This window comes from Anopheles nili, chromosome 2, assembly GCF_943737925.1.
Source record: "Anopheles nili chromosome 2, idAnoNiliSN_F5_01, whole genome shotgun sequence".
Lineage (NCBI taxonomy): Eukaryota > Metazoa > Arthropoda > Insecta > Diptera > Culicidae > Anopheles > Anopheles nili.
This window is the reverse complement of record NC_071291.1, coordinates 61,289,110-61,360,854: the sequence shown is the minus strand read 5'-3', so window position 1 is coordinate 61,360,854 and position 71,745 is coordinate 61,289,110. Positions and strand designations below refer to the sequence as shown.

The following is a 71,745-nucleotide window of genomic DNA, read 5'->3' as shown; positions in this document are numbered from 1 at the left end:
TTTCAACCGAACAACCGGGTCATTCGTCGTCCGCACGGTGGGAGACAAAGCCACAAGCGCAGGGAAAGTGGTGAAGGTGAGGTCTCAGAAAGCGAACAAGAGGACAGGGAACGTCCGTGTAGCGCGTTCGAATGGTAGCGAACGAAATAAAATCGATGAATAATGCAGCAAGACGGGGCAAGATATCTTATCGACAAGTGCCTGTGACCGAGGACCCCAGGACTCGCAGCTTTTCCATTCGGCAACCCTGGCCAAGCGGCAGGAACTGGCTGGAAAATTCACCCACCACAACGGGTGACGGTTTTGTGTGGTGTCCGTATTTTTTTTTGTCTTTGCACCCACCAGAAAAGTAATATAAATAAAACCGGAAAAAGCAACCGGAAAACTTACTACCATCGGGATTCGGGCGGTGGTGCAGATTTTATTCTCCATCTTCTTCTACGTTTGTGTGTGTGTGTGTTTTAAGTTCCCATATTTTAACCAAAACCCCCCACATCAATAGAACAACCGGCAATAAGCTAGCGCCACCAACCGGTTCGATCATGAATAAATAGAACCCTCCATCGCCGCCGATTCGCCCGGAAGCTTTTCGGGAGCGTGTTTTCTCGTTTTCTTGCCTCCACACCAAAGGGAAGGATTTTGTTTGCTCCCTACCGCTCGTGTTTCATCGAAAGGCTTGTGGCTTTTCCCGCTGGGTGTGGAGTGAAGTGAACAGACAAAAAAAAATCACTCACCTATTGCCTTTTCGTCACTCTTCCCATCGGAAAATTGCAGTCGAATGCTGCGGCCAGCAAACAACAGTTGGTTTCGTTCGCAGACACACACGGGATAGGGATTGCGTAGCCCACCAACACCCTACACCCAGAAACAATGGAGGTAAAGAGAACTCGGGCACAAAGGCAACCAAGAAAGGACCGGAACCGCAGGGTTGCGTAAGCGATGTAACCACCGGGAATGGTGTGCGAACGCGCTTCAATTCGATTCCGGCTGGTTGGGAATACATCGGTAAGCCGAAATCGAAACCGAATCGAACCCGGGGATCCGGCTTTGCATATCGTTGAGGTTATGTATCCTCCGGGAGTGCTGGGAACGTGCGAAGCCACAAGCATGAGTGTGGGTGTGTGTGTGTTTTTTTTGCCCTTCTTCTGTTGCTGTTGTTCCATCCATCCATCCTCACATTCTCCACACGGCATCGTCTTAACGGGTGCACCTTCGGGTGGTGAATTGACTCGAGGATAAAGTAGAGTAATGCCTGCCTCGGAATGGCCCCGGAACCAAAATGGGAAGCTTAGCCGGCGGGCCACCGAACGGGTTCGGTCGCACGGGAATCGTTCCCGGTAGCCAGCGTACGCATCAATATAATGCTCCCGCGATGCTATTTATGCATGGGAATCGCTCGGAATGTGCTTTATGTGGAGTGCTTTCGTTATTTTCTCGTTCTCGAATGAATTATGCAGACGGCTTTATCGGTTGCAGGGATGCTGGATGTTGCCGATGCCGGTTTTAACTTGCATAACTTGCACCACAACGAAATGGATCACTTTTATCGAGTACATGGAAGGGACCCGATCATGCACTGAATACATTGCTGGGTATAAAATAAATAAATAGTTTCCCCAAAACAAGCCGACCCCAATTAGCAGAAAAGCAATCGTCCAGATTCGTTACTCAAGCCACACAAAGCGCCCTTCGAGCTAAACGGAACGTTTCCTCGCAACTAGACACGTCACATTGTGTGTTGGTGTGGATTTTCCACGAACGGAAAAAAAGGAATACTCTCCCTCAGCTCGTTCCACGACTCGCCAGAGTTAATCCCTCTCTGTCCACTTAAAATTTCGTCCCATCACAGAAATTCCCCCGAACGAGCAGCACGGCTGGAAAGCTCTCAATGATGGCACCGTTCCGCAGAAGTGGATCCATCTAATCGTTTCCCGAGAATGTCCGCTCGTAATAACTGGTCAGAGAGGTTGGAGGGAGGAGAGAGAGAAAAAAAAATTAGCCGCATGAATTATGAAGCGCAGAGATTCACTGCACAAAAGCGCTAAACGGTTCCACGGAACAGCGGTGCACGTTAAAAGACGCACACAAAATAATCACCCACCACCAACTATGGGGTGGAAACTCGACGATTCCATCGAAGTGGACATCGAAGTCGAAGCGGAGTGAGTGATTTCTTTGAAAAAAAAGGCCACCAAAAAAACAAATCACACTCCAAAACGACTCCGCCTGTTTACGGAAGTGCGGAAGAAAATAATCTCTCTGGCAGACAAAAAAAAACCACGTGCAGAAGCAATCTCAGCTCGATTGCGTCGATTTGGTGGCTTCCCGGGAGTTGCGTATTGCGGAAAACAACCCACAAGCGAGACAAAGCAAGAGTGTGAGAGAGAGAGAGAGAGAGAGAGAAAGAAGAAAAAGAGACACGTTTCGGCGGAATCCAAAAGTTGCCGCTGAAAGTGTCACAATGATTTGACGGGCGGCCCGAGCGTACATGTTGTTGCTTTTACTACATAAACGTCAAAACGTCAACCGGCGGGGCCGGTTCTTAAACGTTTACGAATTTCGTAAACCTCACCGCCACGGTGTCCTCACAAAAACCCGGTTCAGTAACGCTCCGGACCACCGTAGTTCCCGGGACGTAGCTTCGTGAGCGCCGTAAAACAACTCCATCAATCAAATGCTGGCCCACGGAGAACTGGCCGCTTCGGCGAACGTGTGTGTGTCGGTGGGTGGGTGGTTGCTGGAAAAAGGGACGCCTGCAGAAAACGCGCACACCATTAGTTGTCTTTTATTTCGGGTGAAGTTTTTGATTGGGGACACCATGAAGTACCCCGGTTTTGGGGGGTGAAAATCGTCCTTCGGACCTCGTAGCCCGAGGATCCTCTGTGTGGAAATCGCACAATGCAAGCATTCCGAATGCACGAGGACGATGCGCACTCCCACGGGGAGCTAAACTCATTTAGTGAGCTGAGGAAATTAGTATTAGTTAGCCGGAAGGAACCGAACCCTGGAAGGGAATTTGTTTACCCGTGTGTCCTGTGACCGACACGGTGAAAGTATTATCGACCGGGGAATGGCCGAAATGCCCCTCGAAGCTTGAGTAAGGATGGTCTTTAGATGTGGTGGCTTGTCCCTTTTATCTTCACTTAAAACGACGCTAGTGAACACACATTCTGCAGTGTAATGAAAACACATGCACGCGCGCGGGTCACAATGAATAATTCAGCAAATGATGTATTTTAAATTACCTTTTCTAGCAAAAACTCCCCCGACCCGTGTCCAGAGTTAAGTTAAGTTGAGAACAGTTTGACATACCCACCGAGGTGGTCGAAACCCATACCCCTCTAAACCTATTTAAAGCGCCATCCAAAGCAGCAAACGTCACCGAGTCGTCGCTTTAGGGTTTTAGAGTGCAGTCCAAGCTTTTGCCGTAATCGCTTTGTAAAACCATCGGGAACCGAAATCCTCTAATCCTGCTGCCGGTTTCTCTTATGCGCCCGCTCGAGTGGGGCCTTTTCGGGGCCACTCGTGGGGATACAATTTCGTCTTAAACTGTTTCCGGTTTTGCTTTCGTATTGTGTGTTTTTTTTCCATGCTCTCTCTCTTTCCATTTCCTTCCCCCGGTTTGTGAACCTCCTGGATAACCCCAAACCCGGACGAAGGGCCAAAAAGGTGAGAGACCAAACCCGGTCACACAAGTACGCTGGTGCTGGCGTTGGCCCTTTCCTCGGTTTTGCCGGTTGCTCAAGAGCGGGAACTTCAAATGTATAGGTTTAGTAATTCGGGGCTCGGCTTTCATCCGGCTCGGCGTCACATTCCTCGCCCAAAATCCAGCTGCTTTGTGTCTATCGGTTGACCACCTTCGCTTCGCTGCGCTGGGCGTGATATACATTACAAAAAGATTCTCTCCCTTTCGGCTGGGAGGGAAAATAATTTAAATAACAATGGTAACGCTATCCTGCCGAGGACACACATTGGCCCATTCCCCATTCCCTCGTTCTTTTTTTTTTTCATTTGCTTTGCCTCCATTCGTGCCATCCTGCTCGTGCCCCCCGGCAAAGGGAGATGCTTTTCTCGTTTTTCTCGTTCCCATTTCCTTTTCGCGCCAACAATGCTGAAAACCCCGGGGCCGTTGCGGATGACACTTTCCCGCCGTAACACTCTCTTAATCGGGTTTACGGGGGAGGCAGGACACCCAGGGGGGCTTGAGAAAGGCGGGTGTAAAATGAAACTCCCGGCTCGCAGGAGCAGCGAATTCTCGACGATGCTTGAGGAAGTGCTTCTGTGAAGAAATGTATGCGCTGGGACGCCCTTTCCCAAAGGAGTTCGGGGGTGAGTTTTTCCACCAACCCCACCCCCCCCCCCCGAGGGTAGCAGTGGGAAACCGAGCGAGCTTATATTTAAATTTGGCCCTCTTGGCCCTGCTTCACGGCTGGGATGCCACTGAAACGCAGTGGTAAATGCAAATGCGCGCTACGGTGACGATTATCGGCGCACGATTAGCCGTGGCACCGTTGTCATCCGTCCGGTTGGTGACGTTCAGGTGCGAACTCCACTTGGGTGGCGGAGAGGAGGTGAAGGTATGTTGGCACAAACCCTCACCCGCGCGTTTTTATCTGGCACGACTTCCGGTCCTGTTAGGGGAAAACACTCGAGGGAAAAGCGCCCCAAGCTGGTCGTGAACGCGACCAACCAAAACGACCAAACAAAGCCAAAAAGGTGGAAAGCGTCACCGGGAAATGTCAGTAAATTGAAAGGAAACGCGGGCGCACACACACACACACACACCCTTCGCCCTCCCAACCACACGACCCGGGGGGTGGCAAATAAATCTTTCCCCAATCGAATGCCGAAGAGCACTCGACGGTGAGGTCCTTTTTGAGGGTAAGCCCGGGCTGCAACAGGGCAGGCAGGAAGCTGTCAGCTGCCGTGGAATGCAGGGCAATTTTTAGGTTTCCTTTTTCCCCCCACCCACCCACCCACGTTGCTCTTCCTGTCCGTGGTACGCCTCCCATCTCGCGGTTCTCGACTGTTCACCGCCTCCGGCGTTACATGCACCGTTTGAAGCAATTGAGGTCGTCACTAAAATACGCATTCACTCTCTCTGTTCCGCCACGCTGAATGTGCGCGCCCTTTCTCTCTCTTCCCCACACGACCCCATCCGGTGGGGGAGGGCAAAATCTGTTGCTGTCCGGGTCCGCTGTCGATCCTGGCGGACCTCGCTTTGCGACGACGTTGAATGTGATACCAATACAATAACGAAAAAGACAGCCTGAAAAAAAAAATAAAAGAACAAGAGCGGAAAAAGTTTCATACAAACCGAACACAGTGGCGTGGCCCCAATCCTGGCTCGTGGAGCTCGTGGGGCTTTGACATGACTTTACCATTTGGACTGGCGACGCGAATGCCGGCGTGTGACTTCCTGCAGCGGCTTGCCGTTCGAGCTGGACACGAAGCACAACAACGAAAGAGAGAGAGAGAGTGAGTGAGAGAGCTAGTGACAAAAAAAGAAAAACTATCCCAGAAAAGCACACATACACGTGCACGTAAAAAATGGAAGCAAAAATAAAAAAACACATCCAAACCCTCAGCCGAGACAAAACAAAATCGAAACGTAAGGATACGGTGGCGCTGAAGCCCTGGCTATCTGGCCAAGCGATGGCGCAACGCGTACGGTACCACCGCGCGCGGTACAGGGTGTGTCATACTCGATCGCTTCCGTACGAGCGGCCAAGTGTGTCGAATTAAATTGTTGCTTCCCACTCGGTGGTGGTGGTTTGACTTATTTCCGGAAGACTTCATTACAGCCACTGCCGAGTGTGGCATCCTAGCACTCGCGCCGGTCACCATGGTAACGTCGATTGCTGATGGAAAATCCCCCGCCCCACGGGGAAAACTTTAAAGTGCCATTTAACGTGTCAAAATTGGACGACCTGGCCGATTGGCGGAGCTCTCTCTCTGTGTGTGTTTTATTTATTTTTTACTGAAACTAATTAAACTTTTATTGTTTTCGCCACAGCTCGGTGCCGTACCGACGTCCGTCAAAGTTACCGGTTACGGGTTTTGGGTCGGTTAAACCTCCAAAAACCTCGCAACACCGTCAACGGTGTCACGGTGAGACAGTTCGACATGGGCTCGGTGCCGGCTGGACAAGGGTTCCCGGTTCATGGGAAAAGTTTCACAAGTTGGTGGAGAAAGCTACAAAAATAGCCGACAAAATCGAAGAAGCGTCTGGAAGGTTCGAGAAGGGGCGAAAATTCAACATTACCTTAGTGTCCAGAGAACTTAAAGCAGCGACGAGATAGCAAGGCTTCTCAACTGTGCGAGCAGCTTCCCGAAAATCGAACAACATGTAATGTAACGCATTCGCTTGTAATTCGCGCTTCGTCGTTCATTCCACGCATCCTGCGTAGCTTCAGAGCCACCCTGTGTGAGGAGTGACGCCAAAGGCTAGCCAAAGGGTCGCATTCGCTGCGCCGACCATAACCATTACGCTTTGACAAACGGTTTCACCCTCCCCGGGCCGTGGTCCAGCTCCTCGGACGAGGGTCGCGAATCATCCCCAGCAGCATCGCGCGATATGCACACGCTGCATCCGATATCTCCCGCCTGCATGCAGTTGATCAAACACGAACGAGCAATTTGTGCGGTAAATGCGCAGCAAACATTGATTCACCAAAATCATACCCATTCACGGGCTTCGGGTTCTATGTTTGCTTTAATTAAATGCGTGTGCATGCCACCCGGAATTGGGCTGGGTTTGAAGGGTCTCGTGGAAGGGAGCGAAAAACTTCCGCGGTCAGTTCATCGAATGCGATTGGCGATGAGGATTTTGGCTGAAGCAAGCGTCGGATGCTGTTCTGCCGGAGATAACCGGTTGAAAAGTTGAACCAACCATGACAGCTGGAGTTTCAGCGAGCAAGGACTGCTAGGATACGCGTGCAAAAAAGACACGTAGCGAGAAAGCAAGCGAGATAGCATGTTTGCTTTGATCGGACGAACCAGCCGGTCGTATTTTCGGCCAACTAGATAACGCGCTGTTACGAGGATGAGAGCTGAAAAACACTCACACGGTGCGATTTTGTTGCTGCAGCGGTGTTTAATTGCTCTAGTGCACTATTTTTCTGCTAATGCCGCCGAATCAGTAAGCTGATACACCCCGTTAAATATTTGGAAAATCAACATCAACGGAGGTCCTTCCGCTCCGGTGGTGCAGTTTGTTCGGTTTGTTCGGCTACATCATAATCATTCGTTAAGTATACATCCATGCCCGGCAACGGCTGTACACTCACTCACCCCCAGTGGCATTCAAGCATACACACACAAGCACCCCCTTGGCTCGGGAAAACCAAATAGTAGCACCACTATGGACGTCCATTTGGTAGCGCGTACCTTCCCGATGGTACAGGGCGTCAAATTGGTTCCTGTTTTCGATTCGGCTTAGCGCGTATTATCAAATTAGGACGGGTAAGCTTCCGCGCAAAGTGAAATTCATTACAACGGGTGCCCTTTTCGGGTGCTTTCCCACTCGTCCCGCTAAGCTTGCACCACCCCCGCGTGTAAACAGCAATAAAACGCATTCGATCGCACGAGCGAATCGCGCGCGCGAACCGTTTGCGCTACGCCAACCGGTAATGCGCCAGTTTGCGCTTCGGTCGCGGGCAAACTTCATCAGCAAAAGTGATTTGTACGTGCTTTGTTCTAGGTGGAGGCGGTGGTTATTTGTAATGAATATGAATGGTTAACCGGCGCTTGGGCGTGGGCGTGCGCGTGGGTGCGTCCTGCGAGCGGTGCATCGAGTGCACTTGAAATGCATGTAACCAGATAAGTGCATATGCTAAGCAGCTTGTTAACGATGTGTGCGAAGGATCCTTTCCACGTACACGCACACTTCCGATGCTCGCTATAAACTGGGTGAAGGTGGCATGGTTTCCAAGTGGACATCAAAAACCTCGCCGAGCGATGGGAGCGTCGTACATTGTTTCGACAGGAGCAGCGATTCGGGAACACAGGGCCACACATACCAACACACACACTCACCCAATGGTTCGTTTGAAGTATCAGAAAAAGGGCACTTTTCACTTCGCTCGAGACTGCCGTCAGCGTAATACACTAGGATTTGATTTATGCCATTGCAACCGTTGCCCGCAATGCCAAGTAAATCGACGATTCGAAGTTGGAATGGCTGTTGGGGGTATTTTTTTTTTCGGTTGTTGCCGTTGTCTGCTAACCGGGGTTTTATAATATTATTCACACTCACCGCACCGGGACGGCTGGAACGTGCGCACGCTCAACAGTCAATTAATCATCCGCGTTCGGGCGTACGGAATTGCAACACAAAGCACGAGCAGCAATGGGAGCGAGGGAAGAAAAAAAGTAGATATACGGCGAGGTGCTTTTTCCGGCTATTGATCAATTAATTCAGTGCTCAGTTGGAAAAATCGGAACCGTGTCGAAAGCGGCACTCGCTAGGCGATGAGAAGAAATGCGCCAGCACCATTAGCGGACGAGTTATAGTGGCGTTTTCCAGATTAAATGGATAGATCATCCCAGCCCGGGTGGGCGATAGCGCTCTGGGTGTATGTGTGTATGTTTTTTCCACCCCCCCCCACTGTCTTACGCCAACGCGCCAGCTTCACCGACGTATGTGTGCCTGTGTGCTTCGCGAGAAAAGCGCACTGGGGAAGCAGCTGGTGGTTTTTTTTCTTTTGCACAAAACGCGATGTAAAGCACCGGAATTAATTAATTACCCACGATAATGCTGCAATTGAACTGGCTAAATGAGCGGGTTCAAACGAACGCTTCATTGTGTTGGATTTGCTTGCTTGATTCACTCCATCCCTCGCTGGCATCCGTTTATCGGTAATGGAATTGCGAGAAGGTTCGCTTTAGCTTTTCGAGTGCGCTGAAATTTCCATCAAACGGCATTAAATAATGCTACACCACTTCACTCACTCGCGAGTTTATTCAGCTTAATTGCGTTCGCTTTTCAGCCAGGCTGGCGAAATTTGGCGCCGACTTCTGAAATTCCATCCATCCGCAGGGTGAATCGATCACGCATTTCTTACTCGTTTTCTGCTGTTATTGCGATAACGTCCTCGCGCGGGAAATGCACAATCCGGTGCATTACATCACGCTCATCCACTCGCGCCACTTACGGTATTGATTTTTTCATACATATATATGTGCATCCCTTTGATTCCTTTCTCTCGCAATTAATCACATTCCATCGCCATTCGGACGCGTACCCGTGCTCGCGTAATTAATATTACACACACTCAAAAGCCACCCACCATGGGACCATGTTCCACGTGCCCCAGGTATCGATAGAATTACATCAATTTAACAATAAATTAAATTCACATTCACGCGCGCTGCTTGAGTTTTTAATTGAGGAATTGTGTTACTTACGTAGCCAGATTTCGCAGCCTGACCCGTTGCCAATGGTTACGCATTTTTCCGATCACTTTCGACTGCATCGTGACGTTGGCTTGCGTCAACGCATCGATCAACGCCTGCCATTCTTCGCGTCGTCGCTTCAATGCGACCCACCAATGATTCGGGGTGGTTCTCAGTCCACCGTGTCCGGTGCCGTCGTTGGGCCGTTTTTCCGCCTTTCTGGTTCTCGTTAACGGTCGCCAAATCAACTACCACCCGGAAAACCTCTTCCCCCGACGTCGTCCAACGTCGGGAACAAATCATTTGTCGTGCAGAACGGTGAACGTGAGTACGAGGCGGGTTTAGGGCTAGCGATTCTTTCGCTTCCTTCGCGAGGCACTGTTTTGCTGGCTGGTGCATTTTTGAAATTTTGTGCATTTTCGTGCGGCTTGTTTCGGTTTCGGTGGTGGGTCGTTTTTCTTCTTCTCTTCATGGTGCTACACGTGAGCGAGGAAGACAGATAGAGTGATTCGAAACAAGGAACAAGCGGGAATGGTGAAAAACAAGAGAGAGCGCAGAGAGAAAAAAAAACGAATAGCTCCTCTCCATCCATACGTGCTGGCGGACCCCCAACGGGAAGGAACAACTTTTAGCTCGTACCTCGTCCTCCGCGGCGGAACAATAAGAATAAATTGAGTAGTTTTACCGAAAGCGAAACGAATTTCGCCGAATACGGCGACTAATGAATAGTTTGTTCATTAAAAGTAATACGGCGCTCAGCCGCGAGGGGGCGCCACCCGCTGCCGTGAGGCGAATTTCGAGCGGGCGCTTTTCCGCAGTCGAAGGCAAGCTGCGAGCGAATTTGGCCACCCCGGGAAGGCAACACTCACGGCAGTGGTGGTGCTGGCGGTGGGATGAGCACCAAAAAAAAAACCCTCCCCACTCGCCAGCTCAGACAAATAAACGAGTGCAGGAAAGTTTGGGCTTAAAAATTCGCCCTTCGTACTGCGGACGAAACAGGCCGGCACTGCGCTATTACCGGTGTGGCAACCCGATGGGGCAACCCGCTGGTCTGGTCGGGGCCTTTTTGCAGATGTCACTCGAACCAGGGCCACATTTCCTCCACCAGGAGCTTGCCTGCCAACCGGCTCTAAGCCACCCGAGCGGACGAAAAATGGTCCGGACCGGATGGATCTGCGTCCAGCTAAACGGATCGGCCCAGTAACCGGAACGGAGCAAGGACCCGGGATGGAAAGGTTGAAATGGGAACAATGGGGAAGGATGCAAGAAGAATGGAGAAAATTTGAGAACAATTTCTGCCCCCAGGATATGCATTTAGGATGTACACGGCTGTCGGAATCATGTCGGGTGTGGTGCGGTTGGCTCGAGCCAAACGAAGGCCGGAACCTGGGAGGTACACGGTAAGCTTTTAGGCTTCCATGGACGGTGGGTGTGGGAGGCGGCAAGGATGTGGAAATTTCTGCTGCATGTAACGGTAGAAAATTTACCATATTTTGTGCGGAATAAAATAGATCCCTGGATCGAAGCAAGCGTTGGATTTTAGTTTGAATTTTTCAACCGTTTACAATACATCGTGTACAGGGAAATTGAACTTTATCATGTTCTCTTATTTAGCATGAAAAATAAACATTATTAACCTATTCTATTCCAAGAACCCGCAACACAACCAGTCGCAGTGTGTGTGTGTGTCTGTGTGTGTAGAGGCCACATTTTGTAAGGCGACTGTGGAACCAACATTACCATCGTACGGGCGGATGATTAAGTTGTTTGTACATTATGCCGTGTTCCGTTCCGTTTACCGGTCCCCGGCTTTCCAACGAGTGTCCGATCAGAGCCTTCCTCGGATCAGAAGGAAACGAACAAAAAAAAAAAAAACAAAAAAATGAAAAGAAAAAGGGCCCCTGGAGCGGTTGCTCTCGTGGCTCGGAGGACGAATTTTTCGACGTTATTTTATTTTGTCATTTGTCGCCGGAGTGTATGTGATGTCCTTTTTTGCTGCTGCTGATGCTGCTCCATCTTGCTGCTTTCCCTGCTTTGGGCCATTCTCCAATCCATCCTCTCCCCCCCCCTCCCCCCGTGGCCTCGTGTTGTTAAGGGGATGGTTTTTCTTCCTCTTCTCGTTGCCACTTTGACCATCCAGCACCGTCCGCTCAATCTCTCGTTACGATCTCTCCGGCTTACGCTCCGACCATTTCGGGCTTCTCTCGGGTACCGGGGGGAGGTTTTGATTGCTCTCGGGCGTTTTTTTTGTTACTCACCCTCCACCCTCCATCCCCCACCCGCACCGAACCACACGAAGGATGCGGGTTGTGAACGGTTTTCAGAACGTTTTGTTTTGCTCGTCGCCTGTCGCCCGTGCGTGCGCCTCTCGCGCTCTCTCCGGTCCAGCCCCGAAGCCGGCTGGGAGGCCAGAAAATTGACAGGGAAAAATTGCCCAGTTCACCGTCGGTCCCCGAACGACGCCCGGGGAAGACATTCGCCACCGTTGAATGGCGCCCAACGGAAGCGCTAGGACCTCTATCTTGTAATGGCATCCGCAGCTTTCCACCGGGTGGTCCATCCAAAATCCTCGAATCGGTTCCCCGGTTGGCCGTTTCGTCCATCACCGTGGCCCGGCGGTTGAGTACGAGCTACGGCAGATTACTGTAACGCACTCGACTGACCAGAGAATGGTCAGCCCCGGTACCGATGGCCACTTCCCGGCTCGCAATATGGTAGCGTTCGCTCGGTGACGGGTTGCATTACGTAAGCCGGACGGTTGGCCGACGCTTGGTGCCGTTACTTGCCGCTCGGCTTGACTTATTCAATCGGATATCAGATTCTTATCAAGGCGGGTGGCCAACTCCCAGCCTGTGCTGGATCGGATGGGCTGCCAACGCGTGACCGAATGCGGCGAAACGATCACGGACCCGAACCGGGGAGTTATTTTCATTCCATTTTTCGGCATTTTCCTGCCATACTCTCTCCAACACACGCGCGCTCGAGTCCCTTTTTTTTTGAGAGCGAAAAAAGCCCAAGCCCATGAACCGTAATAAATCGGCCGGACTATTGAAATAAATGCAAACATGTTAAAACGGTGATTTACCGCGCAGTACGGCCAGGGGGCTTCGAGGAACCTAAGACGCTTGGTTGCTGCAGCGCCGAACTACAGCAACCAGCTTCCTGTGGCTAGGTCAGGGACACACGAGCGCTGGGGGGTTGCGTGTGTTGATGTGTGGGGCGGGGGTGATCCCTCCCACCGGTGCCATCCCATCGTCCTGGAGAGGAAGGACCATGCCAGCTCGAGTGAGAAAGCGAGCGACCAATGAAAGCTTTACCGGAGTAATAGGGGCTTAAAAAGGATGGCACAAAAAAGGATACAGCGGATGGATGGCTCTCGGATTTGGTGTGTTTGGTCGTAACTTTTCCAGCGCCACTCCAGAGCGGGGTTATCCGAAAATCCAAACAATCGTCCGGCCCGGGGTCGGGTGCCGACCATCTGGAAGGCTCTCGAGAGTGCGAGAGAAAATGGCGACTTTTCTACGCACGCGCGAGAGCTGCCCCACGATGACGGCTCCATCAAGGCAGGTGGATGCGTTTTGTTTCTCACGGCTTGCTATGCTCTCGCATAATCCTCGAACAACCCGGCTATTGGGCTCGGTGTATGCGATGCGATGTCCACGCGCGGTTGCCTCGGCACCGAGGTGAGCTTGCGCCGTTCGGGTGCTTTCCTTCGTTCGGTTTCTCGTGCCCGACAAGGTCGGCATGCTTTCGGTGGGCTCGTGTTCGCTCTCACTCGCACATCTCGCCATCCAACGCCTACTGGCGTAGCTGAGCGGGCTTCGGATGCGACGAGCGAAGCCCAGCAACGCGAACAGTGCGTTCGTCCTTACCAGCAGGCTGCCAAGTGTGCACACACACACACACACACGTACGGACCCGAATGGCAGCCATGGCCTCGGACGCGGGGCACCAGGAATTTCTAGGACTCGGTTTAGACGAGTGTTAGCATCCGTACCGTGCGCACCGTGTGTGACCGTGCAGCCGAGTCCCTGGCCGTTCGCCAGCCCGTTTCGCGTCGCCTAACGGCTTCCGGAGGAGAACACGCGCGCGCGTGAGCGAAAGAGAAAGAGAGAGAGAGAGCGAGCGAGAAAGCAAGAGCGAAAAAGAAAGAGCAAGGGGGTTCGAGAGCCCGCAGGTTTTTTTCCCAGTGACAGTTCCGCGTGACAAAGAAAAAGAAAATTCCCCAATCGTCCTGCAGCTTCCGGTTTTTTGGGGGGCCATTTTTTTGCTCTCCATTTTGGCACGGCTTCGCAAGTGCATTGGCGCTAGGTACGATGATGCCTCCGCCACGGTGAAGCTCAACCGGACACCAAGGTGGCTGTGTGAGTGAGTGTAACGGTGTGTGAAACCCACACGGCGGTGTGTGAGTGCGTGCGTGTTTGTTTGTGCAGGTGGGTGTTTGATGTCGTTCTTGAGCCCGTGTCTTTGCATGCGGCTTCCTTCCTCCCATTGCGGAAGCACTGGAACGTGGGTTTTTTTTGTGCGGTGGGAAGTATAATAAATTAAACCGCGTAGGAAAAGCCTAACGAAAAGAAAACACCAACACATACACTTAAAACGCAATTACGTCCGGAGTGAGGTGGGCAGCAATCGAATAAAACAAACGTTGAACCGCAGCACCGCTCACGGCAAGGTGAACTTGAGAGGTCTGCCTTGGTTCGGGCTGCTGCTGCGACGACATGTTTGCGACGGTGTGCGTTTGTGCGTGCGTGCGCGTTTGTGTGTAGGCCGTGTGATGCCTACGCAGTGCCTACTACGGTCCACCTGCACGACAACGGCTCGGCTGAACGTCAGCCATTTAAGAGGATTATCATCGCAAGCAAGCCAGGAAAAGCCGACGTAATCGTGCGGACGATTTGCTTCGGTCCCGTGGGCGCATAATTGGGCGCGTTCCACGAGAACAGGTGTGCGGCTCGATTGTGCGTGACTGCGTGTGTATTTGTGTGTGTGTGTATGTTTGTGTGTGTGCTTGTGGGTACCACAACACGACGGTTCTGTCAACGCGCCATCGAACAGCTACCGGTTACGTAGTGCATCTTTCCCTTTGTGCTATGCTGGATTGCCTACCTTCAGGCGCTAGCAGTCGACAGTGGATGCTGATTAGCGAATTTCAAGAGTTTTTTCGCTCTTTTGTGTAAAACGTCACACATTCGGTGCGTGGATTTGTTTTAGGGACATTAGTTCAAAATCAGATAACCCATGTTGCCCATTGGCTGCGTAAATTCATGGCACTACGAGCGACCGGGCGCCTCCATCGACATCATCGACCGGGCGCCTCCATCGATAATGCGACTGGACTGCAACCTTCCAAACCCAAATCGATCGTGCGGCTAAAAATCGACTGTCGGGCTTAGGCGAATGCGCAACGCGTCTAAACGAGGGAACAAAACAAAAGCGGTATCCTTACCGCCCGAAGAGCAAGCGACATACCGAGCGGGTGCTGTGAAGGTCCTTCGCGTGTGCGTGCCCGTTGGCGTGGTATGCTAACGATTCGCGTGCCAGTGTGTAGGCGAAGTGTACGTTCGCGGTGTCTGAAGGTTACTTGAGCAAAAACAAGATACAAGGGAGGCAAACGAAAGAAAAAAAAAACGATGGAAACTCGCACGCAAATACCAACTACCGCGAACGTTCAAGCGAGGGCTCCCGCAGAGAGCAGCTTGCTGGAGTGTGCCTAAGATCTAGTGCAAGCGAGTACGAAATCAATCCGAGTGCCTCCGGGGGTCCACCGTTTTCGACATTCAAACGAGCTGCCCCAAACCGACCCATCCTCTTTTCCAAACTTCACTCTCCCTCTCTCTCTGTCTAGCTCTCTCTCTCTCGCTCTCACTTATGCCTTTTGCACCCAGTGCGCGCTAGTTGCAGGACGCACGGATTCGAAGGACTCGAATCCACGAGAGGCGAATGTGCTGCGTTACATAATCTGATCTGATCTTGCAAGAAGCGAGGACCCGCCACCGTCCTCGGTGGTGTGCGTGTGCCTGGAGTGAGCGAAACGCGGCATGGATGAGTGTGTGCGATTAAGCGTTGCAAGAGAGTCCACCCATCCGACAGAGTGAGAGAGGGCGAGATAGAGAGAGAGAGAGAAAGGGAAATAGAGGGAGAGCGCGTCGTCGAGTCGAGAACCGTACGCAAGGCGCTGTGTGCGCGTGATTTTGTATGTGTGCTACGATCCGAGAGCAACCGCTCGTTGGTGTGCGCGAGTGTGAGCGAGACGCAATTACGATCCTTGTTATTTTTTTTTCTTCTTCTTCTTCTCATTATTTCCCATTTCCACTCTCCCCCATCTGAACCAGGAAGGCAGGATCACCGGATCGTGGGCGAGAGACGCGAGGGCACGCGAGATCTGGCCCCCGGTTGCCGAGAAAAACCCGCGCCCCGTAAACTGGGAGGCTGGCGTGGGGGAGTGAGACAGCAAACGGTTTGAAACCCAAACACACATCCCCCCCCTGGGTGGTGCTGGTGGGTGTAGTGCAAGGAAACGAGTGCGCGCTAACGAAACTCGTGGAGGTGTTGTTTTCTTTTTTGTGCGCTGTTTAGCAACCGAAAAAACTGAATTTTGGATAATTTCACCCGGCCACCTACCCGGGTGCCGTGTGTTAGTGTGAAAATAGGCAGTGCTAAAGCGACCAGCAGCTACGTGAGTGAGGTGTACGCAACTTTACCACCCACCCACCAAACGCTCCCAAACAAAAAGCTCCATTTTCCATCGGTGTCGCGCGTTGTTTCGCGTTTATTAGCATCAGCATCATTAGGATATACATAAATGAACGCGCGTATTACTACTCTACACTAGTCGAAGGCGGGCTAAAGCCACGCAACGAAACGGACAAAAGGTAATTGAACGCATGAACGTGTGCTCTCATTAAGCGCATCACATGCGAGTGGTAATGGGTAATTTTATTTTCCTTTCCATTTTTCCCCGTTTACATAAGCTCACCTTTCCCCGGGGGGGGGGGGGAAGGCTGCCAGGTGTGGAAAAGAGTGAACGAAGGGTGGACTTTCGCCGGATGAAACCATCCGCAATATGGAATTTGAAGCATGCCGTTCGGAATTCGGCAAAGGAAAAAGCCAAACGCAGCACATTAGCTGGTTACATTTTATGCGCCCGTTTTGGATCCTCCTCTCGGAGGCAAAACCCTTTTTGCGCTGTGAGTGCTTTTTATCGCGCCCACACCGCAGCCAAAGGCTCGTTATCGTTGGCGTAACGGTACCGAAAAATGTAACGGATTGGGACCAGAGAAACAAACGAAGGAAGCGAAGCAAAAAAAAAGATAACAACAAGACACGAAGTAAATGATTGTCCAATTTTCGCAAAGCAAAATGGGACCGGCGATTTAGTTTCGGGGGTTGATTGAAATTCTTTCCACTTCACCCTTCACGGAGTGGGAGGAACAGTTTGAAAGGGCCTCCTTTTTCTCCTTGCATCCATCATTTTAGGCGAAATGTCAACCCTTGAGATTAGACAACATTTTCCATCCCTTTCTGCCCGTCGAAAGATCAAATGCCAAGTGCCTCGGAGCGGGTGTTTGGGGCGTGTTCCTTTTTCCACGATGGAAGGTCCGGACAGTGCTAATTAACGAGAGCCTTGCATAATTAATGGAAAGACAATGTCAAATTGGTGTTTGCAGTGGGTACTCGCCGAGTAATTTATCCGTAGGTAGGAATGGAAATACGCCGGAACGAGCCGAATTATTATGACGCGCTGTTCGGTAACGATGGTCGTGTCTTTTTTTTTGCTTTTCTTTGTGCTTTCTTTCTTTCGCTTGTGAGGTGGAGGCGCAGGAAATAATTAAACCTCCCCGGACGTCCGTGGGGGTTTTCCACGGCACATCCTAATGAGGGCTCGACCTACACGGAGTTGGCAGTGGAAAACCTTTCACCAAAGATCAATCGCTCAACCGGAACGGGCTGCTATTCAACTGCAAAATTATAATCCATCCGTAAGCGTCTGATATTGTTTGGTTAATTTCAAGCGAAAGCCGATAGAGCCGACATTGATCAAACAACGGGGCTGGGATTTTAATCATTTCCCGTGAATCGAACAAAAGCTTGCAGGAAATATTCACCTAACAGATAATGGCCATATGTGCTAATTTTAATATGGTGTGGAATGAAATCGGCCCAGGATACTTATTACATCGTATTTGATTTCATTATTCACGTTCAATTCAGCACACGCTCGATACTTGGTATAATTATAAACGTTGATACGACGAACTTGTTCGGTTGTGAGATTTTTTGTGTGCACTAACAAACGCTTTATCGCAACATGATGTCTACGAACAACATGATCCTATTAGCACCGCGCAAGGATAACACGAACCAATGCGTGTGATAGTGAGGCTCATTGTTTCTGTCCACGCAATTAAATGCCAGAAAATGTCGACTAAAATTGCACTTACGCCATCACACATAACACGCTTGGTGTTGCTTTAGTGGGAATAATTATTTAATTTTTCCGGCGTATTATCTCTACTTCCACGGCTTCCGTTTGTACTGTAAAACCAACCAAGCACCTTGCGAAAGGCAAGGTGCCGTTTAAGCCACACCACCTTCGCCTTGCGTAACGAGCTTGGGACGGCGATTATGGGCGGAAACATTAACATGAAAGTAAATGTACCTTGTTTGTGTGGGTGTGTGTGGGAAGGATACATTCATTTTTATTCTTTTCCCTGCACCACCTGCAAAGCCGTGACGATAACTTTCCAGCCGAGCGGTAGAAACAGCACACATCGTGTTCCTTGTACTATCCCTAAACATGCATAAACGACGCCGTGTGACACCCAGTTCCCTGGCCATTCGCTGTTTAAAGCACTCCGCGTGGGCAATTTATTTGCAACGGCACGGTCCGCACGTGGCCACGGTGGTGCAAAAATAAAACACATAATTCAGTGGCCCCGACCGTGTGCGGGTAGGCGCCAAGGCACATCTGTTGCGTGAGGGCAATAATACGCCGACGAGGGTGTCATGTTTACACCTTCTTTTATGGCCACCGAATACCGGCGGTCGCTTTTTGGCCTCCAACTACTTCGGCCTTTCGGCCACCTTTTACGACGCCAATCGGCTTTGCCAGACGAGGCTTTACGATTGTGAAAAAGGGGGAAAAATCGTGGCCCGTGTATGTTGTCGCCCGTGGTCGCCTCCAGATCGCAGGACATTTCGCGGACACTAGCAATTTCCGCCACTTCTCATTTCGTCACTTCGCGGAACGCCAGAGCGGTGACATTTCTAATTATTTCCCACCACAAAGCGGACAAAACTCCATCATCCACTCCGAGCGTCGTCAGCAGGCTCGTGATTGCATCGGCCCCATTTCGAGGCAATCGAATTATTCAATTTACCAACGATGACGCGAGTGGGATGCGAAAAGGCGGCCGTAAAAAAAAGCGGCCCACTTGCACGACTGAGCGGCCACCAAAAGCACCATTAGAAGTCAACTCCCGAGCCTCCCATCAAACGCACTCACTTTTTGTCTGCTTCCTTCACTTCGGTGGGGCGCTTTTTTTTTATTTGACGCACGTTTATTTATTTTATGTCACACCCTGTCATGAAACGCTGCTTCAACAAGTTCGCCGTGTAATCCTCCGAGACCGGAGCGCGCACTCGGGCGGTGGAGTTTTTCCGGGCTTTTCTTCCCACCCTCGTGTTGGCACGTCGGGACCGTAAATTCCCCCCGGGGGTAATGATTCTCGTGCCACCAGCCGCAACCGCCGGGACCAATAAACGGATCGGTGGCCATCTCGACGAGCGACGGCAGAGTCGCCCTGTTCTTCTTCGACGGTTGTGATGCGTCATGCCAACACCGGGTGCGTGTTTCGCGTTGGCCGAGAAGTTTTAGTCACCCCAAAAGCCACCCGGGCGTTTGACGTTGGAAAATGGAAAAATAATAATCCACCACTCGTGTGGCCGCGGCCATGATGCGCCTTCGTTCGGTGATTGTTTTACCTTTACGAGGGGGCTCACGATGGTTCGCGTCCTTTACGAGTCGTTGTACAATTTAACCAGCGCATAAACACACCTCGCGTGGGTCTCCAGACGCCCCGGGGTGGCTGGGTGCCACTGGGTTTTGACGACGATTTATGTTGCGCGGACATTCGACAAGGACGACGATGACGACGACGATGGTGACGATGTTGAGCATCGTGTCACTCGGGGCACCCGTCCTGTCCCGGGGGCGTCCTGTCGAGTAAGACGAGTGATGGAATGCATCTGATTGCGCGAGAGTGTGGCATCGGTGCAGATTTTTGCTTGAGCTTTTTTTTGCTTTCGTTTTTCTCTTACTCTCCTTCAGCACAAGGCCCAAGTGGCCACTCGAGTCGTTGGATCCACTCGAGGCGACACGACACAGAAAACTTTACACAATCCTTTCACTCGCTCGTTCTCTCTCTCTCTCTCTCTCGGGTGTGTGTATTTTTTCCTGCTCACGCGCGCCCTTCAGCTTCACTTCACGTTTTCTCGCTTCTTCGTTCTTCTTTTTTCTTCTTCTTCCTCGAGGGATGAAGTGCACACCGAGGACGATTATGGAGGGTGCTTGTAGCGGGATTTTTTACCCCCCTTTGGGTGGTCTTGGGTTCGTTTTTCAACCTCCTCCTCCATGGGGATGGCCACACGGGAATGATGATCGCTTCCATCGGGGGCCAGGATGCGCGCAAGCGAGAAGGCACGTTCGCAACGAGTCCGAGCGAGGACACGCGTAAGGATTCCCGTGTCGGAGGCCGAGGCAATCGGGCACAAATAACACCTTGAACCTGCCTCCGTGTGTGTGTGTGTTTGTGTGCCCTTGTTTGCTGAGCATCTCGTTGAGATGGGTTTGTGTTTTTTTGCCTCGCCGTTGGTGACGCCGTCCTTTACCTGGTGGCAAGAAGAAAAAATGAATTTGCGTTTCTTTTCTCATTTATGTCACCGGAGGTCCACCGAGGCATGACGCGTTCGCTTCGTGATGGTGGCATAAGCGGCCCGCTGGAGGGAAATTCTTTGTGGGGCTGATTCGGTGTCGAAAGGGGCTGAGTGAAAGTCTCAATAATACATCACCAAACGGGGCTAGAAACGAGCAAAAGCGAAGGCTTTTGAAAAAAAAAGCTGTAGGAATGTCCTTTGAGCACGAAATGGCACGCTTTTTCGTGGTTAAAAAAAGCCTCATCGGTTGAGGGGTGGAATAATTTGGGAATGGAATAAAAAGCGGAATCGTCGAGCAGCTTATTTTTGGGTGCCAATGGAAGAATGATTTGCCTGATGCGTGTTAATTCTTCTCAAACCCAGGACGTATAACTTACTGAATGCCGCTCCAATCAAGCGCACCAAACACAGTTAATCCAATCGAAAAATAATATCTCCCCAGCTCATAGAAGAGAACAAAAAAAGCACACTCACAAGCTTCTCCTTTTTTTTATCTATCAAAGCTCCATCTTCTCCATCATGCACTTTGTAAACAGTCGAGGCGTTCCACCGAACCAACCGGATAGTGGCCGGATCGATTGATTTTCCTCATTAACGCCACCAAACCGGAAAAGGCTTATTGCCTCCTTTTTTGATCCAATTCCGCTAAACCGATACGACACACGTCCGACCAATTCAAATGAGATTACGCGCCGCCGACGGGACCGGCAACGTGTGGCTTGGGGGGGAGGGAAGGCCTCAAATTGGCAGGGCTGACACGGCCTCCCGAAACATCATCATTCAAATGCAGACTCCCTGGCCGGCCGATCACCCGGGGACAAACCGTTTCCTAATTGAAAATCCTTTTGCCGCTGTTTTGGCTCTCCTCCTTTTTGGGGACGAGTGCCCGAGGAGATGGCACACAGGAAAGGAAAAACGCCCGTCTCATGGCAGCTGTGGCGATGGCGATGTGTCTATTTTTGTGTCCGCATCAAAACCGTCCATGTGTGTGTGTGTGTGTGTGGGGGGGGGGATGAATGTGTGCTAGTCGATTCCTGCGAATACCTGACAAGCTTAGTTACGAGCTTTGGATGGGATGGAGAGTGCTTTTTCCCACCCCAAGCATTGGTGGGATTGTTTTCGTTCCAAAACTCGCATCCTTTTGGGGTGGTGCAGGTGCAGAAGCGTGTGGTGAGGGATGCCGCGGGGTTGCAGAAAACCTCGCCGTACAAATATAGCTCGACACACGGTCACGAACTGCGCGAATCGAGCGCGGCAGGCGAATTTCCAGCCAGCCGGTACCGTTTCCGGAAAATCCATCGTCGTCGTCGTCGTCGTCGTTGGGTGAAGTGACAAAATCTAATAATCTAAAGTTGTACGCGCGGCAAACCACTTCCAAACAGGCAGCCCTGAGCTCAGCTCAGTATAGGTTGGAAAAATCCGTTGACAGCTTATTAAAAATCGATCCATTCCGGGCACGTCTCGGATTGGCTTTTGAGCCTCCGCTGCTCGTTCGGCGGTCGAGTTAAGCGGATCAGGCAAAACGGCGACAAGAACACACATACACGCTTGCCGAACGGCTTGCTGAACATCACACCCGCTTCGCAGCGGTTCCGGGAAGATACGTCTTGTCATTGTGGCAACCATCGTGGCTGGCTGGCGCTCATCCCCGTTTTTCCGAAAAGCAGCGTGCGGGCAAGTTGACTGCCAGCTTGACACATTTGTCGACCCGAAGGCGTCCATCCGAAAGCCTCGCCTCGTGGTGACCTCCTGCCTGGGATGTGGGTGATGGGTCGGCTCCTTCACTAAGCGGCCTTAATTACTCGTGCGGCACTAAACTTCCCGCTCGGCCGTGGCCTCGTTAGCTGCAGATGGCTGCCGGTTTTCCCGGGGCGCGTGCGAAACCGAGCATCCTTCCCAAGCGTGTACACGCTTCGGACACACCTCCGGGCTGGGAAGATGCATCCCTCGTGACGCGGGACCAAGGGCTTCACATAATTATAGTTGGATATTTATGATCCCGGACCTGACAGCCATGGGAGGCGTCCCAGCACTCGTCCGCCTGCAGATCCGGTCCACTTTGCGGGAAGTCGTTTCGAGAGTTCATGACATGACCATTACATTAACGGTGAACTGTGTGTGTGTGTGTGTGTGGGAGGAAATGTCGTCCCTTGTGGTAATGGTGGTTCATGGTTGGGAGGGTGCTTTCATCGCACTCGCGCTATTCGCACTTTTCCCATGACCGGCCAGCGACGAGCGTTTATTGCTGTTTGCCAAACATTGATGCGCCCGTGCTTTGTGTCGTGTTTATGCTTCTTCTGTATATTTTTCTTTTTCTTCCTGGAGTGTGAGTGTGTTTGTGCGGTTGTTGTGAAATGTCCCTGTTCGCATGCGAATGCGTTATGTGGGAAAGTTTTTAATACAATTGCAATTGCGTGATTCCAAAATGTCGCACCGAAAGACGTTCGTTTTAATGGCACCGAATGGTTCTTGTTGCGGTGCCTGGCGATGGTGACACGAAAGAAAAAAAAGGCACAGCAACATATCGTTCAATAACGATTCCGGGTATTGCTGTATAAACAAGTACATTTTGTAGCTTGTGGAAAAGTGGGATAGTAAGCGAGCAAGAGAGAGAGAGCGAGAGAGCGAGAGAGTGATAAAGCCAGCTGTTGAAAATTGTAAGCGAAAAACTTCCGATTGAAATTGACGGCGATGACACAGCGATACCCACCGCCCATAGTAACCGTGGGCTTTGGCCGATTTCTTCGCATTCGAATTTAATTATATTCCCCGGAAACATGAATTTGCGCTTTGATGACAGCGATCAGTGTGTGTGTATGGTGCTTTTTTTTGTCATTCTGAAAAAAGAAAACGTGTGCTCCGCCACAATTATACTTTTTCACGGAAGGGAAAGCATCACGACATAACATGTTGCTATGGAAATGCCACACGTACTCGAAAGGCATGTTCGGTTTGACATTTGACACGCAAAAAGTAGGAAACCATAAACTGGCTTGACGGTTTTATGTGGAAAATATCAACAAGTGTATCGGCAATGGAATGCTTTTCGCTATATTGAATTGCCAATCTTACCGGGAAAAGAGGCGCAGCACACATTGAAGCGATGTTTACCTTAAGGATGATTTTTATGCCGAAATTGGTCTCCTTCGTTTGATCTTCATTTAACGCTATCTCAATATGGCTCTCAATATGTTTGCAAAATTCCGAAAACTACTTCGAGGGAATGAAATTTTTGGTGAAACTGTTTTTCATCTTTTTTTAACTTTGATGATTAGCTTTTGCCTTTTCACAGGGAGTTGCACTAATAATTACTGCGCCCGATTGCACGTGCCCTCATCGCGTTGCCCTGGGCAACGCTTTCACTGGTGCCCGCTTTTAGTGGGAGTGAATTTGTTTGCCGAACGCTTAAAATTCCGACTCCGAAAAGTTAACTAATCCGTTCGAGTAGCAAACGGACGAACAAACACAGCAGCAAAAAAAATCTACACAAGAATCCAACTAAATTCCATCCACTTCAACCGTCGGTTCTTCTCGACGATTCCGACCAACCCCATTGGTACGCCATTCGTCAAGCACCCAAACCCTCAACCGACGTAAGCGTTGCCATCCGAGGACGTCCGGGTACCGGGAATCCCGGAATCCCCAGCTGCCAAGGAGCGGCCCTTGAAGGGATAAGTTTTAATAAGTTTGCCTGCCGGAAGCAGTTTCGTCGTTGCAGCTGCAGCGACACCGACGGAACGCCCAAGTGGTTGCGGTTCGTCCTTCGCTTCACGAGTGGCCACCCGAAAACTCTCGCCATTACGAGGCCACCGTCCCAAAGCAAAGCGTGCTGGACGAGCGCGAGATTGGGAGCGATTTGTTAGGGAAGTATTTATCGTAAACTGATGTACTTTCGCTTTGTTCGAGTGGCCCGGCCCCGAGAGATGCCATCTGCTCCAAACGGTGTCCCGGGCTGTTCGCTGTTCCAGGCTCGTGTGGGTCTACGTTTCCGGGCTATTGAAGTTGTTAACAAGACACACTCGGTCCGGGTGGCTGGCAGTCATATGTGCAGGACATTCCACCATTCCGTTTCGGATCGTAAAACTGCAAATCGCTAAACTTCGATGAGCGGGCTTGCGGCAATCCATGCCGTTTTCCGCGGTCCGCTTTTGATGGCCGGTTGTTACCGTTTTTATGGGATCAAGCATTAGCTAACCTTCCCCGAGCGGTCCCAAAACCCTTTCCATTTCGTGCCCTTAAGAAGGAAGGGCCCTTATATCATTTCCTTTTCGGGGTGGCAAGGAGGTTTTCCATTCACCCCCTGCAAAAGCTCACCAAAGAAAGCGCCAGTTCCGGGCGAAACGCAACCCGGGGCAATAAATATAAATTGAGCGCACTAAAGCCGATGGCGCGAGGTCGACTTCCGGTTTGAGAGTGAACCGAGCGGCAGTTAGTTAACAACATTCCGATTAAATTCGGATTACGTACCGTCATTTGTTGTTGTGCCCAACTCTCACCTTCTTTTCCTGCCGCAACTGCGCCAGTGGTCAGTGAAATCGCACCGGGAGTACCCCGTTTTTTTCCTCCGGGGGTGTTACTCCGAAAGGCACTTGGAAGAACCGCTTCTTAATGGGGACGTAGCAGAAAAACGAGCAATAGCAGAGATTCAGGCTGCAAACAAGCGAAAGACAAAAAAAAATGCGCCCCGATGGTCGGTTTTTGGCTTAAGGTGGGTTAATAAATCGCACCCGGGCCGCGGGAAATCCGAGAAATCCCGGGGTTACGGTGAAGAAAATGAACTGAAAAAAAAATATAAATCGAGAAAATAACAACTCTCTTTGTCTCGCTTTCGCGCACTCAATCGCGATCCCCAACGGGACGTCAGATATGGAGATTGCTTCTCGGAAAGTCCGCTCGTTCGTTCCGGTCCATTGAAGCTCTTCGATGGCAGCAAACCGGCCCTGGTCCCTGGTCGGGCAGGATCGATGGGATGGGATGCAAAATGCCCACCCAGCAATCTCCAGCCCCGAGAGATCTTGTACTTTTGCTCTTTCCATTCTATTCCCAGCCCTCCGCAAGGGGGGGTTTGAAAACCCCATTCCCACCCACCGGTTCGAATGCGGCTGTCCGAACTCGCACCTTTCGAGGGCCCTACGGCTATCCTAGCCTTTGCGCCCTTTCGTTCCTTTTTTTTTTATTCGCTTGCACATCAATCCCCACGAACCACCCGTGGGGGGTTGAGATGAGCTTGGATGTACGGGAATCGTTTGAAATTTGTGTGGGTGGACGGTGACGGTGGGTCGGTCTATTTGTCTTCGCCATTACAAAGCGGATACATTCGAGGTGTGAACCCTCGGGCGGCATCCTCATCGTCGTCGTCGTCGTCGTCGTTGTCGGTGGCCGGAAAACATTGCCACCCGGGTCCGGGGTGTCAGGTTTGCCGTGTGAAATTCATTTTTCAATAACCTTTTCAGCTGCAACCGAGCGATGGCTCCATTTCCCTTCCGCGTGCAAATGGCACTGATAAAAAGGTTAAAAGGGCGTACGTGGCGTAAGTGTCCGGTTCCGGACCGTCCGAGTTCGTGACAGCGAGGTGACAAAGCTATTTATAGTACGGTCCCACGGGACCTTCTCCACAAAGGTGCTCGCGTGTGCATGAGTGTGTGGGTGTTCTCTAGTCATTACGTTACTTTCTGTGTTCTTTTTGAAGTCCGTTTTTCACATTAAACCCCCCCGAGGGCAGCCCGGTGGGCGAAGGGCCGGTGATGAATATCGTTTCGTTGTTTTTTTTTGTTGCTGTTGCACCCCCGTTTGGCACTCATACCGGCTGAAACGAGGCTGACCCGAGAGCCATTAGAGCGCACAGGTGAACCTTGATGGGATAAATTTTATGATTTATTACAATTCATGCACCGCGCGCGCGCGCGCCTCCCGGCTTTCGGTGGGTTTTCTTGGCCGCTTCGTTCGCTTCGCTTTGTGCAACTGTCAAACATTTTGGGCCGCGAGTTGGCAACGACTCGTAAAACAAGACAGGCAGAAAAGTGTGAGAAAAAGGGCGAAGAAATCCATATTTCAACGCAGAATCCATTATCGCGAGCGTACAAAAAAAGTGTACACTCCGAAAAATGCTCCTAAAACGCGGGTGGGTTAGTCCTTCTGCAGGACAATCCCGTGCAGGTTCCCATGGCAACCGTGCCGTGGTAATCCTTTCACATCATAGTAGCTTAGTTTTTTTTTCTCTTGTTTCGTCCGCCATTTGTGCGCTCTTTGCAACGGACACTAAATTATCACTTTTGCTTGGGTTTTTTTTTCGTTGCAGGTTTTCCAGCATATATAGTAGCTCGTAAAACAGCCGTTCGGCAATTATTATTATACCGCCAACAGCCGCACGGCGTACGTAGCTTGTAATAATCGCATATACTATAACCATTGTACGCCCTCCCTGTACGTAGAGGCATAACCGAACGATAGCGCCACATACTCCGCCGTCGTTGTTTGGCTTGTGTACATTTTCCAGGTTATTCGTAGCAACAGCAACCCCATAACCAATATCGCGTCTCCTCCACGTGAGCGCCTACGTATCCGTTTAATTACGCCCGGAAGAGAGTGCTACACTTCCGGCTAGTCTTATCCATCCAGCAACTCGCCAAGCGAACGAAGATATATGTATATCCAGTAACACGGATCACGCATCCGCACGTAAGCGCTTAACGCTTAATATTTTAGAGCAGAACACGGTGCGCCGGTGCGTGCCCTCAAAAGCCCACGCACGGTTAAATCCTTTCCCCGGGTTTTTCGGAGAACCCGCACCCGGTGCCGAGATCTTATATCAAAACAACAGCCCAGCTTCAAACATTGTTAGAGCGTAAGTTCGTTAGGCGAAAATCGAGCGCACCGCATCAAGCGCAAGGCGACGGACGCTTTCCCACGGTGCGGGCGTGTTTCCCCTCGAGTGGGCGGGGGCGTAAAGTTTGCGATAATTTTTGGACGAGATCATCGAATTTTGTGCTACGGGGACGCCCGGGCAAACACTGCTTCCCAGCAGCAGCGCGTCAGCACCAAGCGGGGAGCACGAACACTGCTGGAACAGTCCCGTTGCCAAAGTGAGCCAAAGGGAGAGGGCAAAATAAAATCAAACCACATCATCGCCGTGCCGCAGCACACGACCGGGCTGATGCTGATGCTTCTGTAAACCGGCGGCCCAGCCGAAACAACCGCCGACAAGTGCCACAAGAGGGCATCGAGAAAAAGAGAACGATAGCAAAGCTCAAAGGAACCAACAAAGAGAGAGAGAGAGAGAGAGAGAAGCAACGAAAAAAACACAACAACAACAACAACACACAAACAAGGTGAGTAAAATATTAAGAGTTCAATTTGGAAATGAGTTTTAGATGAGCCGGGCTGGGCGCCTCCATCGTCGTGCTTTTGCTCCCTTCGGATGCCGTGCCGTCGTTGTTGGACGCGTGTGTATGCTTATGTTCGTTGCCTCCCACCATGGTTCTGGGAGGCCGGATAATGCTCTAGCTCGCGCCACCGGGGCCAGTGGGTGGGTGGGCTTATAAAAGTTTCTAATGAATTTAACATGAAAGGAAATCAAGTCAACTGTCTCGTCCGACAAACTTTCACCCGCGCCGCTGATGTTTTTGCTCGTTTCTTGTTTCTTGCTTCGCTTTCTTTTTTGTCAGCTCCTCCGGTTGTTTTGTCTTTATTTTTACTCCCCCTCCCCACCCGCTTTCTTCATACTCCCGTTTTCCCAGTACCCTCCCGGGGGGCTGGCATAATTATTTTACAGTTTAATTTCTCAAGCTCCAACCACCGATGGTCCACCGCTCGTAGCTCCTTGCCGCCCTGAAAGTTACTTTAGCCCACCACCCCCTCTGGCTCGAGATGATTGCGACGATTACGCGGCTTGTTTTCAATTTATTTTAAATTAAAACTGTGTGGCAGCTTAAACGGTCGCGCGTGGAGCGTTTTTTTTTTCGCTTTTTTTCTCCATTTTTAAGTGTGTTTTAGTTTAAGTCAAGTCAGCCTTCCCAGCGGAGTGGGAAGGCCGTGCGTCAAATGGGTGCCTTCCCCGAGGGGAGGTTGAAGATGGAAACAGCGCGCGCTGGGAGGTTGGAATTAAATTCTTCATAAATGTCACCCGAACATTCGTGGGCGTGGGTGTACGTGGGCCTTCGCGTGTGCATTAATCCTACCGCACCTGAGATAAGAAAAATCAACGACCCAACGGCCACAAAGGACACAAACCGTGGCTCCAACTAGCTCGTGCGCCCGGGCACCCCGTGTGGAATCCATTTTCGGAGACAATTTTCACCCCCCCCCCACCCCTGTTTCCAGCGCTCGCACCTGCTGCACCATTTTCCTCATTCTCGTTATCGCGCGCCGCAAAAAAGCTGGGACAATCCTTGCTTGAAAACAAAAAAACGAAACACCCATCCTTGGCCCCAAGGCGCTTACGGCTCAGACCCACTGAGGACGGTTGTCCGTGGCTCGTGTAGCTTTGTGTTTTTTCTTCTTTCTTCACTTTAGCTCTTGCTTTATTTTCGGGCCAGCGGGAATAAAGTTGACAATTTTACAACGTTTAACCATCTCGCAAACCCCCGCTTCATCGGGCCCTGGGTCAACGCGACACCTTGGTCGTGCGTTCGCGCTCGCTTTTAAAAAATGAATATTTATATTCTCGGGTCCGGGCCGGGTTCGCGTTTCTCGTTTAGGGGCACCAGCAAAAAAAAAATGCCCACCCGAACAAAAAAAAAGCAAGAGAAAGAGTACAGGAAAAAAAAAATAAACGCGAAATGATATGAACGCGAGAACAATAAAACAGCTAGCACTGGCACTGTTTCGTTTGGGTTACGTGTGTTTCTGTCTCTTTCTCTCTCTCTCTCTCTCTCATCACTGTGCACCAGTGGTGGGGGTGGCTTTTGGCGTTCTCGCCCACACCCATTTTCCCAGCGCACGCTACGGAAGCTGAAGGTGCACAATGAAGCCCGCGAACACAGGGACCTCCGGTGGGGTTTGTGGGAAACTTTTGAATAAATATATTGCTATTTTTCATTCCATTTCGTGATCGCGTCAAGTTTTGTCTTCCACACACCGCCACAGGGTGGTGCGTCGGTCGATTGAAGGGGACCGACGATCCTTCAGACGCGGCACGACAAGCCATCGTCAACTCGTTCGCTTTGTTGGCTCGGATTTTTCTTTTGGCCACCGCAGCTCCGTGCGCTTCCGGTACGTGATGAGCAATAAGTTTGCAAAACAAACCGCCGTTTGCTCGTGCGTCATAACAGGGTGGTTCGACAGGGTAGAGCGTGACAAAAACTGCGAGGGACCACCCGGTGAATGCTGCCGTCTTCTGGTTGGGGGATGGAAAACTATTCGAAAAAAAGCACCACCACAAGACGCCACGATGAGTGAGGGAAAGAGAGAGACAGAGAGAGAGAGAGTGAAAAAAGGTGAGTGGAGTGTAAAAAAGGATTCAAATTGACGCACGGTTCACCTTCGTCCCGGCCGATCCCGGTGTTTGCGGGGCGTGATTCAGATATAACTTCTAGTTTTTCCTAAGCGACCGTGCGCGCTTTCCTTTTTCGCTTTCTCTCCTTTTTTCCTCCTTTTTCTTCTCCATGTTGTTGGCCGCTCGGTTGCTTCCGTCCTCGGTGATCGTGCGGTTGTTTGAGTGCTTTCCCCAGCACCAGCAAACGCTGGCTCTGGCCACCATAATCCAGGCGCGGTACATTCGCTCGTTTTCACCCGGGGCAGTTTTTTTGTATGTGTGTGTATGTGGCCGCGTGTGTTTGTGGAAGGTTTTTCTTTTTTTTTATCTTCTTCTTCAGCCAACATCCCAGCCCCCACGCTCCCGGCGAAAAGCGCTTTTCATTTGATTATAATTTATGGGTGGCAAAAGTTTTCAAAATTGCTTTCGCTCATAAATTGCGCGAAATTACTTTAGGAACAGGAAGAAGAACGAGACACCAGGCAGGAGTATGCGGTGGTAGCGTGCCCCAAGAAGAATGTGCCGAATGGAACCAGGCACTGGGAGAGTTGAGAGAAAAATGAATAAAAAAAAAATGGAAACAAAAACCACCCCGGCTTCGAAGGAACGTCATACACAAAAACCGAGCCCCGAGTGAGCTCCGAGATGGACGCACATACTCGTTCGCGGGCACAGATACATGCATTCACGTTAATACGCGGTCTACCTCGAAGGTTGATGGTGGGCTGGAACCACCGTTGTGGGTTGGGAAGGAGCCAGTGCCGGTGCACCAAACAACAGAAGAAGAAGAAAAAAAAAACACCCAACACCACCTTGCCTGGTTGGTCGGAAAATATTTGGAGGAAAAATACGGTCATCAAGTTTTTGCTTTCCGCGACCACATCCGCAACCGGGTGCGGTTGCGTTCGATCACGTTGCGTCGCCCTCAGCGAAAGCATGCGTCGGTGGCCCTTTGGGGAAGCTTTTACGAACGTAAATGACAAATGAGGGTGAAAAAGTTAAAGCTCGAGGTAGGGTCTTTTCTCTCTTTCTCTCTCTCTCTCTCATCGCTCGCATTCGGTTCCGGCCCGTGTTCCAGTAGGGAAGCCCATCGGAACTACCCCATCCGGGTTGGCTCGAGTGTTTGAGTTTTCCCCTCAAACCCAGCCGGCCTCAGAACCATTTTCCAAAGGTCAACCGATCGGTCTCGACGAAGGATCGCCTGTTCCGGCCGCTCTGGTTGCTAATGGGGCTGTGGACAGCGAGGCGAAGGGTCCTTCTTTTCCTATTTTCCGTTCCCACCCACACTCAAACCCCCCCGCAACCGGTGGGTCAAACAAAATTTCCTAATTCGATAGAGTCTACCGAAAGTCCAAAATAAACACAGGGAATTTAGTTTTCTCGAGCCTTTCGGGCAAGAATCTCGGGACTGTTTTGAGGAGCGTGGGGGTTGCGAGGGTGGCTGTGCGCTCGAGAGTCGATCCGGTGGCCCTAAAGACCGGGTGCCCTTCACCTTCCCCACCGATGGCCAACCACCACCGGACGGATATAAAAGGGCAACTAATGAACTTATATGAATTTTATCCGGACGGGAACGAACAAAACAGAACGGGCGGATCTGTTGGCAGGGGCGCCGTCGAGGATGCCGAGGAAGGTGGATAAAAAAAATGGAAAAAAAATACACACACTCTCTCTCTCGCACACACCCACACACCGACCAGTGCACAAAGTTGTGAGGGCGGAAAATTGGTTTTTCTGGCTGACCAATTCTGATTCGTCTCGGGGCGTTCGGTTCCTCGAAACGAGCAGTCGCTGTGGCCCGATTGCAAAGGACCAAGCAGTACCCGGAGCGGTGAACCTAGCGGATGGTCCTTTTCTCGAGTGCGTGTGCGTGTGAGTGACGGGTACCGGGGCACACGAGAAAGGGACAATTTTCACTTTTGCATAATCAAACCCGCAACCCGCATGGCATGGGGGAAAAAGGCACCAAAGGAACCGGCACTGGGAGCTGTTCGTCTGCCTGGCGCAGATTAAGGGATGGGCATTCCTTTCCGGCTTACGGGTGGGGCTCGAAAATGCCCACCCTATTTCCCACGCGGGGCTTGGTAGGGGTTAGTACACGCGAGCGTGGACCACCCGCCGAAATTTATCTCCGGCCGGGTGGCCACGAAAATATGATGATGATGAGAATCAATCTATTGTGTAATAGGTTGCTGAAATTTGATCCTTTAACGGCGGCCAATTCACCGGAAACCGAATCCAACCGGGGAAAACCGGGCACCATCATTTTCGCTTCGCCTTCGAAAGTTTCCTTCGTTTACTTACTTTTGCTCTTTTCTTTGTTTTTTTTTCTATTTCATTTTCTTTTATTTATTTTTTTGCTTGCCACTCACCCGCCGAGAATCAGGCAGTTTTCGGGTCGTTTTCGAACTTTTCCAAAGACGATGGAACCACCCCCAGTACCATCCCACAACCCCCTTCGCGCGCCCGACCAGCAAAGTGTCGCCGAAGCAATTAGGTGACATAAAGTGTGCCCGAAATTGAATTTTAATTTGGCCCATGCGCAGACCCATTTGCAGCTATCAAACCGGCCCCGGTTGGCCGTCGTTAATGAGCTGGCAGGCTGGGCTGGGCCGGGGATGTAATTTAGGGGAGCAAAATTTCATGCATCCGCATCGACTCCCGATTTCGCACGCAGGCAGCCGCGAGGGGACAAAAGGAGAGTGAGAAAGTGAGCGAAAATAAAAGAAGCATACTAATAAGAAAGTACCGACGTCATCCACGCGACTGGAGAAGCAAGCCGGTCGGTTGGGCAATTTACAAAAGAGCACCGCTTGCTGTGGTGATTTCACTAACGGGAAACGGGAAAGGCAAAAAAAAAAAAGAAAAGGCGCAAGAAAAACGCGCCCGTTAGCCAAACAAAAGAAGCCACCGGGCAAAAAGTGGCTCCCGGTGGCGTGGAAATGGACGCGGAAGATTTCGTACTTCCGATAGCGAGCCAGGATTCGCGCTTCCGCAGGCTCATTGAAGCGTGAAAGCGGCGGCGCGTGCAGTGAAGGCCAGTCGTCGAAGCGGTCGGTCATTTTCCACCCACCGGTTCACCGGTTTTCCCACCCCCCTCGGAGAAAAAGAGAGATTTTCGCTTCCTTGCCCCACACCGATTTTCCCCGTGTCCGGTGGGAATTTTTTATTGTTTCGGAGACTTCCGGTCCAGAATTCGTTCCGCCCAGCGGATGGTGTCGATCATCGGCTGGTTGCATTTTTCCCCACCGGGTCTGGTTTTTGTTGCTCTTTTTTCGGTGTTTCTCGACTGCCATTTTCCAGCGCCACCATAATCACCGAGGCTTCGGATGCAGCCGGCTGGAAAGCGGACCGTGGAAAACGACGTCTAAACAGCCGAAACCGGCTACGGGAAAGGCAAATCAACTCACCGGCGCACCATTTTCGTGAGGGGCTCTGTGTGTGTGTGGGTGTGTGGGTCCATGATGCCTCGGGGGTTGGGTGGATTTCGTTCGCTTCGCTTGATAATATAATCAAACATCCTCCGGACGAGACCGCTGCCAAACCGGACCGAGCCCACAGGCGGCTTTATCGTGCCGCAGATTGCAGCCCAGGATAGCTGCGGTTAGATAACACCTACGCCCTATTATCACTTACAAGCACTCGGTCCCCGGTCACACGACAAAGACAGTGGTGCTGCGAACCGGCCGGAAAAGATGCCAAAAAGCCATCGCCATTTCGTAGGCGCAGCTTTGTGTCGCTCGTGCGCCCACACAAACCCCTTGGGCTGGGGGACCCATCGTAAGATTTAATCGTGAGCATCTGTTCTGAAGTTTCGCTCAATCGTTTCTACCGTTTTTTTTGTGTTCTCCGCCCGGTTCTCCAGTGGGAGCCCAACCCGCCTTTGGCGCTGCATAAAGCATTCCCGCATCGCCGGAGCATTGTGCTTGTGACGAAGTCGAGCTGCTCAGTTTCCTCATCTTCTTTTTTTTTTTGGTTGAGTCTCGCTTCCTGCCACACGCCAATGCCGATTGCCTTTGCCACGGCTGGCTGCAGGAAATTATGCCACCGCTGGCATCGAGTGGCTTCGTCCTGTTTCGCTCCGGACGCGGGCGGGCGGGCCAGCGAAATTGGATTGGATTTTCTCGGGCACTGGTGATTTGGAAACCGGCCAACTGTGTAATCGGGTTGCACGGCCAGCACGGCCATGATGAACGTACGCCATCTCGCCTTCGAAACCGTCCGAAATCGCTCAGCCTCGTGCCAGACAAACGGGTAGATTTTCGTCGGTTTTTTTTTTCATTTCAGAACACGAGCGGCTGCATTTCGAAAAGTTTTTTATTTCCCAATTTCCCATTCGCTCCAGTGTGTGTGTAATATTTATTTCATTTCTATTCACTCTATCTCGCCCCGCAGGTCCCGCAGTCTTCTATGCATTGTGACACGCCGGTCCAGCGCACCGCAGCACGTCGGCCGCACGGAACATGTCCACTCTGAAGGAACGGAACAAAATGTGCCATTCTAATTTAATATTCATCGTGCTCTTCATTTGTACTGGTGAGTGTGGTCTTGGGTCTCTGCCCAGCCTGTGCCCTTTCGTAATTGATACACTAGCTCGCCCCGGGCTTCGCGCAGGTTGGCAAATTTTGGGTGAATTCTCGCACACTCGTGTACGGTCAGGTCTCGTAATGCGTCCCGTGGGTCCCATCACACGTAGATAACAACCTACGGTTCTAAATCGAATGCACGGCAAAGTACCCCCAGCTGGAACACCTGGGAATGGCATTCATAGCGATTCCGCAAAACCCGGAGAATGCCATTCCATTCGTTGTAAACTTAATGAGCGCCTATTTGCACGGAATTTATCGCATCCATTCGCAAACGGAAACTTTTATTTCGGCCTACCTTTCTGGGATCTTGTGTAGAGGGATGTTTTTTTTTTGTTTTTCCTCGCATAATTCCACTTCCTACACAACACCCGCGTTCGAAATAGTTGATTGTGCGCACGGGAGGACAGGAATGCCAACGTGGGGTTCGATTTTCCCTTCCACAAGGGGCAAATTTTCGGAAGCACCACATTCCAACATTAATTAACCACCGACTTCAGCATTCCGACGGCGCGCAGCAAATGAAGCGGTTTTTTTTCTTCCCTTCCATTCGTTCGTTCTCAACCCGTTCAACCGCGCAAACGGCGTTTTGGATCGAAGGAGCCTCTGTGTGTGCGTGCGTTTACACGACGCCCGGGGTTTGTTTCTCGCGCCACCCATCTAGCGTGCGGTGGAAATTATTGTACGCTGGGGGAAAATATTCCACCCCCACCAGACGCGGAACCCGGGACGGAAATCAAATATTTGTAAATATAGTTCATAATTTTCGGCCTGGTGGGCGTGAATGAAGTGCGTTTCCATCGCGCGTTTTCCGGAACAGTCGGGAGGGTGATTTGTTCCTTCAACCCCCCCTCCCCCCCACGGAACGGGAAACCAAAAAGCCACCGAAAGCGACAAACGGTTCGCCTGCTATGATCAAACTTTTGATTTATGGGAGCATGCGTGCGAGACACGGTGCCTTCGGGCACGGGAATGTCGTTAAGTTCCTCCTATCGGTTAGGTCGGGCCTTTTTTTTGTCTCTCAGCCCTGTATGCCTTCATGCTCACACACACGTGCTAAAGGACGACGCCGCGGGCGCCTTGGCCCGCGGGTAGGTTCGCGTTCCCGTGCGCTATCTACGATAATAACAGCTCATCAGTTTACATCTTCGGCACGGTTTGCGCTGGTATCATAAATTATGCGCCCGCGAGGGCCCTCGCGCGACGGCCTGCCAGCACGGAAGCCTTTCGGGGGTGGCTTTCCGGGAACGCACACCCAGCAGCAGGGAAACGAGTGAGAAAGAGAGCGCCTTCCGGTCCATGACTACTCATGCAAGTGTTATTAAAACTATCGGATGTTCCATCCACCTCTCCGGGGTTGGAAGGAAAAAGGGGTGCGTTTTGGGGGAGGGAGAATTAAATCAATACGCGACCGCGCGCGTAAAGGCAACTTCCAAAGCCCAACCCAACCTTGACAGGGAGGAACTTTTGTTGTGTTTTACTCGTCCTTTTTTTCTGTTGTGTTGCTGATGTTTGCTCCCCAGAACCTTCGGTGCCACATCAACTTCAGTTAGTCACTGTCGAGTCGCAATCAGAAGGGTCCTGTTGGGTTGTTGTTTTTTTCCTTTTGTTCAGTCTATGTGTGTTTGTGGAGTGATTTTTGCCTCCTGGTCACGAGATAGATAAATCAATAAGTGGTTTTACTGCGCGCAAAACCGCCTGAAACCAACGAGATGTTGACGAGTGTTTCCTTTTTTTTTCTCAGTGGCATGTCGTTCGTCTTGGGTTGACGGAACGGAAAACCAGCCGCTTCCACTGATGTGGTAAACTGGAACGAGTGAAGGGGTTTTTCGTGCACCTCGTAATCATTCTCCTTCGAGGAGCACACGAAGAGGCGCACCAGTTTGGCGTTTGATATTTGTAAAACGAGCTAGTATCACGGGTTTTTACGAAGCTCTAAAATTATTACCACTAGCATGACGTAAAACTACACCGTACCAGTAGATTAGAAAAAGCCGCACGGTTGGCTCCGAACCTTCGCTTAATTTCTAGCAATTTAACGCTAAAACAATTTCGTGGAAACTTAACCTCCAACCCGTAAGAACCGTGCCCCACTCACGCTGACGTCATTTTGTCCGAAAAGCACTGGCAAGGAAGCAGGACCTTCAGCCCCACCCACCCTTGGGTGGTCATGGAAAGTTCAACTTCAATTATCTCGCGCTCGCCAGCTAATCAAACACATCCCCCCTTCACCGGCAGAGAGGTTTTCGTTCGATCGGCCTTCTTTCGCACCGGACCTGCCGCTAGGACCACAAAATGGCAACATCAGCACGGCGCCCCGATAATGCTAATCATACGTATAAATGCGAGCGACCCTTTTGTTGGCAAATAATGCAAATGAATGTAAATATGTGTATGGCAACGCGCGCGTGCGTGTGTCTGTTTCTGGACTCCACGGAACTCCAAGCAGACTCGCGCGCACCGCCCCGATAGTTGACCACAAAACCGGTCTCGGCCGGGTGCACCTTCACGCTGATGTGCACGGGGTGCATTTTGTGTGGGGAATCCTCGGGCCGGGTGTAATTCGATTCGATTAGCCGTACGTTCGACCGCAGGAACCATCGAACTGAAATGGCAAACCCCGTCGGCGGGTGTTGATGCGAATCGGGTGGCCAAAATCCAGCCATCCCACCATCACCGGCCATGTCCTTCCGACTTCCTTCCATCGGAAAACCCGTCCGAGTGTACCGAGAGGGTAGATAATCTAATTAATTTGATGGTAACTCTTGCGGCTGCGGTTCTGGGAGGCCGTGGGTGGGACGCATAATGAATAAAAGGACACATGACGACGACGACGACGACGTCGACGTCGAGGACGACGAAGCCGGCAAGGACGTCGAATGCCGGTCATGTGTGACGTCCCTCTGCTGGAGTTCGGGGAGCACCCGGGTGTGTAATAACCGGCTTGTGCTGGGCTGGTATGGTAGAAAGGGCCGAGGTCGGCCTCGGGATTAGCTGATGCCAGCTAAATGCGCTGCCCGATGGAACGGAAAAACGGAACGAAGGATAAGGGCACGACGAAACAATATCCCCCGAAACCTATGGGGTGGCGCAGAGCAAAAGGCGGTAGGGATACGCCGGGGGGACGATCCGGTTACTTGTTGACTATCGATTAAATCAAGATCATGGCTGCGAGATAGGGCGCCCCCATTCGACGATGCCGCCTCTATTAATAGTGTCCTCGGGGATGGCGTGGGCGGGAAACACGAGACGCGGCGCGTGCCGGCGAGATGCACGTTTTTCTGCCTGCCAGGCTGCTGTTCGTAAAGGTCGGGGTGATAAAAAGGGCTTTTAGATTAGGTTGACATGCTTCGATTTGGAAGTAGTTTCATGCGAGATTAATGCACTCGATAAATGCACACGAAATGTTAGCAACGAGCAACTAGCGCTAAAGGGGCGAGCTTTTAGCAATCGAACGAATGGATGGCGTTTGTGATGGTTCGTTTTTACTGCCCCGGTGCGAGGAAGCGAGTGGGTTTACTAATTGAAATTAATTTTCGGTTAAAGTTCCTGACAAGTCTGCCATAAAGTGAAGTGTATCCTTTTTACACGAGCATCGCAGCAGGCCATGGAAGCTGACGCACGTCGGTTCAGTTGGGTCGAATTTGGATTCGAAATGTACACCGACATCAGCGACAAGCGGGTGAGAATATGCCACCCGGGCACCATCGGGAGTAATTACTCATTTATGGCCGGTACATTCCACGGTGGATAGCATCACAAAAATCAAGTGCCGACAACAATCATCGCGCATCATAAACATGCCGGACCGTTTCGCGTTCCGGGTGGTTGTGAGGGAGAAGAAAAAAATACACCGCCTGCTGCGTTGCATTTCCCTCGCTATGGTGACCATAAATACATGCGTTTAATAGCCGCCATTCTCCCGAAGGCTGGTAGCTGGGAGGAGAGAGCGAAATAAAGATAAAAAAAACAACCCCGAACCACGAAAACAAACAACACCCGGGCTCGTTCGTCGATAGTTATCCGATGATGCGGGCTCGATGTTTGATGGCTCGATATGCCGCTTTTACAACGTGGCCCTCTAATTAAGCGGGGACAGTTTTTTAACCCCGACTCGAAGATCGAAGAAACGCCACACCCAAACGGTGGAAATCATTTACGGCGATGCTGCCACGTCCGCCCTAATCGGATCGGATCCGGGTTGAGCACCGGAAATAAAATTCACCCCACACATGCCACACACACACACACGCCCGAGAAATGACTCTCGATGGCGGAATGGCGCGTTTCACGATCTGTTTTATCGTAATGTTTACGTCAGCTGGAGCTTCCTGTGGAAGGGGAGGTCAGAGCATAAACGACCGGGTAAACGACTTTGGAAAAACAACTTAATCAAACGCAAACCGTCCTACCCAATGGGGCTCGTTCCGAGCGTGGACAGAGGGATGTGTGGAAGATAACGCCGATCTAATCCTTGCGTTCTACACTTCCAGAATAAACTATTATAGGTGGCCAGCCATCCGGGCTCGGGGTTGAGAGCTTTTCTAGCTCTTCTTTTTCTGCTTCTCACGGATGGCCTCGACTCGACCGGTGGCGGAAATTTCACCAGCGCTTCCGAGAGACACCCCGGGAAAACTGTATTTAATTATGTGGCTCATTTACTTCCGAGGACGGCCCGTTCGCGAGGTTCTATGCGCTGACTGCGCCCGGTGCCGGTGTGACGACTTTTTTACGACTTTTTTACGAACCAAAATCCAAATGGAGCGTATCGTGCACCCGGGCACGGGTTCGGCGCCGGGCCCATGTTCCGGCGTCGTGCTCATTCACCCCAGGTTCCGGTTGGGCTGAATGGGAACTAATTTCAAACTAGCAAATTTGGGCCACATCAGCCCCAAGGTGCGTGGAAGGTGGGGGAGGACTGATAAGCGAGGGGGAAGAGCACCAGAAAAAAAAAACAAGCCAACCGAACGCCAAACGAAAACATTGTAGAAAATTTATTATGATGTGCACCGGACGAACCGGGCGTCTCGGAGCGTCTGTGAAAAATACCGAGAAAAAGGGACTGGAAAAACACGCTCCCTCGAAGACGAACCTATTTTTACGATCGCACGATGTTGTTCTTGATTCTTTTTTCTCTCTCTCTCTCTTTTCATTCTCTTCCTCATCCTTTTGAACGCTTCCGTTTGCAGATTATGTAACGGGCGATATCAGTACGTCCTTAGCCTTAAGTAAGTTGAACTCCGGTGCAACATTTTTCGCTGGACCATACCTGGACGGGAGCGGCGTTAGCAATGTAACTACACAAATCGGAACACATGCATATCTGCCGTGCAAGGTAAGTACGACCACCCACGCTAACCAAACACACACACTCACGTTGCTCATCTCTTCCTCGTTGCAGGTGAAACAGCTAGGGAACAAATCTGTTTCGTGGGTACGAGTGAGAGATGACCACATCCTCACAGTGGACAGGTGAGCGAAATCCGTGCCATGATTGATGCGTTTATAATTAGCCCAGCTGGGGGGGGAGGTTTGGTGGGGATGCTGGGTGGGTAGTGGGGAGCCACATCCTCGGTTCCGTTTGTGTCGGTTTAGCACCAATTCCACGGGTTTTCGATGAGAAACGCGCACAAAAGGACAGGTTGCGGATGCTGTCGCGTGAAAGCACCAAAAGGTGGGCCATTTCAATGGGTTTCTCTCTCTCTCTCTCTCGCTCTATTAGTCTTCCCTCGCAATGGCACACACACACGCACCCAGCGAAGGGATTATTGACAACTGTTTGCGCTGCATCAGCCGCTGAGCAAACAGCCGCGTTCCTGGTTCTGAGCGCCATGTGAATCGCAAAAGGATGCTCGTCGCGTTTGGTCCTGTGGCCCTTTCTATGCCACCGGTCGCCACATCAAAGCGCTTGGGAAAGTGTTTTCCCACCGCACGTACACACACGCCCACACCCGCGCCCACGTTCCCATATCCCTGGGGATGGAATCGTGCCGGGTGCTCATTAAGGGCGACCGAAAGGGAAGGACAATTACACCTGCGCCTCTCGCACACCCAATACAGCCGCCGTTCACCCGCACCGGGGCGCCATTGTACCGGTCGCATTCAAGTGCACATTATTAGCGACTTGTTGTACGAACGCATTAACAAAATTATCTTACATCAGCACTAACGACAACTGCTCGAAACGACACACTCAAACAAACGCACTCACACCACCGCGGGAAACCGCGTTGTGCACGTTCGGGTGTTCGTAATTGCTCGCGCGGAAAAGGGCCGCAGGATGTGCGGGGGTGGGCGCATTATCCTTTGAAATTGTTCTGCACACCGGGTGCTACGAACGGGAACGGGCAATTCAGGCGATTCTTTTGGATTGGAGCCACCTTTAAACGATGGCACACCGTACACGCGCGCTGGCGGGGTAGCTTATTTTTTATGGACACAGTTCAATGGCCTATTTATGGGTGCGATTTGAAATAGTTTATTCACTTTGGGCTATCCTTGGCTTGGGAGTTGAAGGATAGAAGCACTTCGTTATTTCCCGTTCCGTTACTTGGTGATCGATACCGCCACGGCACGACGCGGCTTTATTTTATCGATCGACCCATTAGCATCAAATGCAGATTATTTCGTTTTGGGAGCCATTTTCAAACGAAACCGTGGAGGGCTGTTTTATGTGGCGCCTGGGTGCCATTGAATCGATTGCATAATTATATCCCGTCACGATTGAAATTCAAATGCCCATTCTATCGCTCGGTTTAGGAATGCGCTTGGTTCGAAGAGTTTTAATGTGGTTAGGGGCGCCATTTTACATTCGGTGCTGCTATATTCTTAGCCGCTGTTCATTTCATGGGAAATTGACAGTAATTTCCAATGCGTCACTAGATGCCGTTACTATGGGAACAGCACAGCACCCGTTGATTATGATTGGAGTTCAGTGAGCGAATGTTAACAGTGTGAAATGTTCCTGTGAAATATTTCACTTCATAGGAAAGCAAATAAATTGTATTTGTTGCTTGATGAAAACTGTTTCTAGCCCAAATCAACATGATAGCAAAAGAGCAAAACATACCGCATGCCAAATCAATCCGAATGCCCATAATTCACACTTGAGTGTTTAACTACGCACGAACCACCAGGCGCCTCCATCGTGTTTGCTCTGCAGTTGCATTCTCGGACAAGCAACTACCATCGGCCGGGCTGCGTACATTGAAAGGCAATTAGAAACGGATCGATCGCTCTCATGCTTCTTTAAACAGGGCATGTTTACCTAACAGCTCGTCCAGCTGTCCACGCTGAAGCGTCCGGAAGCGGTCGAACGCCTGTGGAAACCATCCATCATCTTGCGGCGATGGGCGCTCCTTATCACATTTCTACTGTGTCAACGTTGTAAAGCATTCCCTCATGTTTGTGCGAGGATAAGCCTGTGGGAAAGGAGGGCTCACCCTGCGAAGATGAGTTGCAATCAATTTCGCAATGAAATTCAATTTTAATTGAACAGAGACCGGTGCGTTTTCTTCCACCAACCGATTTAGGGTGAGGAAGGTGCTTATGTTGATTTTCCCGACCCTACTAAGCGCACCAGTGTTTGCACTTTCAGCATATTAATTCTGCCGATGATTTTTACATTTCATTTCACTCCACACTCCGTAAATGTTTGCTGCCGGTGCCGCTGTTGATACGTTACACCAACACACCGACGACACCTGTTTGCTTGCACGCTGGATTTGTCGACTCATCCCGGACATGGACACGACACGCCCGGCATGGACGGACGACAACGATGGACGGAATGGTGGGTGTTTTCTAATGCAAATTCCTGCCCCATCGGATTGTCACCACCATCACCGCTATCGCCGGTGAAACGGATCCTGGAATCGAATTCCCGCATCACACGATCGATCGCGCCTGGATTCATCGGTCACCCACCCATACACCTACACGTGCGCACACACACACACACACGTTCGCCGATTGGATTTGGACGTCGAGCAGAATGACATTTATAGCCGACGAGCGCTTTCAATCATTCTACGTGGAGAGCAGCGGCGTTTGGACGCTGCAGATCAAATACGTGCAGGCCCGTGACGCTGGCATTTACGAGTGTCAGGTGTCGACGGAACCGAAAATCAGCGCCCGAGTACATCTGCATGTCGTTGGTGAGTATTGGACATCGATTTTGTGCTGCTTTCCCACCTGCCTTCTCCATCTGAATTGCTTCCGGTCTCTTGAGCCTCGGGGGAGGGCCGTTTTCCAGCTTTCTAACCGACGGTGGGCGTAATTCAAACCGGAGTGAATTGATAAGTTCTTGTAGTGTAGTGAAATGCACCGGAAGTTTATCGTCGCTTTTGCTATTAACTTGTTTATTTCACGCTCAACATTTAATGACGAGCTGAGGTTTATATTACAATCATCTGGACCATAATGCTCGGAATCATTTCCCTGCGGCTCTTTTGAGACGATGAAGAGAAATTTAATCGTCATTTGAATTTTAATCGCGCAAAACCCGTTCTTTTAAACCACACCCACTGGGTGTTCAATTAATTTCATAAACGTACGAAAGTTAGCACTTTACCTTTACCCAGCACCCAGCACGATTGAGTTATTAATTAAACAACGCCATACTTCGGTGACTTCGGGAGACTCTTCAACGTGCTACAGACAGTACACACACCCAGACACCCACACGCCCGTGCACACAAATCGACCGATTTTCATCGCCAGCTGCAAATATTGATCTCTTTCACCACCCACGCCCACACCACCCCACACCTGGTACGTGTTCGACGAGAGAAAACCCTCCCAAACGGTGGAAGCTGTGTTTGTTTCTTCTTACCTGTGCCGATTTAGGACTCTCGCCTCGATCCGACGCGAGGGTCGTTGTCTGGAAGGTGCTGACGCGGAGTGGCGGAATCAATAGAATCCGAAAAACCCATCTGCAAATGGTCGATCCGGGGCCGAAGCGATCCGGTGGCCGAGCGGCGGGCTTACGTTTTAATTAAATTTAGTTTCAGGTGCCGACCGAGACCAGCCAGAGGTGTCTCTTCAGGTTTCATTTTCTCGCTGGTTTGATTACTTTCAATCCACAAACAACTCCCGTGCATTAATCTCTCCAACCCGCCCAGCTTGGGCGCTCATTTCAAACCAGTAGTAGCACCAGCAGCAGAAGCAACTCAATCGGACAACCGCATCTCGTCGACAGTTGGCAATCGAGGGAGGACGTCAGTTTTGTCCCTGAAGCACGCTTGTACCGTGCCATAAAAGAGGGTTAGAGTTATTATTACTGCCGGGCTTCAGTTGAGCTGCCCATCGCCCGTTTTGAGTACGTCCTCATGCGCCGAGAAGCGCTTGTACCTGTATGTTTTTCCACGGACGGATAACGGCCGCTCGGTTGACCTGAATCATTAAAAGCAAGCCAGCAGCAGTCGGCTACCATCCTTCCGTCCTACCTCAAGGCAGGGTTTGAAAAAAAAGGACACGCTCAACCACGTTGCAGGAACGCGCGTTCCAGCCCATTACACTCCCGGCATGGAACAAAAGTTGTGTGCGTTGATTTTTCGATAGCCTCCCTTGCCCCGGTGGAGGCCACTTCTATTCAATATTCATCATATATCTTGCCGCACCGCCGAAACAATGGTGAACGTCAGCCGTTGGCTGTGTGGAACGGGAGATAAGGGTCCCTCTTGGGGTCCCTCGGTCGGTCCGTTGGTCACGGGTGCACTCGTCAAAAAGTAATACGGTGTGCTGTCAAAAGCAACCAACCCGAGCTGGAAGCGGATCGCTCCGGTCCGGATGTACGTAGAAAGTGCGCACGTGTGCGAGATTACCCGGCAGGTGGTGTAGGTGCTCCAGACCCCAGATATGTGGCGCCAGGCGAGATGTTTTATAATGTCCCGAGTTCAGCCAGCTGGCTACGCGCTATCTTTCTCTTTCCCGTTCCAACCAAACGGTGTACAATTGAGCATAAATCGATTGCAACAAGGCACTTATTAAGCGGAGGCTCAAGACCCCAAATCTTGCCGTACGATCCCATGTAAATACACTACACTATTGCGGCTTAACTGCGAAGGATGTCGAGAGAGTGCTTCCTTTTTTTTTTGCTTTGTACTGCCAGTGTTCCACTTCTTCCACCTGAAACGGCGCTCAAAGTTTCGCCTGCGTTCTTAATTAAATGCCAACAGTTGCAAGCGGCCGGTACACATACTTACCGGATTACGGGCCGGTTCGGGAGAACGTCGTGCCGTTGTCCCAGGCAGGACCACGGTGGTTTCAGCGCCACACATCGGCTCGGTACATCGCGCGCTACCCGCACGAAAAGCGGCAGCCTGCTGGGTTGATTTCTCCTGTGGCCATCATTAGTGATTCGTTGCACGAAGTAAATAACAAGGCGGCACCCGGGCAGCCAGGGCCCCGGGAAGTCCTGGCTCATGGTGAATTCATGCTCATCTGTGCGGCACCGTGCGGTACGTGGTTTTATTTTTCGTACGGCCGTACAAACCCAAACCCCCCAGGATGCCCGTTTCGAGAAGGATGCGCGTGCCGTCCAGGGACGTTCTAGTGGCGTTTCAGGCCAGCACCGGGTTATTAGACCGATCGGAACGCTAGAACACCACCAGTAGATGGCGTCGAGCGCTCGGTACGTTGGAGCCACAAATTATTGAATCCCGATGCCGGTGAAGCCTTTCCTGTGGTTTGTGTGGTGATGTGCTTTGCTTCGTGGGGCCTTTTTTTTTTGGGTCTCTTGCACCGATCGTTCGTTTCTACCACACGCACACAAGCGGCACTGGCACCGGACAGGGAAGCAATAAACATGAGTTTTCCCGCTATGCCAAGGTTTTCCCCGGTGCTGTCATAATCATACGCCAGCCCGGTGGCACGGATGAGGCTTTGATGCACTGCTCCGGCCAGCGTGCAGGTTCTAGTTTCGTGGAACACGTGAGGGAAACGTGAGCGTGCAATAAACTACGATTACAAAATTTGCAAACAAACAAAACCCACCCCCCCACCGGGCCTCGATAATCCGTGCCCTCTTAGCTCGTGCGTGAATTATTCCCGCTCGTTTGGCAGATTGGCTTTTCGCGTGGTGGGGATGGGCGTCCGAAGAGTCCGAAGTCCGAAAACCCGTGCTTCCGGGTTTTGCGTTGAGTTACATTCGCCTGGGGGAGTTTTAGTGACCACCGAATGGCTGGTGGCCAGCGTGCAGCGAAACAATGCGAGCTTATTGCTGTTTATTATTCCGGCGCGCTACTGGCGCTCGGAAGTGAGTTTGCGCTGCTGGAATATCAAACGCTGCGCTGTGGAGCTGTGGAAATGCGCTTTCACGGTCGTTCACGGCCCGTTTGCGTGGCATTTACGGGTGTGCTTTGGAATTGCTCCGAACCGGGTGGATGGAATTTTAAATTTTTTCACCACAATTACCGAGATGAACGCATAAAGATGGTCTCATGCGGTGGAGATGATTTCCAGGAACAAGCAACCCTTATAAAAGCTTTATAAAAGTTCTACAAAAGCTGGTTACCATTGGCAGCGTGCTTTGTCGGTACGACGATCCTTTGCCTTCCACTTATTAGGGGTAGTTTTCTTGGAAACCTATTCATGCAGCTTCAACTTACTCCTCTGAAGCAGAAAAGTATAAATGTCCACCGAATAATTCCAACTTTAAGGGAACCATATTGGAACTTCAAACTGGGCTTGTTTGCAAGCGATTCGCGATCGCTAATTTCCGGTTCACTATTTTTCTTCACTAGCTTTCCCTCACCAGCAAAAGGGTGTTAATAAGCGTCGTAAGTTGTTACCCGAACAAACCGAATGGCTCGTACATTATGGTAGAAAAGGACGAGAGAAAAAAAAAACACACCAAAGGAAATAAAACACAAGCTACTCTAACGCAACTGTGAACGGTTTCCGGTGAAGGAAACTCTCACCGCCGGAAGCACCGAACGCAAAACTACCGGCATTTATCGGAAGCCCCCCGGCAAACTTTTACCTTATTCAAATTTACAATTTCCATGCCTGCCCTTACGCGGATTAAAGCGCACCGGTCGAAGCCCCACCACGCCACTTCAAAGCCAGGGTTGGGTGAAAGTTTTTCACCCTCGCAAAACGCGCAGCAATTCTCGGCAGCTTCTCGCACCCGAAGTTGGTGAATTTTCTTTTCATCACAATCGCCTCGCGCCGGGCGGCAGGCCGGTGGTTGGTAGTTTGACGAAGTTCTTCGGCATGAAATTGGCCGCTGGCCTTCGGCAGGCTCACATACCCAAGGTTTACTGGCGCTATGTCCGTATGGTCCAAGGAGGTGTGCGCTTTTTTTTTTTGGTGCCCATTGGGGTTTCTTTCCCGCATTTTCACCAAACATTCGTCATAATTTTATTTTGCAACATCGCTTCGAAAGGGTGGCTGGGGTGTTCTTTTTTTTTTTTGTTCTTGTTTGTTGGTGCTCAGCTGGCCGCAACCGGTGTCGGCGAGGCGCTGGAGCGAATTTGGTAACGGGAGTGTAAAGTTATGTTAAGTAAAAATGCTTTGAATGGAAGTTTTCCCTCGAGGCAGTTTGGCCTTACCGCACATTGTACGGGAATAAATTTGCACCATTCGCTGCGGCCACGGTGAGAAAATGAAACTTTACGAACATTGTTATTAATGTAGATTGACTTGCCGAGCGCTTATCGGTTTCGCAAAACCTCAACCACGGTCGAGACATTCAAACGCCAAAGGCTCCAACCAGTGGCTGTAAACACTCAAGATGCCATACATCGACGTTTTGGCTTCATGGCTTGCTTCGTTCGGAGTCGCTTTCCCGAGGCTTACACGCGTTAAATACGCGCTCCCCTATTTTGAAATAGTTACATCGCCAACGGCAATAAAAAGCTAACCGCGAATGTAATTTCAATGTTTTCACTCTCACCTGCCCTGCCCTCGGTGGCCAATTATGCACAATTAATGCGCGAATAAGCGCCTATTCAGACGCCGGCATAGAGAAAACTCACGCTCAAGCGCGCGTGTACCTCGAGCATCATTGTTGCACCGCGAACGGTATGCCGAACACTCGAGCGAAACACTGCATAAGTGGCACATAAAACAATTGTGCCACCATAATGTGGAAGGGCTTGGGTGCGCGTGCAGACGAGTCCTCGCGGGAAAACGCACTTCAACCGACGCAGAAAGCGAAAACAGCTCTCAACGCCACTGGGGAATAGTTCAACGCGCCCGTTCAAAAAGGACGCTCACCGGGGCGGGGTTGGGTCGAACCGGTTATGTTAAGTTGCAACCCCCAACCCGGTCGATCTCATTTATGAGGCGGAGTTTTGTTGCGTCCCTTTTTTTCACCCCCAAGCGCGCTTTATTTGCGCGCCCTCCATCCCATCCAGATGTGTGAATGCGCTGATATCGCTGCGCTATTTTAAACGGCACCGCTTTGGAGACGGTCCCGACCATATACCGGACCGGTGGCTAGTTTTAGTCGCTTTTGTTGTCCGTTCGCGCGACGAAACCATTCGAATGTTCGCAATTTCTGGTCGCTCGCGCTCCAACCGGTTGAGGGAGGGTTTTTCCACGGTCCCGCCATCGTTTTGACTCGATATCGGCGATAATTTGCTGAAAATGTGTAAAGCTGTACCGAACCCACCCACCCACTTACGGGGGTTGTTTTAAGAGGGTGTCCCTCTCGAAAATAGTTTGCATAGCTGGTGCACCGATAAACGAACCCTCGGTCGATGCATTCCATTTCCAACCTGCCCCAAGTGGCGTTCATTGTAAAATTGCGATGTAAAATGCGCCATTCGGTCAACGGTGCGCCATTTCGCCGGCGAAGCGGCCAATTGCAATCGAACGACCGGACCGGCCAGTTTTACGAGCCGTGTGCAAAGCGCCACAAGCACGTACCTCCCATTTCGAAGGTGTCGTTGGGCCTCGTTTCTGCGCGCGACCTCTTTACAACACAATCCCGCCAACGTTTCCCGCCAGCGCGATGATTTATTCAAGTAGATTATATTGCATTAATGGCTTCACCTCGTGGCCTCATTGCGAAGGTTTGGGAAGCGCGCGCAGGGGTGGAAGGAAAGCTCCAGAAATCGAATCCATGCAGCGCATAACAAATCGAACCGGGCGCACGAATGATCCCCCAAAAGCCGACAAACGACCTGTTGTAGCGCAGGTCACAATGGTCCCAGCGCCGGAAAATGGGAAATCGTGGCCCGGGGAAAAAAAACCACCACCGATTGACGATAAATAAAAACCACGTGGCCCGGGCAATCGGTAAAGCACTCACAAGGATTAGCGGGAGGGCTTTTACAGTAAATTTAGAACCATTAAACCGTGATCGAGCCCGTGCCGCTCGAAGGTCCTTGCGGCTCGATAAACGATAAAAACGCTCCCGGGTCACCACCCGGCCGAAACTAGTGCCGCTCGCCGGTCGCCGGTCGGTTGGTACCTTGCGTGGCGACAAGCCCTCCCCCCCCCCCCCCCGTTTACGTTCACCTCCCCCCCACCCCCTCCTTCAGGAGAAGCACACGGCCGCTTCAGGCGGCTGTCGATCGGGCCGTAACGGTAGACGGCTTGAGACTGGCTTAAAAGTGCCATAAATTTCCGAGCCAACAGTCAGTTTTATTTCGCCATTGTGGCGGATGCCTGCCAGCAGACACCCACACACCCACACACACACTGTCACACCGGTGCAAGGATTTCCAGTGTCTATATCCAGCGGGTTGCTTGTTCGTTTTATTTGTGGATGTTCCTCTTTTGCCTGTACGGCTCCGTTCGGCGCTTCTTCGCTAGAATTTATGCCCACCGTGGAGGCGTGGAGGCACTTTCGTCCTGACGCTCTCCTGGCACTGGTCGGGCAGTTTCACTGTGGAAAATTCACCCGAAAATTGACACAACTTTAGATCGCCGAAATTGAGTGGAATGAAAATTTACTGCCTCCTCCCTATCCGTCCGCTGGAACAGAGCCGGGTTGATTGCCGCTTGGCCCCGCCGGAGGAATGACTTCGGCGATGGCTTCAAAACCCGCCCTCGGGGGTGACGCAAAACGGAGTTGGAAGCCTTTCCCGGGAAGCCGCGCGCTGGAAACGAGCCGTAGTTAAGCCGACGGCCAATTGATCCGCTCCGTTCGCTCGTGACTCGATTGCTTTGCGCCTTCCCATGGCGTGTCCTTTTCCGGTCGCGTCCTTTTGCGCGAGATCTACGAGATAAAGTTGTAACGCCCATATTTGACCGCCACCGTTTCCCCCGCGCTTTTTCTTTTCTTTCTTTCCAATCCCCGGGAACAGTGCCAAGAACCGAGCTTATAGGTGACTCCGATCGCTACGTCAAGGCCGGCAGCGCCGTTATCCTACGATGTGTGGTCCGGGGCGCCCTCGAGCCGCCCTCCTACATCATCTGGTACCACGGTACGCAGCAGATCTTCACCGAGAGCCGGCGTGGCTGGAAGACGCAGCTCGACCGCGGTGCGCCCGATCTCGACGGGGACATTCACAGCACGGTGAGTTAGTGTTTCCTTTTTGCCCATCGCGCGCTGGGGGGGTCATACACCGTCTAGACGCTTTATGTGTTAGCTCATATTCATATGGTGGGTGGTTTTTTTTCTTCTTCTCATAATCGACACTCGTCGCACGTGCGGAAAATTGGAGTGTTTGGAGCAGACTCGGTTTACTTGTTGTTATTCGAGCAGTTGAGGAATTGAGTGAATTTTCTTCCATCAGCACGCAGGCAAAGCTGTATGGTCAGTTGAACAATGGTTGTTTATTTCTAGCTTGAAAAGCGAATCTCATTTGGCCATTTCAGAAAAAATTACTTCCAAAATTGACTATCCAATTGACTTAAATAAAACAGCAGCATTTATTTGAGCTGCTCGAAAAGTAAAATATTTTCCCAGTGATTTTCGAGGTTCGTTGTTTTAACATTAAAATAGTGGAAATTCATCTCGAAAAACTGATTAAAATTGTTATTTTTTTCGCTGCCTTAAGTACTCAATAAAGTTGCTCAAAGCTGCTAGCAACAACTTTTGTTTTAAAACTGATCAAAATTCATTTTGTTACTCCCTCGAAAGTGCTCGAAAATCTGCTCCAAGCTGCCAATAATACCTTGTTGAGAAACTGTTTAAAAAAAACTACCTCGAGGGGCGATAAAAGCCTGCTCGAATGTCATTACCAATCACTCTAATGATCACCAACGCACTACCTGCCTGCCGAACGTGTGGATAATAAAGCGCTACGGTGGGGACCCTTACCGTAGAAAATGCGATCATAAATCAATTGTCTAGTTTGTGACCCTTGTCCACACTAACCCACAACTTCTACCAATCCATTCTCTCTCTCTCTCTCTCTCTTCACCCACACACACCCAACAGATTGGCTCGCTGATAATCGAATCGACGAAAAAGAGGGACTCCGGAAATTACTCCTGCAGCCCATCCAACAGTCCACCGATCACCGTCTCGCTGCACGTCATCAACGGTAGGTACAGGCCCCCATTCGGTCCCATTCGGCCCCATTCGGCACCGGTTGGCAGGAAATTCCGCGCCATCCCACCGTACAAGCCGATTTTCCATTTACATACACACCGATATTGATCTGCTTGTTTGTGCTTTCGCTTGTGCCGTTTGCTACGCCCTCTGCTCGACCCCACCCGATGACAACATGCTGTCAACGTTGGTGACCAAACCACCCATCCACCCACAGGAGAGTCGTCTGCATCCGCTGTCACGTCATCGGCAAGATCGCTGTTTGATGGTAAGCATAATTGAATTCTCATTACTGTTGTTTATCGAGCTCCGGGTTCTCCGGGTTCTCCTGGGCTGGTCGGAACCGGGCACTGGGACTGCGGGTGCGTAAATCATGCACTCGCCGCGTGCTATTGACAACGTGAGCCCATACAGCGGCCAACCCCGTGAAGCCATTCGAATGCCAATCGCAAGTCGGCAAAGCCGGGCTGTGCGATATCTTCCATTCATTGGTGGCCCCATTCGACTGCGCGGGGAATGGTCTGCTTCTGGTACCGTGGGCGAGCATGCTTTGCAGCTGTGACAGTGGATCTGTAAAATGCTGCACACAGCAGCAGCTGGTGCTGATGCCACTGCTGCTGCTGCTGCTGATCTGGTTGCGAATGCACAACTCACCAGATAGTTCGCCTTTGTTTGCCCGGCTCGAGGTCGGGTCAATACGGTCCGCCTCGCATCTTGGCTCGTTTTCAGTTATTTCAATTGAAATTAAATGCGAAAACGTATGCACATCGCCATACGGACAGGCGCTCCGGTGCGATATTGCGCTTGCAATGTGCCATTAGCAGTGCTCGAGCATCTCGAGCTTTTTCATAATACAGAAAGCTCATGTGGCCCCCTTGTTTGGTGACTGGAGTATGCTTTTTTGTGTGCCCATCCCCAAAACCCATCCGTAAATCAGAAAAAAAACACACAGCCACACACGTGGGCACGGACCGGGTGCACTCAATTACGAACGCAATCAACACGACAGGAGGCCAATTTGGGGGTTTAAATTGAGCAAGCGCTCGACCGCGCTCGGGTTAGCCAAGCGAAAAACCAGTCACAAATGTTTATCTTCCAAATAAAACGCTAATGCCATTTTTTTCTCATCTCGTTTCCCTTTTGGATGCCCAATTTTCCTTTTCTTTTCTCTCTCTCTCTCTCTTTTTCTCGCCCACAGACAGCATATCGATGTTCAAGCAGCGCAACCTACAGATTCTACTCCGGCATAGGTCATTTGTTATGCTACTTGTATTGGTTATCTATGCTCAGCTAAGCTGTCATGTGAACTATAGTCTTTAAGAGTAAACTTATCGTATTAAGGTAGAGTCAGTGACACACGGTGGGAGTGGGGACATATGATGGGGGCCGGAAGGGGCCGTGGGGGAGAAAGATAAAAAGGGCAAAACTTATCCGTAAACAAGCGCATACACAACAAAGAAAAAACACTAAGCGGAAATAACGAGATTCCAAGGAAAACGGGGAAAATGAATCCCCTGAACCCTTAAAGGATCAAAGAAGCAGTGAAGAAAGCGACAGAAGTCACCCACACACACACAGAGAAACACAAACGGTCCGCGATCCGCATATTAAAGATAAGTTAAAACGCGCCCAACTGGAAGAGAGAGAGAGAGGAGGAGCGGATCAAAGGGGAAAAAAAGGGGGAAAAAGAAGAACGAAAACAAAAAAGAACAGACACACCCACACACAAACGACACACGAAACGAACAAGTAAGAATAATTCGAAAATCATCCACGTCCATTCTCTATCGCTAAATACACACTTAAGAAGAAGAAGAAGAAGCAGAAGAAGTAAGCCTCCCCGGGGGGCACTAGAGGGGAGAGAAATGGGAGACAAAAAAAGACGATAAAGAAGGAGAGAGAGAAAAAAAAACAAACACATTCGCATAAAATAACATGGTTAGGCTGCGGCCAGGTTAACGATGATGTGAAAATTTTGCTCATACAAAGCGTTCGAGGAGATAGTGAGAGAGAGAGAGAGAGAGAGAACAAACAAACACACAAAAAAGCACGCGAAACTCGCCGAAAGCTTCGGTGAAAAGTCCGCCGCTGAGAAAGGGGGCCTCTCTGACGCACGCACACAAACACACGCACACACACGTACAGGCAGTGGTGTGCTGGAAACAAGCTCATAAGGACATAAGCATAACACATGCGCCGGCACATCGTTCATTCGTGACTGATAAAAACGGGAAAGTTTCGCTAAAGTTTAGTTTCGCCCGGGCTGTGGATGTTTCGCGACTACGGACGTACGGAGAATGGACCCGATAGGGATAATGGGACCCCAGGATCCGAGCTGGGTATCCTTCTGAAAAAAGGGGTTTCCCGGAAAAGGCATTCGCTTTCGCGCGGTGAAAGCGAAGACGAAACCTCCCTGCGCTTCCAAAACAAAACAAAAAAAAACAGACAACCCGCTGATGAAGACGATGTTAAGTAGGTGGAGCACCTGGGCGGGATTGTTTGGTTGCTTTTTTCTTCGTCGGTTCCGTGAGCTAGTATGGGACGGGGTTTTAATGCCCCAAACCCGCGCTGCCCGCTTTCCTTTGCGTGCGGATCTCGTTGATTTGGGTTATTTATGGGCCGTGCTGCGTCGGGATAGGAGCGAGAGCTTTCTTTTTCTCATCTCATCGTATCGCATGCTCCCCCCCCCCATCACGCGCCTCTAGTTCTTTGTCTCTCCTCGAAAGTGCCATTTCCAACGTTTTTCCCTAAACGGCTTTTTTTCCCCGGGAAAAAAGCGCCCCCACAAACACATGCCCACGCAGGGAACCGATCCGTAAGCAAACCTGACACCCGACGATCGTGCTGCTCCATCTAGTTCCAATTTCGTTAAGCAAGTCCCCCCGAAAACTTTACTCCATCAATGTCAGTGCTTCTGTTTTTCTTCTTCTTTTTCTTCCATTTCCCCTGAACGCTGGCGGGAGGGCAGGGAGATGAAAATTCCTGGACCCATTGGGCTCCGGTTATCACCACCACGAGTCCCTGGCGTCACGAGGCGTCCCTGTGCGTTCGGGGATTGCTAGCTCAACTTTTGCGCGCGAGTTTTTGCTTTGTTGTTCCGCCACTCGATCATGTCGTTAGCGCGTTCGGGTTTGGTGGGGGGGGGGGGGGGTGGGAAACCCGGATGGTGGGTTAGTTTCGGTTCCGATTCCACCAACGGTGGTGGGTATGAAAATATGATCTAGCCGTGTTTCGTTGTTATCGCTTCGCTCCGGGGCCACCGCGATAACTTTTTCCGCCTCGTATTGATTCCGACTGTTGATTCGGTGTAATGGACTTGTGGGTGGGGAGAAGGGGGAAAGAGAGCTCCCGGAAATGGTACCGGAAGAGGAAGTGGAATGGGTAAAAAGCCACTCTAGTTCTGCGCCCGGGCGTACGGAAACGTGAACGCGTGCAAACCTACATAGTAAATGAGTGAAATGAACGTCACAAAAACCGCGCAACACACCAGAACACACACACACATTCGACAACACAGACGAGAGTGAGAGGCAGAAAGGAAACAAAAGAAAAACGAGCCACACATACACACATACGAGCAGGAAGTGAACATACACGAAAATCGAAATCATCGCTAGCCAGTCCTACGGATACGTTAAATATAAATAATCATTTTATTGAACCAAAAAAAAAACAAAGGTAAGACATACAAAGCAAGCAAGCAAAGCAAAGCAAAGAAGAAAAAAAAAGAAAACAAAACATAAATTAATAACAAAACCGAACAAAAGAAGAAGCGACGAAGGAGAAAGAGAAGTTGAAAACAAAAACACACACACAGCAAATAATGGTGCAGCAGTACGTAAAATTTATCGCAAACAGTTGCAGAATGAAGCAAACAACACACAGCCACACACAAACACACGATCAGAGAAGCAGAGAAAGCAAAAATAAAACGACACAATTCACTCAAGTTATACTCCATGAGCGAATTTGGTATGTTTCGTTTCGTGGGGCGCGATAAGTGGATCGTAAGTAATAACAATTAAATTAAACGATAAAACGGAGCGATCACAGTGGAGCAGCGTCGGGAGGGAAGGACGAAAACCAAGCCACAAAAAGACATACAAGAAAACAAAGCAAAACAAAAAACTTATCCATACCACTGAGCGGATGCGAATTGTGCGCTCACCCAAAAAATGTAAAATGTTATAACTTACTTATACAACTACAAGAAGGAAAAGATGGAGAAGAAAGAAAGAAAGCAAAAAAAAACAACCGAAGCCAGCCGGGAGGTATGCGAGTTGTTCTGCTGCTGGAGGATTAGGGCGTGGGAGGGCGTAAAGGACACTGCACACTCACACAAACCCAACGACGCATGAAGTCCTGCAGGCAGGAAGTACTCGCCAGGTGGCTGCAAGGCGAGCGTAAGGCATCCAACGGAATGATCTCGTGGCGGTCCGGCCTGAAATCCAGGACCTGAGTCATCATCACCGGGACGGTTTTTTGCACAGTGGGGGTGGAACTGCTCGAGCGCATTCGAAGAGAAGCGCAGCAAAGAAACGAGACCCAATTTGCGATGAGTGTGGAAACGAGAGCAAGATTAGCAAGAGGGAAAAAAAAGGCAAGGTCAAAGACCGTGTAAGGACGACGAAGTAAATGAGCAGGAACTCCACACACACACACACACACACACGGCTACACGGAAACAAAAGGACATGCACACCAACATACACACACACACGTACATACGCAACACTCCCACACGCCCAGCGCAGCAGCAGTGGAAGAAGTAGAAGAAGAAGAAGAAGAAGAAGAAGAAGAAGAAGAAAGAAAAAGAAACAAGTGGAAAAAAAAATATTGTAGTTATATATTAGTTAGGTAATTCATGAAAAATTATATTGTACATATTTTTATATTTTAATCCTCAGTTGAATAAAAAACCAAACATATTTTTTTTAATGAACCGACTGGTGTTTTTTTTTTGTCTTCTTCTTCGGAAGGTCCCAATCCCTTTGGAGGGCTTTCTCTCTTTTCTCTCTCTCTCTCTCGCTCTCTCTCTCTTTTGTCCCCACTCCCACAAGCGACCTTGTAATGATGCGCCCAGTCTGCTAAACCCCATGAGCCGTTAAAAGAGTGTCACTCGGACCTTTTCCCCATTGGAATGAATAAATAATTCGCCCGCTCCCGCGTCACGGAGGCTTGCGTTTGTTTCGAGGCTTTAAATTTTCACCCACACCACGGTTCATTGTTGGGTGTCCGGTGAGTTATTTCACGCGTCGGCGAGTTGTGGAGTGCCAGAGAAAAAAGGAAAAAAAAAGGAAAGCAAAAAGGAAGCACCATTCAACGATGTGCTGAAAGGCGCTTGATCGAGTGTTGCTTCGCGGGTGCTTCTCTGGAAAGGAGTGGCTTTCACCCATTTGGGGGGCGTCCATTTTCTCTCTCTCTCTCTCTCTCTCTCTCACACACACAGGATTTTTCCGAACCCCCGTTCCCAGCCCTGCTCGCTCATCAGTTCCACTAATTGCCTGGGCCCTGTAACCGAGGACCGCAGCGGCGTGATTTATTCGCTGCAGCATGCCCTTCATGGTTGCATCGAGTGCACCCGCAAGGGAACCGGCTGATGGACGGACCACTAGGTGCTAGGGTATTTTCCGGGGTGGTTTTTTTTCTTTCCTTTAGCGGCAAGTTTTGTGCCTCATTTTCCCACGGTCGTCACGAAACGGGTACGGGTTGGGTTTGATTTGGTTGCTCTTTTTCGCTCGCTCCTCTCCGTAAACTTCGCTGCAACTTTTGTGCGCTGTTTTATCAGCAGTCGTCGCGACCAGGCTGCGCTTTTCCGCGACCAATCTCCGTCTTCAGTGACACTATAAGCAGGAGAGGAGGAAAAAACGAAGCTGCTTTACATCGCACCATGGACATAATTTTTGTCCACCAGGCTGGTAGGTGGAGCGAAAAGTTGACATAATTTTGGGGAAGTTTTTATTTTTTACTTTTGTTAAGTACATTCATTTTCCTTCTTTAGTTGGTTCTTTTTCTTTTTGTTGCACGCTTTGGAATTCGCTCGTTTTGCTCACCATTCTCCCAAGCGCCAGTGTAGTTTGCTGCTGGCGCGAAATATATTTGAACGTGCTTGCGCCCTGTCCCAGCGTGTCCCCGAAAAAGCCTCCAAAAACCCCACCCGATGCAGGGACGGAGCGGTGAAAATAAAACAACAACCACCCGGGGAAGCAAGTTGAATAAATAAAGGACCTCGGGAAAATGGCCGCGCACGTGACGCCGATAGGAGCAGCTGCTTCCGCTGGTTGTGCATTTTAAAACCGACCACCCCAACGCCCGGGTGCCCAAAAAGCTTGCGGAAGCGTGCTGATTTTTTTGTTTCTCTCTTGCCCTCCCTTGTTTGGGGTGGCATTTTTCCGCTCGTCCGCTTTCCCGCTCGCTCAGTTTATTATGGTGCTCGGGGAGAGTTTTTTTTTCTTTTCTCTTTCGTTCACTCAACGAACGATGCGCACTGTCGTCCACACCCTAATTACTGCCAGCTCGGCGTGTTTCTTTTCTTTTGCCGCGTGCTCGGAAATCAGCCACCAACCGGACCGGAAATGCCGCGAACTCGGGCCGACGGACGGTGCGGGAAAATGAGCCAAAATTAAAGATAAGTCCACTAAGTAAAGACCGCTGGGTGAAGTGTGATTGTTGGTTGTTCATTTGCAGCCACATTCATTCGCTGGCACTAGTTTTATTTACATCTCATTCTGGGTTCCCGGTGTGCGGCCATTTTTTTGCTGATTTTTTGCTCTCTTCCCGTTGCCACATGGCAGGCTTCGCTTGTTTCCTAGGAGATGATGAACAGCAAGCTGCTGCTTTGATCACGTCGTGCGGCCTTTCAAGGCCTACTGCAAGCGAGCCCTGGGGCGATGTGAAACAGCCCAAAATCTAAACACACGACCGGAAGAAGAGCCATAGACAAAAAATATAAAAAAACACGCCCAAGAAGACCCCCGCGTGGCCCCGGGAATGATAAACTGGTGTAATCTGAAAGAGATTACTTCCTATTTGATTTCGCTCATCCGGTGTCACGGGAGCTTTTCCGCCACACGGTCTGAATGTGACAGCGTGGCACGCGAAGGGCTTCGGAAAAGTGGAAAATACGTTTCGGAAAATAGGGTCCGGGCCCAGGTTCCGACCTAATCTGCCAGGAAGCGCCCAGGTCCTTGGTGGTTCTGGTGGCGTGAGCTTTTATTCTTGCCGCCACGGTCACGAAAACGCTAATAAGCTGGCACACGGGCAGGATAACAGCAAACTGCTGGGGAGATTTCACGACGTCAGGCTTCGCGTTGGGTTTAATTTCGAAAAAAAAAGAATTGATTAAAAACCACAAACGTATCGAAGCGAAGGGCGCACATAAATCCTCCCAAAGGCGGCCCAATTATCTATTCAATTATGTTCTGTTTTTTTATTTTTCCTCAGCTCACTCCACGTTCGGGAGGAGAGAAGTCATAAAAGCCCTCTTCCATTCGCTCGAACGCATAAAGGTTCGGAGAGAGAGAGAAAGAGAGAGAAGAAAACTCGCTAAAGCTTCAGTTTTGCACACATTTTCATTCGAAAGTCGGTCTTATGCGACCGAATGGAGGGTTTTTATTTTCGCATGCTTACACGCGGGGAAACATCCTTTCGACATGTTAAACGCCCACCCACCCACTTGGGTGTTCCGCCCCACAACGGACCGTAACGAATGTGCATCGTGAACTCGATAATTATGCACCATCAGGCCATCATTTGGGGTTGTTTCGTTGTGAAGGGGATGCTTTTTTGCTTCCCTTCTCGAGAGTTTCGAGGCCAACAAACTCACACAGACGGGTCGTTAAAAGGACCGAGATCGTTAAAATGGGCCTGGCAGAATAACAGCACGTGCACGGAATAAAACCGGGTCGAATGGGAGGGAATGGCTGCTCCTGGCATCCACCCACCCGATGCTTGAGCGCGATGGAGAAATCGAAAATTTGACTTTCCCCATCGATTAGCAGCTTCCGCGAAATCGCAGCTCGCCCACGCCCACCCCGAAGATGGGCCGTCAAAAAGCGGGTTCGGTACGTGATTGTAATGAGCAGATTGGCGAATTTTATTTCACGCTTCGGTGGCGATATTGGATGGATTAAATTGCGATTTATTTTGTGCCTGCCTGCCCGACGTCGACCAAACCAGCCAACGAATCATTTCAGGCCCGTGTCCGAGCGGGCACCCGGGTTCCCGGGAAGCGATCAAAGCGCGGTGTGAACGAGGCATCTATTTTTTCGCAATGTTGGTTTTATTTCGAAAGAAAAGGAATCCGTTCCTGCGAACGGGCGAACGATGGCCCTGGGATTTGTTTGGCTTTTGTGGAACGTGGAAAGGTCAAACGCGCTGAGCGCATCTCGGGGCCCGGGGATTCATTCACCTTTCGCGTGAAGTTTGGCGAGTTAATTATTCTTAAAGCGAAAAATAACCAAACGCCCTAACAACCTCGTGCCAGGGGTGTACAATTTCACGTCACGTTTAATTGCGTTTTTGCTTGCGCGGTGGATAACAAATAACGATACCAGCGAGGCGCATTTTCCAATACCATCGAAACGACCGAACGCATCATTAAATCGGTGTATCGGATTGTTCTTTCTCTCGCTCTCTCTGTGACCCACCCAGCATCCGAATAAGCGTCCGTTCTTATTTCTTTGATCTTTATCGGGGAACAACACACGCACGAAACGAGAAACCGACCTTAAAACCGGTCCCCAAAACCCGGAAGCGCTTCGTGCGCCCGCTGCGTGGACACATTTCACTTCTCTTCCTTATGCGGGCATTTTATTTGTTCCTTTTCTCTAGCATGCAGCCAAAACCGCCCTTCCGGCTTTACGCTTCAAGCTTCAGCTTGCCAAATTTACGCTCCCACCCATCCCATCCGAATAGGTAACGGCCGTTTTATAATGCAAATAAAACGCCGCAAAGAGTGTGTTTTCCGCTCTCGCGGTTTATTAATGCCGCGAAAAATGACGCCGCTTCCGGTGATTCGTCATATTCGCTTTTATTCCCCCGAAACTAAATTGGTTCCCCCGTGCGCTTGGGAAGCTGTACGAACCAAGCCAAGAGGGTGGAAAATAAAAGGAAAAGTTACCGTTACCTAATTTTTCGACCATTTTTTCCCACCCACACCCACCACGGTAGGAAGCGCACCGTGGAACGATCATAACCGCCGCGGTTACGATCGTGTTACGGGCGAAAAGTCGGCGAAAAATCAATGCCACTTTGCGTTGCGGGTTTATTTTCGTCGTTTTACTGCAAATCGATGCTCTGCCCACCACCGACACGTTCGAGCGGCCCCCCAATTTCGTATGCATCTCGCCGTGGGTGTCGTGGGAGTAGCAACTGAAAAGGGCGACAGAGAAAGAAAAACGAAAAAACACCACCCAAATGTAAATTCGCACCGAGGGCGCGCAAACGCGAGCGCGTAAATTGAAATGTCCTGGCGGCCATTTTTGTGTGCGATTTACAGCACAACCGAGCCCGGAGACGAAGCACCGAGTGTCCTGATTTCGATTTTCCGTCCGCTCTGCTGCTCTCGTCCCGGATTCCTTGGCGCTTCTTCTTCTTCCGTCATTTCCATGCCGTTTAATCAACTCTCGCCCGAAAGTTCAATAATACTTCCAAATATTGACTCGACCTTCGGCACGAGAGGCGCGCTGTTGCTCGCACCGGAACGTCTCGTTTTTTTTCTTTTCGTGCGTTCTCACGCGGCAACGCGGCAGAAAAATAACCAACCCAATAAGCAATGAAGCTACTAAGCGGTCGATTCTAATCTAATATTGATTCATTGCTTTATTGCTTGACGCGAGCGTGCGCGCGCGTTTCCAAGCGTTCCGATTCCGAACCTCGATTCCGGACCCGTCATCGTCACCGTTGTCAATGTCATTGACGCGGCCATTAGCAAACTGGCAGTTTAGCGCGAAAGTGGCCCACCGTGCGACGCGTGGTGGTGCTCGCGAATCGCCAATCCCGACGGTGGTCCCAAACAAGCGGTCCTTTGCCAGGCGCTCGTGGCGTGGATCCCCACTAGAAAGGGTATTAATCAGTACGAGGGCACGGTTGGGAGTGGCACGCCCGCGGGGGAGCGGGGGTGGAACAGTTATCCTTTCGCCGGTGGCTTGGCCACGCTGATCCGTTTTCTTCGATTTTCGTTTTGTTCTTTCCTTTGCGAATTTGTCTTCCCACCCGGGCCGCTTTCCGTGCCGTATTTTCGGCTGATTGGCTCGGTTACTGAGTGGGGGGGTGGGGGGGGGAAAGGATATGCGATAGGGGAGGGGGACCTGGGTGCAGACTGTTTTTATGATAACAATAACCTTCCGTTTCGTTTGCCTCCGACGCCGGTTGACCCGATTTACTTTACTTAAGCCGCTTTGGCGTAACCTTCAATCACCAAAGGAACGCCCTTTCGCACGCACTCGAGCGCTTTTTCGGAATCTGTTTGGGATGGTCTTTTTTCTCTCTCTCTCTCTCTCTCTCTCTCTCTCCTGCGGGTGAAACTTTGGTGGTTTTGCAGAAATATCGATTCCGTCCTGTGGATGACGTTTAAAACGAGCGCTCGAGCGCTCGATCGCTGCGGGAATAAATTCGAGCTCGAAAAAAAAACGTAATAAACCAGTAATCCTTGGCCTGCTGCGTTCAACGTACTTGTGGTTCGTCGGGAGCACTGTCAAGGCGTGAAGCTAATGAGCACCTGATGTGTGTGTGTATTGGTCTTAATTGTCCTTTACCGGGGGTTCGTGGAAATATTTGGAAACCCCGTTTGATGTGCCTCTTGTTGCTTGATTTCCTGGAATTTCACTTAGGTTTCCATTTTTTGCCCACGCCTAAGGACACTCCCAGTGTGCGCAGCATCCACCCACTAGCTCACGGGTGTACGGGCGGTTTCACCCACGCATCCACACACACACACTCCCTTTCTCCCACACACATGCACACCAAAAACGACCCGACGCAAATAAAACGCATAATGTCTTTCTAATAGCGAACGGGCAGGTGGAACGAACGTGCCCGATACGACAGTGCCGGTTGAACCCGAGGAACCGCAAAACGCCCTCGAGTCCTGAACAGTCGAACCCAATAAGGGCCGAATCGGGTGCCCTTTCTCCTCTTCTCCCTCCCTCCTCTTGGGGCACATTTCGTTTGCGAATTTAGTCCCGGAGAAAAAAAAAGAAGGTTAGGCGGATCCTGCCGCATCAAAACGAGGAAAAACAGGCAGCCCGCGTGGTTCGCCGGGAGTCAGTCATTCGTTTTTATCTGTTCTTTAACACAGGCCATGTCGGAAAGGGCCCCGTACGCCATCCACATCCAAGGTCCTTAACCGCCTTTCGCTGCACCCGTTTCCCTGGGCGTGTGTGTGTCTCGGCATCCACTTACCGATACACCCTTAGCAAGTATATCATTGCCGTGGCAAACGATAGGGTCTGGCGTACGTTTGCCACGAAGGCCCACTGGTGTGCCGGCAATCGGCATCGGGTTGGTGAAAAACCTTCCAGCAAACCTTTTCCCCGCAAAACGGCCCAACGACACCGACGGGTTCTGTGTTTTCGTGCCGATGTTTTTTTTTTGTTTCCCGTTGGAAGGTAGGTTTTATTTGCCACCCAGCAGCAGCACCATGGTTCGATAGAATATTTCCTGCCTGCCTTGTGGTGAATGTGTGCGAAACGCCGACGACAAACCGGGCGCACCAAAGGGGGGTGCGATTGAAAATGAGCGAATACCAAAAGCGCTGGAAAAACATTTTCACATCGAGCCAACAACAGCCCCGGGGCGGGGTGCCCATTTTTGCGTTACGCCGATTCCTTTACGGCGCCCGTGCCGGTGCTGGGTTTTATTTCTTACTTTTCTCGTACCACCCAGCGTGAGGTGATTTTCGCTGCCATCTTGGTGCTGGCTGCCTACCGGAGTGGCTTAGCAAAGGCTTTACCAATTCAGCCGAATAGGGAATTACGTATTACCGGCTGGGCGGATGGGTGGTATTACTCTACCCCAGCGCCCGGTTTCGAATTAATAATGTCGGAGAGAGTGAGATTTTTTCCGGGCCCCAAAGCCCATCCAAGCAACCCGTGGTGACCTTGGGCGACCTTCGCAAGCCTCAAAACTAATTGCTAGGCTCCGCATGCTATGCTAACTAGATTCAGCTCGACTCAAACGAAGCTGGATTACTCACCACGTGGCGCTTGTTTACCTTCTCTTCTTTGATACGTCGGGTACGGGTTGGGATGAAAAATATCACCTATTTTCCCGTGGGAAAGGATGAATCGACCTCGGGCGGTCCAAACCCCCCCTACCTCGATCATCATTACGCCCCTAAAATATACACGCAGGGAGTAATGTAAGCCATCGTGCGTCGTACAGCCTGCGGCGTTTGGTGGAAACACGCCTGGGCCAACTCTAATCACTGCCTGGAATGAGGAAGTGTTGATGTTGTGTCCCCGTGCGGCCCTTTCACGTCCCCACAGGCTTTCCACCGCACAAAATAGAGCTTCCGTTTTGGGTGTGCCGAGTGAAATAGTACCGAGCGGGAAATAGTAGTAACCTCATTTGCGCGCAATGATCGAGCGGTCGGGGTGCGGCTGGGAATGGGCCGGGAATAGGGACATTTGCTCCTGATTCCCCGAAAATTGGAAAAGTATCGATTTTCCCCACAAGGGGGGGCCTTACTAAATGGTGTGAAAGCGTACATTTTGGGTTCGCTTTGGAGCCTACAGCTCCCTTGCCATCTCGCCCCGTCAAGGACATGCTAGTTGGCACGATAGTATTGGTAGGGGAAAATAAATTCCTTCCAGCAGCAGCAGCAGCAACGTTGTTGATGGATCTAGGGGGTCTGCAAAAAAATATAAATAAATAAATAAATAAGTAAAAAAGCACATTGCAACCTTCATACTTCCTGTGCGTGTTTTACTCGCCCGCCATTTTACACTCTCCGTGCAATCGATTAACCGCCCGTCTCTCGGGCTGGCAAGCTGTAGATGGCGAGAAGTACTCCTTACCCGGAAGGAAAACCATCCCCGAAGGGCAAAAACCAATCCTGCGTGTTGGCCTAACAAGCCGGAGCGAAATCACCACGATGGTGGTGGGAGTAAAATGGGAAAAAAATCCTCTCCCCGGGACACGAGAAGGCGCAAAAAAAAGGGTCTAATCCATCGGGAGGGAATTATTACCATAAACGATGCTTTTCCCCTATGTGACCCAGAACGGCCTTGCCACTCTCCCTCCCCCTCCCATCCCGGACACGAAGGATGGACGTCAGCGTGTACGCAACCGAAAACGGGGGCCAAAGAGCGACCGGATCGCAGCTGCCCCCGGAACGCACACAATTAAGACTGGCTGGCCGTCGTCCTTATCGCAATTCATGCCTCTTTTTTTTTCGTGCCTTCCTTTCGTTTCGTTGTTACACCCCCGGTTGCAGAGAGAACCAAACCGGGGGGGAGGGAAATCCGGGAGTTCCGTGAGTTCGTGATTAATTCCGATTTTCCCGGCTTGCGACGACGAGCAAAATAAACGACGATGAAGGAAAGCAACCCCACACACCCAATCAGGACCGCTGAGGCGACCTTCGTCTCACAATGTGGCCCCACCTCATGGAGGGGGACAGAACTCGGTCGGCCCTTTTGTTCGGCGCGACGGCCATCGGTGATGAATTAAGAAATCGAGCACCTAATTCTACATACCTAATGAGCTACGGAACAAGGCGATTAAGTAAAAACGATACCGAAATCCAGCACGCCGACACCACGGGGAGGTCACAGGATAAGGGCAAAGGGCACCGTCGTTCACCTGCGGCCGAACCGCGCCCGATGGGTGGAATGAATCAATTTAGATTGCCGTATTGGTTACTACACGCACCCGAATACGATAGGTTTCCCCATTTCCCGGGTGGCCCGGGGAAACGCAACAAACGGCTCGGTTCCGAAAACCCTTCGGCATCCATCACACCTTTGTCCGTTTTCGGGTACTGATTTATTTGCTATGCCCCTGCGGTTTGGGGGTGGATAGGACGGAAAGGCCCACGAAGGGACGGATGGCTAACAAACCCGACACTCGACGGGAAACAAAACCACCCCGTGCAAAGAATGACGTACGTGCGGCAAATGGGTTCGGAATCGAAATGTTCCGTTCGCGAGGTTAGCTCGAAGAAAGGGAGGAGGAATAAAGAAAAGAAAAAAAAGAACAGAGAAACAGGCCCTTTCGTAGCGATTTCCGATACAACCGGGCGTTGGCGTTTTTGGCCCACCCGATGCAAAACACATAATTTATACGCTCACCGACCCGACCGGTGGGTGACCGGGGCTAGTGGGTGAGATTAAAACATTCACCATAATCAGCCGGCCCTTTTGGAAGGGCTTCTCGGGTGGATGTGGTGGAAAACTCGAACACCAGGAGCGATTGGGCGCCCGAAAAACGGACTGTTGAAATGCATCCATTTCCAAGCACGAGCGCCAAAGCTGGGAAACGACAATGGCGAGCTATTTCGTTAATTAGTTGCGAGAGTCTGCGATGGAAAGCCCGGCCACCGACCGTGGGGCCGTTTGATGTTGCCGAACGGAACCGAACGGGGAGGGCGAATAAATCGCGTGCGGTATTTTGTGGGTGGGAAGCGAGGGATATTGTGCCGTTTTGATGGGATATTTTAATTTGTTAGGATATTGTTAAATGCCGGATTTGAACGGAAAGGAAAGTGTTGAAATATTAAACAGTTTATTAAAATGCCTTTTCGGTTGGTCGTGCTTTTGAAAGCTTTCCAATGGAGAATTCAACCACTTTTTCATGGCCTACTTGCTTGCTTTTGAACATAGCTTAAGTATTGTAACATTTCAAGGCGTTTATATGCCTTCAGTTCACTTCTCCCGAGGCAAACACGTGGATTCAGAAGCTCGTATTGCATACAGCACCCCAAATACTCCCTGCGACGGGAAGCCAACGAAATGCACGACAACTCCCACCATTAGCACGCACCAATCACAAGGCACTTCGAGGGGAAAATATATTCAATGCATACAACACGCAGCAAATGAGTGCGCTCATCGACGAAATACATAAATCATGAGAACGCGCGCGAGAAGTGCGGCAAATTCACCTAATGCAACTACCATTGGCGTGGCCATGGTGCCGTGGCCGGTGGCCGGTTAAACAACTGCAAAATCAGCATTAAATGCACACCCGACATGTAGCTTATTTAGTTTGACATGATACAATTTGAAATTGTCCGTGAAAAATCAGCATAACGCGACCCGAAGCGAATGACTTTCCACGCGCAGCGCTTGGTTCGGGCGAGCCCCGCGCGTTTGATGTGGTTTGATGTGGCCATCAATATTTACTGCCTCAATTAAATGCGATGACAAGCTAATCGATAGTGTGCATAAATTTGCATAAGCCGGTTATGGTGTGCCCCGTGTCTGCCCGGCTGAAATGTTTATATTTATGCGAGCGGCATAAATTGTGCCGTGGAGCATCTTTCTAGCCTGCTCGGGGTGGGAGTTCTCGAGTCGCGATTTCCGCGATTGCAACGTCGTGCCGATGCAAATCCCGGCGTGGTGACATTTACATCACGCCGGGTGATTAGATTGTCAGATTACTTCCACCCGCGCGGCGTGGGAAGCCTTCGTGTCGCTTTCAGCAACACCTCAAGCGGCGACGTGGCACTGGCGAAAAGGAATACATTTAAATCGGCTACGAGGCGAAAACTCATCCAACATCCTTTATTGCGTCCTGCGGTGCGTGGGTGAGCGAATCAGAAGCATAAATCACCCGCGCACAAAACTGCAGCAAGCATCTTCATCGTGACTTCGCTCGGAAAAGCGGTTTAAGTGGGGATGGCGTAGGGAAAAGTAAAGACAAAAATGCACAAAAACAGAAGCCCGAAGAGAGCCCGAAGAGAGCCCCAGCACCGCAACCGTGCGGAAGTGAAGAAGGTGCTTATTAGAACGGTCGGTGAATGGTTGAAGAGAAAAATTGACTTCCTGAATATCGTTATTTCCGTGGCCGTGGCATCGCAGCCGGTGCGCTTCGATCGCATCACGTCCGCCCGGATGCAGCTCCAACCGGTGGTGGATGACGAACGAGCACTAACGCATACCGGGCACCCGGCCATACAGTCCTTTCGAACGCGATGTACTTGTTCCTTTTCATTTCATCCACTTGTTCGCTTTCTTTTCACGTCTTCTCATTCACACGCCCAAAGCCAGGACCCGTGAAGCGGCCGTCGAGTCGACGACGCCAATTAAAAATTCCACGGGCAGAAGAGAACGGCGAAAAAAAAAACTCAGCAAAAAGCAGAAAACAGTCGAGCGAACACGGCGCACCGAGCTAACGATGTGGCAAACGGCTCGTGCATTTGTGCACCATTTTGCCAGCATGCAGCGGTGGGCTCGCGCGTGTTGATTACAACTTTGTGACTGCACCGCGCTGATTATACGGAAGGCAAAAGTTAGCCCGGCGTGCATCGTCTTGCGGGGGTGCTGATGGGCTGGAGAGAAAAAAAAACTTTCCTCCCGAAACATGGGCTGTGGGTTGTTCGCTCCCAAGGGAAAATGGAATGGAATGAGTAGCAAGGAGAGAGAGAGAGAACAAAAAATTGCAACACCACCCCAGTTCGACGTACTGCCGGGCCGGGCGTGACAGTAACAGACAGGCCGAGACGTATTCAACTAGCCGCGCCGTATGTGTGGTTTGGTTTAAATGTACTTCAACATTCAGCGGAACCGCAACTTGGCGCGACTACGTGACGAGGGAAGTGTTTCACCAAAACACAAAAAAAAAGTGTCCCACTTTACGTACCCCGCTCAAAAACCCGCTGGCGGTAATGCCATCGGGAAACGGCAAAGACATGAAAAACACCACGTCGTGATGCGGCGGGATTATTCAAAACTTTGCGCACCGGCAGCCTGCTCTGCGGTGGGCAAATAAATTGTTTTACTGCGCGCCGGGAAAAAGTGAGGCTTTGATTGAGCGTACATAAAACTCGCATCGCACGAGCGTAAGCCGAAATAAAAGAGATCATTCCGTTCCGGTCGGCGTAGGAACTCGCAGCGTTTTTGTTCCCTCAATTTTTGCGCTTAACACATGTTGCCGCGAGCATGCCAATTTATGGCACATTTTTTAATGTTACATATTTCGAGCGTCAACACAAAGCGTGCCATGATTATTGCCTTCGTGAAATGGGCAACATAACCGTTACGTTTATACGGCCTGATTAGGCTGATCGTTTTATGCACTAAATTTTTGGTTTGCGTTTTTATTTTGCATCTTTCAAACAATCATTTGGTATCATTTGTTTGCGCGGAAATGGTTCTCTGGCTATTTGGGCTTGTGCAAAAAAAAAATCGGCTCTATTAATAGATGTTTTAAAGCTGCTTATTTTGAAAAACATCCGTCCCATTTCTGCTCCGTAGCGGAACTCGAGATGATGTTTTCTCACCGCTTCCCCCGCAGATGGAACTAGTTTCCGATCCTGAATCAACGGAACTGAAAAAATCCCCCCCATCATAAAAGGAACCGCTCCCGAAACCGGCCATCGTCTGGGGTTGAAATCTATTTCGCACCGGGCGCATGCATGTTTCATGTCCTTTCTCACCCAGAGCTGCCTGAGGCAGCGCAACAAAAACCCCCGTGGTGTGGGCCATCCCCCACCCACCCGATCCGGGCCAACAATCGGTGTTCGATCGAAAGGGACACTAAAGTCCTTTAGCATGCAAATGGAAAAAAAAAATTGTCCTCGCCGAGTATTCGTTCCGTGCGTCGATGTCAACCCGCGCGTAGCCCAACGGGTAGTGGTGTGCGTTTACTTATATTGTGTTCATGTTGATCTCTTATGCCGCGTGTCCATCTTACCGTCGCTCGTGGGTTCCCCCTTTTTGGCGGGAGGTGGGCGAGGACGCTTCCCCCCACCGGGGGGGTTTTTGCCTCCTAGCCACCCCTTTTTCCGTTGTTGTTCACCTAAACAACCCCATTTACATGAGCCATCAAAATACTTTGACTTACTTTTCACCCTGTCAACCCCGTCGCCCTCTAACGATCGCCCGCCACCCACCCTACCCCCCCCCCCTCCCCCCTTCTCCTTACAATGGCCACCCCTTCCGCGGTCGGTCGATGCCCAACATCGAAAGCCATTGAGAATGTTAACCCTTTTTGCCGAGGACCATCGGCGCGCCCGCGTACGCCCACCGACCAAACTCTATTTAAATCCTTTTCTTCACCCCTCCCCCCCCCTCCCCACACATTCCCACCTTGCGTGGTCACCCCCTCCCCCCACGTTACCGGGCGATCCTTCCATCGTCAACACTTTATTTAGCAATCCAATTTCCGCCGGTCGGAGGAAACGACACGGGTTGGGTCAGGAAGGGAGAGAAAGAGAAAAAAAAGTGAACATTTCGATTCACCCGAACGGTGGTGGTGGGGAGCGTTTTTTTTTTATTTATTTTTTTTTGTGTCCCCCAACTGCCGCTCTTTCACTTCCTTTTCCACGCAAGCGGGCAAGCACTCGGCCGGGGTGGGAAAACGCGAAAATCCGCCCCGGAATCGGAAACGCTGGAATGTTGTCGTAACTGCCGTGCTTGTGCCCAAGCCATCGTTCTCTCTCTCTCTCTCTCTCTCTCTCTCTTTCTCTCTCTCTCTCTCTCTCATTCTCTATCGTCATCTCTCGACGCGCGTCCACAAGAGAGCCCTTTTGCCCTTTTGCATGCAGATCAGATCGGATCCGGAGGCCGTGGGAGGCTAAACCCGGAACACTCCGTCCCTTCGCCACACACAAACACGCCCCCCGCGCTTGATTCAATTCCAGCTTTCAATCAAGCTTCCCATTCATTTCATTTCACAAATGCCGTGGCCAAAAAGTTGCCGATCTGTACCGTGGTGGGCCTGGCACGATACCGTACGGTGCGAGAACCCTGCCGGCATCTCGGCGCGCTCGAGCTCTGTATGATGGTTTCTGATTTTGACATCAATTACAGTCAAGCATCAGTGCGATTTGGGTGGCTCTGGCGAAGGGTGGCGCAGGTGGTTCGTCGCGTGTACGCCTCGAAAAAAAAGGGCTAGGGTGGAATGGATGGGTTCGAGGGAGAGAGAAAAAAAAAGTACGAAAGGACGTGGCTTTGGCCGTCGTACCTGTGCGCGCGTGTTCCATACCGATGGTGCGCTGGTGTGGAGCTATTTTAAGCTTCACCCGAAAAAGTGCTACAACCACTGGGTCGAAAAATGGACCGCTACGCAATCGGCCAGCAGGGGGTTATTAGCTAACCGTGCTTTCGAAACGGGAGGGCCAAACATTTTCCGTTTTTCCAAACGCACATTTTACACCGCCCGCTCGCAGGCGATTGTGTGGGTGGTTTGATCGCGATCGCGAAAAACACACACGCTCCGCTCAAAACACGCTCTCAACAGCCATATCGAATAACGCACGCTTTTGGCATGGCTTACTGGGGTTTTCGCTGCGTATTGAAATTCGAAATCATTAACTACATTTGTGACACTTTTGACGTTTGACGTGTCAAGCGACGCATTCACGCGAAACCAAAAACAAAACGAAACGGTTACGTCGCTCCTAAATACCGTTTTCCCCGATCGTTAAGCCCTCCTAATATGCTCCGGGAGGTTTCCCAAACATTGAACGCACCTTCGCAAAAACACCGGCCATTTGAAAAAGGCACCACACACCCGCCACGCTCCCAAATCGCCTTTTCCCTTCCCAGGACGATGCTCAGGCGGGGGTGAGACTTTCATTTCTTCACGCCCGCACCCTCGCGAAAATAGCACGCCTGTCATCCGGGCAACGGCAAAACGGGTTTTGTCGGGGCAAGAAGATAAACCCGAATAAGGTTCAAATGATGCCATTTTCGAAGCCAGCCGCGTACGTGAAGAATTTGCCATCGCCTGGCACAAAACCTGCCACCCAACGCAACCCGGGGGGTGGACGCAACCCGGGAAAAGCGTGTGTGAACGCAACCACCGCCCAGGTACACCCGGAGCCAGAGTCGTAATGAAATCCATTCCGTTCGGGCACCGGGTGCCCGAGGCTCGAGCGAGTGTATTGCCTTCGATATGGTTATGATGGTCGCATAAAGCTCCCGAAAATGCCACCAACTGTCATGCCCTGTGGTGCCTGGCAGAACCCCGGCACACAGGAAAAGGGGCCCGCAATCCCGAATAAAACCTCCCACCCGGGTTCGGGCCTCGTTAGCGCACATTTGGCTTCCATTTTTGGGGCCACACGCGCCATTCGGGCCATCTAGCTTTCTGGAATGCTTTGGGTTTTTGAATGCTGCGATTCTTTGGCACACGTTTCCAAACCCCTGGGTGAATTTTCCATGCGCACAGGCTGTGGTAATGTTTCTGATTAGTTTTTTTTTCGCCTGGGTGGCAATGGGGCCCCCCGAGCGGGCATGGTTTATATTATGCACGTAGCGAAATAGTGCTGTTAAACTTTATGCTCCATTCCGCGCGCGTTTTTCCCCCCGGATTGTCATCGATTACGGGAAGCGAGTGTGTCCACAAATTGTTCCCAACGCAACACGGCAACAGCTAGCGCAGATTAGCGCCAGAGCGCATGTGGGCTGGAAAATTGCAGAAACGGAAATTTTGATGACCACCCGTCAGGTGGGCGCCATATTGTGCTTTACTCGCGGCACAACGTGCGTAAGCATTACGCGCAAGTGTTCCACCCAACGGGTGGGTTTTAAGTGAAAAGCGAGCAAGCTCATACAAACTATGCTTGCAATTGAGTTATGACACTGCCGTTAACTGCCGACAAGCGAGCAAATGGAGGCGTTCAGCATCTCAACACCAGCGCCCTTGTAAACTTTCACCCGCTGCTCTCGTTGAGCTTTCCAAACAACTAGCTTTCGAGCGTTTTGCTCGGGATGATGTTGTTAGGAAAA

At 50.8% G+C, this 71,745-nt stretch overlaps 1 protein-coding gene across 1 annotated transcript; it reads left to right on the top strand.

Annotated features, from left to right (window-relative positions):
• The first annotated feature begins 27,120 nt into the window (after window positions 1-27,120).
• Window positions 27,121-53,365, top strand: LOC128720907 (zwei Ig domain protein zig-8-like). Its single transcript, XM_053814607.1, has 9 exons — window positions 27,121-27,662; window positions 34,202-34,342; window positions 39,582-39,727; window positions 39,794-39,864; window positions 42,385-42,548; window positions 49,653-49,864; window positions 50,732-50,837; window positions 51,063-51,113; window positions 52,044-53,365. The coding sequence occupies exons 2-9, from the start codon at window positions 34,270-34,272 to the stop codon at window positions 52,163-52,165; spliced, it is 945 nt and encodes a 314-aa protein (XP_053670582.1). The 5' UTR covers window positions 27,121-27,662; window positions 34,202-34,269; the 3' UTR covers window positions 52,166-53,365.
• Window positions 53,366-71,745: the final 18,380 nt, after the last annotated feature.

Bases quoted from the DNA above. Each gene is read 5' to 3' on its own strand.
- LOC128720907 (XM_053814607.1), top strand. From the start codon at position 34,270: ATGTCCACTCTGAAGGAACGGAACAAAATGTGCCATTCTAATTTAATA. The intron at 42,549-49,652 runs GTGAGTATTGGA...CCCCGGGAACAG, and splicing joins AGTACATCTGCATGTCGTTG to TGCCAAGAACCGAGCTTATA. The intron at 49,865-50,731 runs GTGAGTTAGTGT...CACACCCAACAG, and splicing joins ACGGGGACATTCACAGCACG to ATTGGCTCGCTGATAATCGA.